The 72,089-nt window shown below is 26.9% G+C and overlaps 4 protein-coding genes across 10 annotated transcripts; 1 reads left to right on the forward strand and 3 right to left on the reverse strand.

The window, feature by feature from the left end:
- Nucleotides 1–4,467: 4,467 nt before the first annotated feature.
- LOC107167174 (cathepsin B-like cysteine proteinase 4) lies at nucleotides 4,468–11,333 on the reverse strand. Of its 3 annotated transcripts, XM_089215909.1 has the most exons (7): nucleotides 11,208–11,333; nucleotides 10,969–11,095; nucleotides 5,778–6,008; nucleotides 5,508–5,708; nucleotides 5,109–5,256; nucleotides 4,914–5,030; nucleotides 4,468–4,766 (listed from the first exon to the last, which is right to left on the reverse strand). In XM_089215909.1, exons 2-7 carry the CDS (start codon nucleotides 11,086–11,088, stop codon nucleotides 4,555–4,557), a joined length of 1,029 nt encoding a protein of 342 aa, XP_089072035.1. In that variant the 5' UTR covers nucleotides 11,089–11,095; nucleotides 11,208–11,333; the 3' UTR covers nucleotides 4,468–4,554. The 3 variants fall into 3 exon arrangements, with proteins under 3 accessions (XP_089072035.1, XP_015371588.1, XP_015371589.1); XM_015516102.2 differs by lacking the exon at nucleotides 11,208–11,333 and having other exon boundaries at nucleotides 10,969–11,195; XM_015516103.2 differs by lacking the exon at nucleotides 11,208–11,333 and having other exon boundaries at nucleotides 4,920–5,030; nucleotides 10,969–11,193.
- Nucleotides 11,334–30,914: 19,581 nt separating this feature from the next.
- Nucleotides 30,915–39,580, reverse strand: LOC107167167 (beta-lactamase-like protein 2 homolog). 4 transcript variants are annotated; one of them, XM_015516090.2, is made up of 7 exons: nucleotides 39,123–39,580; nucleotides 38,730–39,035; nucleotides 36,451–36,620; nucleotides 35,259–35,370; nucleotides 34,986–35,184; nucleotides 32,209–32,337; nucleotides 30,915–32,131 (listed from the first exon to the last, which is right to left on the reverse strand). In XM_015516090.2, exons 2-7 carry the CDS (start codon nucleotides 38,996–38,998, stop codon nucleotides 32,012–32,014), a joined length of 999 nt encoding a protein of 332 aa, XP_015371576.2. In that variant the 5' UTR covers nucleotides 38,999–39,035; nucleotides 39,123–39,580; the 3' UTR covers nucleotides 30,915–32,011. The 4 variants fall into 4 exon arrangements, with proteins under 4 accessions (XP_015371576.2, XP_089072460.1, XP_015371577.2 ...); XM_089216334.1 differs by having other exon boundaries at nucleotides 38,730–39,058; XM_015516091.2 differs by having other exon boundaries at nucleotides 38,730–39,058; nucleotides 39,119–39,580.
- A 6,449-nt stretch (nucleotides 39,581–46,029) lies between these two features.
- On the reverse strand, nucleotides 46,030–50,490 carry LOC107167169 (chromatin remodeling regulator CECR2-like). Of its 2 annotated transcripts, XM_089215934.1 has the most exons (6): nucleotides 50,044–50,490; nucleotides 48,539–48,630; nucleotides 47,832–47,972; nucleotides 47,078–47,359; nucleotides 46,815–46,935; nucleotides 46,030–46,748 (listed from the first exon to the last, which is right to left on the reverse strand). In XM_089215934.1, the coding sequence occupies exons 1-6, from the start codon at nucleotides 50,051–50,053 to the stop codon at nucleotides 46,318–46,320; spliced, it is 1,077 nt and encodes a 358-aa protein (XP_089072060.1). In that variant the 5' UTR covers nucleotides 50,054–50,490; the 3' UTR covers nucleotides 46,030–46,317. The 2 variants fall into 2 exon arrangements, with proteins under 2 accessions (XP_089072060.1, XP_015371582.2); XM_015516096.2 differs by having other exon boundaries at nucleotides 46,032–46,935; nucleotides 50,044–50,488.
- Nucleotides 50,491–52,731: 2,241 nt separating this feature from the next.
- On the forward strand, nucleotides 52,732–53,280 carry LOC149059404 (general transcription factor II-I repeat domain-containing protein 2A-like). Its single transcript, XM_089224037.1, has 2 exons — nucleotides 52,732–53,019; nucleotides 53,137–53,280. Exons 1-2 carry the CDS (start codon nucleotides 52,732–52,734, stop codon nucleotides 53,278–53,280), a joined length of 432 nt encoding a protein of 143 aa, XP_089080163.1.
- The last annotated feature ends 18,809 nt before the right edge of the window (nucleotides 53,281–72,089 follow it).

The following is a 72,089-nucleotide window of genomic DNA, read 5'->3' on the forward strand; positions in this document are numbered from 1 at the left end:
ATATCCCCCCCCATAAGTAGTATGAAAAATTTAGAATCTTTATTAGAAAATTTTTCTGTAATATAGGCAGTGACTCAACAGTTCCAACTTTTTCATTTTCACTTCAATCTTATATTCAACTATTTACAACCTACGCATAGTACCTATCTGACATCGTGTAAAATTAATTGTATTGAATTCCATTACATTTCGCCATCAATGTAATAAAGATAAGATAGGTCTATAATGACTTATATAATAAGTTATATTATATATGAAAAAATGAATAATACCTAACGATTCAACAATATCGTAATAATGCACTCATGTAGTCATGCCACGTATTGGCATGTTATGTGAAAACTATTTAGACCACAAGTTAAAAACAGCTGCTGTCAGTCTTGTAAAAGATACCTACTTTTGAAATTGTATTTAAATACAGATACCTACAAATGCATCCATTCAGAAAGTATTTAAAATACATCTAAAATAATTTTAAGAAAAAGTGTTTAAAATACAAATACTTTGAATGTATACTTTACAAATACTTTTCTACTTGTCAGTTAGCCAAATTAATATTATTTATTTAATTAATTTATATTTAAATTTTGTATTTACTAATTTAAAATTGTAATGTTACATTCAATTAGGTCTTATTTGAAATATATGTACCATTTACTTAAATGAACACTGAAAAATTAAAATAAATAAAATATTATATTGTAGAAATGCTTTAATATTAGGTTGCCAGGTAGCCCAGGTATGTACGTAGTTTAACAATAAACACTTATTAATCAAATATTAAAATTTTGTAATTATAGGTATTAATATTAATACAAACGAATCAGGCACAGGTGATTAGGAACAAGGGTTCTCAACATTTATGAACGAAAAAATACAAAAAAATAAATAATATGTGACAATTGACGTATTTGTCAATAATTCGTGTTTGAATTTTCAAAAGTATTTGATTTTTAAAATACAAAACGTCCAAGACAGTATTTAAACTCTATAAAAGTATTTAAATACATTTTTACTCAAATACATTACAACACTGGCTACTATATATTATTATGGTTTACAGGAGCACATATTATTATGTGTTTATAATATAATTCCGTGTAACTCGCATCATCGGCGTTGAGAGAGGCAAGCAAAATAATACAATTTTATATCCACATATAAACAGTATATTATGTGCGCGTACTTAATGTTAAAATTATTTGGATCATTAAAATACGTTTTAAATCTATTGAAACCGTATAATTCTATAATAAACTGTATATTATAATATGAATGTATTAAATCGCAAACGGACAGCCATAATACCTATATGGCATAATCTCAAAGCTAGCCTATTCGAAAAAAAAAGCGTAAATAACCGTTATCTGAACGACAAAATAGTGAAATACGTGTGTATTATTCAGTAGAATATCGACAAATGTGTTTATATTATAGTATATTAATAATATTTAATATGTAATATTATTATAATTAAAGCTGAGATGTCGATGCACTTTGCATTGTTTTCCAATTTAGCTACTCGAAGATCGTTTTAAACCTTTCATTTTTTTTTTGACAAATCTTAAATTCTACAGTCATTTTTCGTTGTCTTATTATCTTAGTATTTTTGGGAATTTTTAGAGTTTTCAAACTCAAAATTAAAATGTTAAGATTTTTACATGTTTTTACAGGATTTTTACAAAAATATTACAAACTATTACTTTGTATTCATAAATAATATAATAATATAATCTAAAGCTGTAACAAAATTGTAATGTATGGAATTAATTGTTTTTCCAGAATAAAGAAATACAAAACGATCAACTCTAACAATTACACTTTTTTACAGTCCTTTAAATATATAATATTATACTAAGTTTGTTTTGGAGTGGTATTTTGGAGTTGAGGAAATGTCGGAGGAGGTGAAGTCGATTGTTAGCTGATTTTCTTTTTTATTTTAGGTGGAGGCCCCAGGTTAATCTTTTATCAAGTGTTATACTTAAGTACTTTATTTGGGTTCGGACTGGAATGGGGACGTTCTTCGTAATTAATCGAGGGTACTCACAGGGAGACTGTTTTAAAGTGAAAATAACTAGCACAGATTTGTCTGTATTTATTTTAATTTTCCATTTTTTGGCCCATTCGTCAATTTTATTAGCATGGTCCTGAATCTAAGTTAGGATTTGAACTGGAGGATAGAATAGCCGTGTCATCAGCGTATGTTGCTAGAAGGGTGTTACTAGATTGACGAATATCAGCTATGAATACATTGTATAGATCAGGGGATAAATCACTACCCAACGGGACTCCAGCATATATTGAGTGAGTAGATGAGATATCATTACCCTAACGTACGACAATTTAACGATTTTGCAGATAAGATTTGATGATAAGATAGTAGGGAGCTGGCATGAAGAGTTTTAATTTGTATAGTAACCCTACGTGCCGAACTATCAAATGTGTTAAGAACCCATGACTATTACACAGTTGATTTTGATACATCTATATATTCATACATTAATTATAGAGACATTTCTTTATATTCAGTGTGTGTCGTACCGTGGGAACCGCTGAATAAGGGTTTTGATGTGACATGGTGCACCGTCTCGACAACACACAGGGAGTCAGTCAGTCGTAGTTAGTCCGAGCATTATTCTTAACGTATATTAAACCCGAGCATTTTTAAATCTATTGTAAAATTAGTCGTAAAATAACCAGTGTTCGATTCAATATTTGTAGCTATACTTAAATTGTTTACTTACAGTTTAATAAAAATACATACATTATTTTAATATTAAACTGGTGCGTACGTTTATTTTTGTGTTGTGCGTAAAAACCATAACAAATGCTTTGGCAATATCTAAAAAAAGTCCGAAGCAGTATTCTTTGTTTTCTAGAGCAGTTGAAATTTCGTCAGTAAGACGATGAACTTGATGAATTTTTGAGTGCCTATTTCGAAATTCAAACTGATTATTTGGTATGATTTGGTTATTTTGAAGGATGGTACGTAATCTTTTCATTAGGGCCTTTTCGAAAAGTTTACCAAGAACTGAATGTAAACTTATGGGGTGGTATGATGAAGATAAGTGTTTATAGGTTTATTTGGTTTAGATACAAGTATAATTACAGCAAACTTTGACTGTTGAATGCACTGAGTTATTGGGATTAGGTTTAATGCGCCAATCGGTGTACGATTTAGACATAAGGTTGAGATTGAAGATTCGCTGAGGCAGAAAGAGGATTTTGTCAAGTGATATAATAACTTTGTCGTCAGTGTAATCGGTTACAATATCTTTTTGGGAGATAGGTTGATCAGAGGTATAGATATTGAAAAGAAAGGGAGAGAGAAAACCCTGGGGAATTTCAGCTAAGATTTTCTCAATTTTGTATTCTAAAGTTCCTAACTGGATTTGGAAATGAAGATCACATAAATAAGATTTAATTAATAAAAATAAACAGGGAAGAGGAATTTTTGTAGTTAAATATCCTTGATCGCATATAAAAACGTTTGTTGAACATTTCAAGTCCAAACGACTATTTGATTTTAAATTACAATACAAAATCGATTTTTGTTGAAAACTTATTTTGCGAATTTTTTTTTTGTGTGCAGTAGATTCTATTGAAATTTTAATTTTAAACCACAAATATTGTTCAAAAGTATTTTAAAATCTCGGGCGTGTGAAAGTTAACTACCTCTTCGAATTATGTAATACATAAAGAATATTTAGATAACTCTATTTTCTTACCTCTTAACAATATAAAAATATCAGATGATATCATACCAGAACATTTGAAAATGTAATACAGACCATTTATGAAACTCTTAGAGTACTCTTAAATAAGTGTATCGCAGATCCTCATTAATGCAAATGTAATCAAAACTTTAAATAATTTAGCTAAAAATTATATTAATGTTATAGACCTTCAATGAAAAACTCTGAACCATCGACAATCTTTAATGTAGAATTTCATTTTATTATCATATATGTATTTATATTTTTGTGTATTATCATAATTCTATGTTATTAAGATTTTGTTAAATTGGTAATTTTATTTTCAGTGTAACGGTGTTCAAGCTTAAAAATACACGAGTGCGAACGAAAGTGTATTATTTCCAACTTTAAAGTTTTAAATTTATACCAAATTTGTTGTTTTTATTTTCTACTACAACTTACGGCAAATGAGATGCAATCCAGTGGTTTTTGATATACCTGTATGACCTGACTTCGTCCAGGAAAAAAAGATTAATTAATAAATAATATGACGTTATATTGTTTTTGGTTCAATCAGTTTCGGTGTAAACAAATTCAGATTGTAATCCACCAGCATATAATATGTTAAAAACCTATGAAGGAATGATTTAGGAAGTTATCGAGGAACAGCATGTTCCATTGCGGTTGGACATACATTCGCTTTTATATATTAGAAGATTAAAAACCCTATCATATTTCACATGTCCGCTGAGAAATCATTCAAAACAAACTATTATAGAATAATATAAAAATAATTTTATTTAAACCTAAAATAAAGTATTACGTCAGTGCTCATATTGGTTAGTACTAAAATTATATGTTAGTTAGTCATTGGTACACCACCGGTTGTGGAATTATCGATACCACATTCGTTTGTGCCTCGTCTAATTTTAAAAAGACCTTGGTCGCCCCACTGATCGTTCCACGAGTTGACCATCAACCAATACGGAGTTCCTCTTTCTTCGCCCCAGCCGATCAACTTTACAGCGTGACCTCCCAAATATGAGGCATTATCGGTTTTCACGTAAACACCTAAAAGCCATCATAGAAATTAATATCAAGATTATAATTTCGGTTACAATACAATAATTGTAATAATATTTCGATTGAATACAATGCTAAATGCGAGATTTTAACATAATATAACGATATAATATTATTATCATGACCTATTCATACATTTACCGGACTTGTAATTGGGGAAATCGTCGTACACATCAAACGTTGCTTCGATTGGTCCGTAAGTCATAACGTCATTTTGGATTGTGTTGTAAGTAAGGTAGTAGTAGTCCCGTGCTGCAATCATGATTAAATTGTAAAGTTTAAACACGTATTTTGTCTGAAAATCATAAACATGTCCAAAATAATTTATACTATATCTGTGATCTTGGTCATAATCGATGTTTTGTTCTCCATAACACATTCTAGTACATCTGTGATTTTTTTCCATTGGCTTACCAGCACATGTATTATTTCCATCATCGTCTACAAGGCAAGGTGGAACTCGGTATGGCTCACATCCCTGGAATACATATATACATTACGCAACAATCGTTTATACATTTATATCTAGATACTAGAGATTAAAATTTCCGAAAAAGGCTTTTCTAAAAAAAACCTGAAGAACCATCGAAAATTTGGATAATTTTACAGGATAAATGATTAAATAATGGAAATTAAACTCTACGACAATGTGCAAAGAATATAGGTAATATACCTATGTTTTTCCAAACTTAAAACTACAGCCAATATACACAATATACATATAATTACCTCATTAGATTCATAATTTCCTCCTGTGACCAAACCGTGTTTTCTGAAATATTTCCAGGCTTTGATCGGATCTCCTCCATGACAACCAAAACCACAACTGTGACAGCAAAACGTTAACTCTTCGGCGGACAACAGTTCATTGAAATCTCCATTAGTAGCCACACACAAACGATCGGCAAACGCTGAGCTGGTTCCGAACGCCTACAGATATAATATTAATGTGTAAGTTACGATCTAGATCCAACGACGCGAGTTAGCCGTTTAACGCACCCAACAAGAACCGCAATTTCCTTGGTCGCGAACTTCTCCAATCGTTGTGCAATGCCTCCACTTCTTCCTGGCGTCGAATGACCTCGGGATATTACCGGAATCGTTGTCGTAAGCGTCGTCGTTCGTTTTGAACATATCAATACTCGCTTTCTTGGCAGATTCCACCCCTATAGATCCTAACATCTTAACGAAGTGCTCTTCTGGTGTATTCGGGTTAAAATTAACACCAGCCTAGTTAAAGTGCATCGAACGAAAGTCGATTAACATTGATCATAATTTATATTATTATATTTATATGTATTGTATATATTTATTTCTATTATTTGTTTTTATAAAATAATTCACGATAGTACTGTATATAATTATTAATTATACACAAATTAATATTATAATAAAATATAATTCAATTGCTATTGTATCTTTTTCCTGAGTCTATGCATTTAGCCGGATGAGAAGTAATGCAAACAGTTTCTCTTCTGGTTCTCAATGCTAGAAAAAAGTCTATATACTAAATTTTTTGCCCCCAACCACCCATCTAGATTAAAACTTTCTATCAAACTTTACCAATTTCTCAAATATACGGTGAATGATTAAATACATTTCAACACTTAAGTCATTAAATCTTCTAATATTATAAAAAAATTTCTACATTTTACAGTTTTAAATGTCTGCATTACAAACATATGCGTATTAAATGTAAATTATACTAATGACAAGTAAATTTTGAAAAATATAATATAAATAGGAAAGTATGTAAGCACTCTGCTATATACATTAGGTGTCAAGTGTACCTCATCAATGTACCAATATACATATTTTATTTTCACAGTATTATATTTTTATCATGTTAAATTTAAATTCGATGATAAATTATTGCATACGAAACAGGATTCTGGGGTCGACGGTTTATCAACCTATATTAAGTATATATTATTAAATGATACATTTATAATTCCATTAAAATAATATATACATATGATCATTCAACAGGTTATACACTAATAAAACAAGACATTTTGTAATTTTTACTGACTTAATAAGGTATATTATATATTAATATATACCTATATATGTTTATGAAGTTTTATATTTGACCATGTTGGTCAAATAGATATTCAAATGGATACTCTAATTACAGTCTATATTTAGCCTTTGTTAAAAACATGTTATGTACCAATACACATGAACGCCCATTGAGGGAGGGGGCAAGACGGGGTGCTTTCCCATATAAAATATTATATGAACTTATAATTTAATAAGTATTAGCATGATATTGTCAACATAAAATAAAATTTTCAACTTTTAGGATATGAAATAATTTCTTGTGTATGACGAACGTTCATCGTGAAAAAGTGAAATTGAACAAAGTAGTTTCATTCAAGATGTCATGAATATTTTTGAAATAAACCAAAGAAATTTGCAGTATTTATTTATCGATACCGAATTACACATTTGATTATATTTTTTCTATTTTTTGAATAGTACCTGCACTTTTTAAAATGTATTTTAATTAATTATTATATACCTACCATACAAATATTAATTTTATAAATAATAGCATACTTATATTTATATGTTGCAAAAACATTAAATCTCTATTTAGCTTAAATTTGAGGATTTTGTTATTTTGCCCTATCCTGAAAAGTTACTTATGAGCGCCCATGCCTATACACCTAACTTTTTAAAAAACATGGTAAATGATAACACATCTGACTAGAAATTTCTAAATAAGACTTGAATTTAAAAAAAAAAAATAATAATCTAGAGTAAAATTAATCAATTCATTATCAATTATTTTTGTTATAAAAACAGGCAATGAATATTTCCCATGAACATAATATATAAGTAGTTGGGAAACAACTTTATTGGATTACTTTTTATTAAAGTAATTGGGCTAATTGCACTATACTTCATTGTTGAATCATTATAGATACCTAATAATAAACTATATTGTTATAACTTTTGAGTCAATACCACCTTACTATTGAATTGTGTGAACAGGTTCTAAGTATATACATAATTAGGCAATAACATACAATATTAATCCAAATATTTTGAAAATGGAATTTCATATTTATGAAAAAAAATATACCTGCCTACCTATGTAAAGTATATCAAAAATTCAAAAGTACCAACTACATTAGCCTTTCTTCCAGAAAAAATATTGAAGTTTAAATATTGAAATAAATGAAAAAAAATATATAAAATAAGAATAAAATTTTAGAAATCGTGTAAAACAAGAAAAAAATACAACGTTGTAAAATACAATACATTCATCTCTCCTATCAGAATCTAAAAATGTATTAATTCAGAACTGAAATATATCATTTAGTTTGGTTATTAGTGTTTATTAGTTTTATATTAGATATATATATATATATATATATATATATATGGAATTTAAGCTGAATTGCTAACTCGTGATATATTAGTTTTGTGAGAATTATGAGTCTCATCACAGCAAACTTCGTTATACAAAGAAGTATTTTGAATTATTTTAAAATAAAATTCTTAATTTAATTACCTTCATATTTATTGATTGAACAATGTATTATCACATTAAATACATCGTTTGACCACCCAAAACTGTTAGCGTACCTAGTTATTTAAATTAATAATACAAATGATAAATTGAATATAAGGTATACGGGATATAACAAGAAAACTTGACAAATAAAATAACTTTTGGTATAATCAATATTTTTAAATAGATCATTTATAAATACATAGTACAACACTCCTTATTTTTACTTTTTAATACTGAAAATAAAAAAAATTAAGATAATCAATCTGTAAATCTAGTATTCAGAGAAATGTTGATTGTAGAATCACATTATTCAATGAAATGTTAGGTTTCGGTCTTAAAAAACATTTTAAATTCAAAATTCATAATTTTTTTTAAATGTTTTATGAGTATTTTGAATTGTACTTGTTAAAATCTAAATGTTTATATACCTAATAATGTATTACTTTTCAGAATTAATGAGTCTTATTTCGAAAAATCGGATATTTAAAAAAAATCATAAAAAATCAACCACTTGACCTAGGTAAATGTTTTTACAGTAAAAAGTTTTCTTGAAACCAGGTTTACAAATTTAGAATTTTTCAAAAAAAAGTTATATTTTATTTAAAATTTTTATTTTTGACATTAAAAAAATAAAATCGAAAATTCTATACTATTTATGAAACGCAACCGTCTTAAATGAGATAACTTAAGATTAACTATTTCACCATTTTTTTCTCCATATCGGGAAAAAATTTTAAGTGACTGACCATTGAAGATTTCATAATAGATGATTGTAATAGTACCATAATATAATAGCAATCTAACTAATCGTATATACCTATAGTCTCGACCAGGGGACCAGGGGAGAACTAGGCCGGTGGGCAGGTGCAAATGCCCCCTGGGCCGCTCTGTGTATTTATAGTGTAGGTATTTTTTGTTATTGGATATTATTATGGAAGTGGTGAAAGATGAAAAAACAGAACGCTTATTACGGTATTTAGTACAGATAACAGAAAAATTACTAAACAAGAACATAAACTCGTAGTAATACGCAGCTGTTTTAAAAACAACAATCACGGTTTTTCCCTAAAAGATAGTCAACAACTCCAATAATGTATTTTGATAATATTATGGCACTCATTCATGATTCGATAAGCAATAAATAATCGGACTATAGATTTAGTAAGTTATCTTGTGTAGCTGAGAAAGTAGTTCTGTGGAGTGTGTAGTTATTTTTATGAGTTTATGGCAGTAATTTGGCCAAACTCCAGCAAGAATACCAACGGCTAGGGGTTCTCTTTCCAATTTTAAATAGGAAAATGGAAATCAACTATTAGTAAAAAATGTTCACTTATTATTTATAAATTATAAGCAAGTACTGAGACCTTTAATCTTATACACAAGTCCTATGTGGGGCAGTTGTGCTAAAAGCCACTTAAACAAAATTCAAATTTATCTAAACAAAATACTCCGCATAATAACAGATGCTCCCTGGTTTGTACGCAACAAAGTCTTGCATAATGACTTGAAAATCCCTACTATCGATGAGCACATAAACCATATAACAAACAGATTCTTTCACTCACTTACGAACTCAAATGATGCTGTTCACTATAACTTACACAAAAGCTCTCCAAAAATTCGTCGTCTCAAGAGAGGAAGACCCCACGACCACAGAAAATGACAGCTACCACTAACTACCGCAATATGAAATAATGAACTATTATATGATGAAGATGAAGAAAATCTTAATATTAAATCAAAACATACAATTATTGAAGGTTAGGTTATGTAATATACCTATAATACCTATGTAATCAATGTTTAATCTGTTGTTATAAAATGTTGTATAAATATAATATGCATCCTATTGCGTATGCCGTATACCAACATATTTTTAGCATATGAGTATACGTTGACACTATCTTTTACTCAATTAAATTGCAAAAGAGCTTTCAGTTAGTTAAAACTTATTAAAACAAGGCTGCGAGCTACATTAGAACAAGAAAAACTGGAAGCATTCATGATGATGAGTGTAGAAAAAGAACAAGATGTTGACATAAATATTAGTTTTTGATTATTCTGTACTACCTATTAATTAAGTATATATTTTAAATACAAATACAATTAAATTAGTTTAAAAATATTCTTTTTTTTACTTTCTATTATGTATTTCCCAATCATACGATTTAACAATCATCAATGCGTTAACATTTTAATTCCAAAGCTCACTAAAATAGACTATCATTATTATGTCTAACTAATGTAATCATCATAATTGAATTTTTTCTAGCTAATAGAATATAATATTTTTTATGACATATGTTTTTATTAATATAATGATACATTTTATTATGTGTTTATAGGACATTTTTCGAATGTAGTGAGAGCTATTTTTTTATGTTTTGGGCCGCTTTCCAAAATTTTCCAACTGGGCCGGTGCCTACCCAGTCCGCCTCTGGACTCTTGACAACTGTCATAAAGTCAAGATAAAAATTATAAATTCTGGAGCAAAAACGTAAAGTTGGGCGTAAATCTAAATATCACTTCAATGATCCAGCATACATCATGTTATGTATATATTACACATTTCATTACTTTACTAAAATATACTAAGTAGGTATAGATATATTATCAATTATTATTATTATTATTATCACATAGTTTTAGTTATTAGTTAGATACCGTCCAGGTTTTTGCTACTTCGTTGATCCTGTCGATGTAACTTTTCTCCAAGAAATACGCTTGTTCGGTCTGATACACGCCGATCAATACGACGGACAACAAAATAACGATTCGAGCCATCGTTTAGCTGGAAAATAATCATTAAAAACTATGGTAAACTAAAAAAAGTATCCGTTGCGGCAGTTACAACGGCAACCAGTGAGTTTGACGTGATTAATCACCGACTATTTATACCGTACCTACGTCTATCGAGTCAAGTAGGTACCGTTAAGTATATCGTCGATGTTCATACTACAATATTTCATTTTTCAAACTTTTATAGGTTATCGAGTGTCCGTAATACTATTATCAATTAATTTGAGAAAATTTAATTTAAAGTACCTACCTAATAACGTATACATATTGTATAACTAAATTACTATAGGTACACAGGTACCTTTTATAATTTCATATCGTTTTAACACTTGAAATTAAGTCTTAATTGTTTTTGTATTAATATATCAATAGTTGATATCAGACTGTTGCATTCGGAAATATCGTAATAATTATATGCTATTATATTTCGATAATATTTTAATTACGAAAGTTAAATAAGCTATATGATATTAAAGTACGATCGATAACAATCTGTGATTAGTTCATCTAAAAGAAATACTTACCTACCAGTGTTGAGCCCAGATAAATTCTTTTTTGTCTAGATAAAGATAAAGATAAAAAACTACAGATCTATCCAGATAAAGATAAAAATGAACAAATCCAAAATTATATATTTAATAGATAAAAGATAACCATAAAAGCAGATAAATTTTTAAATAACAATGATTTCAAATTAAAATTGTACTAGAAGTTGATTAAAATTTAACAGACTTATCACATATAAAACATTTATAGCATTTTTTTAAGGCAAACGTCTAATTGTAGTGTAGCTTCTATAATTTAAAAATTATTTTTTTGTTTAGAATAAAACATAGGTACATTTTGCTATCCAATATCTTTATTTTTGAATCTCATAAATTTTTTAATTTTATAACTAGATTTGTATATATTCAATTTTAACTATGTTTGATCTCTATTAACAAGACAATAAAAGATGCACAAAAAATATATATATATTAGGTATATTGTTATATAACCTTTATTGCTCAAATTAATAATCATAACCTGACATGCTAGTGGCCGGACGTCTGCGTTTATAAAAATAATATTTTATAATAAGTTTTATTTTATTTATATTATGTGATTAGACTATATTATTATGAACATATTTTATATTGGATAATATATTAATATAATATACTCTAATATTATGTCCATCGTTAGTAATAGAAATATTATTGTTTCCGTATTTGTTGTTCTTGTAATCTTAGTGGCTTAGACACAGACACACAGTGTCCGGCAACTAGAGGGGAAAAATTGTATCTTCTGAAAACACTCTTGGTAAAACTCATGGTAAACAAAATTATTAATAGAATCACAATATTATAATTTATAAAATATAAATCGTTACCGACCCATGCGATCGAAAATAGTACAATATGGTAATAAGTAATTATCAGACACAAAAATAAAATATTTTAAAAATAATTTTATCAACATAAAATATCTAGATAAATTTTACTCATTTTAGCAGATGACTAAAATTTTTATCGAAGATAAATAAATAGATAACATTTATATTTTAACCTAGATAAGATAATAGATAATTCATATATTTGTATCTAGATAAGTCTCAACACTGTATAGATAACACGAATCGATTAAAATTTGTTACTGCGTGTTTAAAAAAATCAATACATACATCGAAAAATATTTTTGATATAATAATATGTTATTATTATACTACTCACTTTTTTATGAAAATTTCTAACCATATTTCTTACGCGTCAAGTAGGTATTACTATTTTTATTAACCTTGTACGTTAACTCAACCTATTATAAAAATATTATGTAAATTTAACCCATAACGTATTGATGGGGAAGTCTCGTAGAGAAATTTCTATTAATTCCAAATTCTGAGTCCCATAAATGGATACTGCTTAAGTTTCAAAATGAGCAATATGAAAGTTAGAAAGTTTTATAGATTAATATCAAATATAGATAAGATTTTAAGACGTTAGGATTTTACAAACTACAAACTTGTGAGGCGTTATTCATGGCATTATGGATTAGCACCTTGTAATAAATTATGTCTACATTATGTAGTTCAAATATATAAATGGAAAATAGGCGCTACCTCAACGTATACCTGAGGTGAAATATTTCTATGTATGTCATTGAATGTAAGTAGTGGAACTATTGATGAAATCGATAAAAATGTTCAATAAAAATATATACGATGTAGTTATATATTATACAAATAATTATTATTATACAAGGTTCATACACGCATATCATAACGCACACGCATCTTCCAATGTTAATCTTAAACTATTTATAGATAGGTATTTAAAATATTCTACTTATTTTTAACCATATATATATTAATAATTAATAACATATTTTTTTTATTTTAAGTCAAAAAGCTTAGAAATATAATACATCGTTCCTCGTAAGTTACATAAATTGAAAAATATAAAAAATGTTTACTGTAATAATTGATAAATTATATCACTTAGAGAATATTACGTTCAATCTGTGCCTTTTTCCATTAATGGGAAAGATGACGTTAACAACACAATATGTAACAATCAAGTTAAAGCGGTTTTTATGATTTTAATTAAGACTGTACTTTTTTAGTATATAATGCATCCACTTGTATGACTTATAAACATGTTCTATACCTATATACCTATGTGCAATGAACAACGTTTTAATTATTTATAGATATGTTATCTATACTAATATTATAAAGCTGAAGAGTTAAAAAAGTTTGAACCCTCTAATCTCAAGAACTACTATAGTTAGAATTTAAAAATTATTTTTTTGTTCAATTGTTTATCTATTTGACAGTTGTAAAAAACAACTAAATTTTCACTACTGCGTACAGTAATGACTATTATAATACTATGATGTGATATGTTATTTGAATTAATGCTTCAGTAAATTAGGTATGCGTAATCCGTTATCTATATATAGTTTTTTTAACATTTATATTTGTGTTATTTCTACCTATATCTTTGGTGCTATCTACTGTGGCCTCTTAAAATTAATACTACTTTAGCCACTGACTGCAATAGATATCTACTAAACAGTGAATATAAATAAATTCAATATAAGGAGTCATATTAAATATATTATTTTAATCGCGTATTACAGAAAACCTATAGGATAAAAAAATCTAAGTTCCTACTTTAGTACTTTACAAATATCGTTGACTCCTAAAACCGCACACTTTTAATAAAGTACAGAACAAAACCGCACATTTTTAGTAGGTTAAAACCGCACACATTTAATAGGTTAAAATCGCACAATTTTTAAAATTGTTGTATCCAAAAACCGCATATTTTTTATTTCGACCCCAAAAAGGTTATACTTACCTAGATTAGATACATTTAATAATTTATTCAAAAAAAAAAAAATGTATTTACAAATATTCAAATTTAAAAATGTAAAAATGTATTCAAATAAAAATATGCATATACACGAGTATTCTAAAATGTAAAAATTATAAAAATGTAATCAATCAAAAATTTTACAGTTTTAAATACATAAATACTGTACAGTTTTTAATAAAACACCGCCAAACCACATTTCCACTATTACACACTCTAAATTGTCTGTATTTAAAATTGTCGAGTATTAAGCACTTACCCCCTTTATTACTCTCAATTATTTTAAAATCCATTATTATGCCTGATTAAAAATATTTTAATAATTTAATAAAACTGCAAAAAAACATACTATATACTGTATACACAAGAGACAAGACCGACTATATAATAAAATAATAACGAGTGGTGACTAAAATCTTAAATCGTGTTAGTATGATTATTGCAGTATATCTTATAATCTTATCTTATCTAATCCGTTAGTTAGCACTAAAAATAGTGTGCGGTTTTAACCACTATAAGTTTGGGGTATTTTGTTATACAATGACCGAAAAAGTGTGCGGTTTTTGTCTATTGACCTTTTTCGGGTCAAAATCAAAAGTGTGCGGTTTTCGGATGCAACCACAAATATACAATAGCTATAATACCTATTAATACCTGGTTCATACCCACTTTGCCGAATCCCAATTTGCCGACAAATATGCCAGTTTTAAAATATTGTAAAAACATTCCCATTTCGCCGACCGCGACAGTCTAGTTTGCCGACATCGTGGTTTACCGACAAATTATAAATATAGTTTCAATTTTCTCGATTCGCCGACAGGTGACAATAATTTTTATTAAAAACAAATATGGAATCACTTCAACACTGATAAGACACGGACAACTAACCACATAGAAGGTTGGCATGCAGCTTTAAACCGATCTGTTAGTCGGCCAAAGTCAAATATATTTTTGTTAATAAACGAGATAAAAAATCAACAACAAAATGTTGAACTCAACATTGTAGCCCAGAAAAACGGTAATCCAAAACCATTAAGTAAAATGAAGTTTCGGAATCTTGAAGAAAGATAAGCCGATTATTACTAATTATAATAACCTACGTCGCACCGTGGTTGTTATATCCGTCTTACACACGTTACGTTTCAAAAAGCCCATAACTTACTTAAAAAATAATTTTATCAATAAATGCCTATGTAGGGCCTTGGATAAAATTCTTGCCTTTAAATTTTATAATAGGCGAATTCGGTCTAATATCAAAACTAACAGCACACTATTGTATACTGGTGAAGGGTGAACGAAAATTCGTATACAAGTAAAACGGATACAACAACAAATATTTGTAGGACGTTATCTAGTCAATATTTTTCGTCAAAACAATTCTCAGAAACTTTACCGACAAGTAGGTCAATTATGCCTATTATTTGAGTTCTATCATTATATTAGTATTTTAGATAAAAACACTTAACTGATAAAAAATACGTTAAGATTATAGTACAGGATAAAACAATAAAAACTATAATATTATTATAATGGCCTCGTCTTACTAGGATATACAATTTAACCACTTGTATCTAATTACCTACAAAACTAATATACCTATCTATTATAATAATAAAATTGAGTATATTAAATATTTGTGTACATAACAGTAATTTAAATCTATATTGCGTCTCGATATTCATAAAATTTTTAAAAAGTCATTTAGGTATATTGTTTAATACGAGTGTTGTTATATAATATTATTATAAACGTTAAAATATATAACTCCAGCGTGGGTTTATATATGATACCCTAAGGTCGTTGGTTTTTGGCTAAATTGATAATGTAGCATATCTATTCTATACGGCCATACGGAAAATAATAATAAGTCGATTCCTTAAATATTTCATCATAATACTGAACACGCGACGAACGTAAATTTTAAATAAAACGAATCGATAACAGAAAGAGTAAACGAAAGTTATGATTCGACAGACTATTACAGACACTAAAATCAGCCCCGAAATTAATGTCAAATGGGTATAACCCGTTTGCAAAGCGCAGTAAGAAAAAATATACCTGAAAATTTGAAATCTTCAAAAAAATTTAAAATAAATTACCTATAGGTACCTAAAATGAAATTCGATTTTTTTACATTATTCAACATTTAGATGTACAGTGATCCCTCATTATCCGCGGGGATTACGTTCCAACAAAGTTACGCGGATATCGAAACCACGGATAACGAGAAACGATGTAAAAAGGGAGCTTAGATTTTACCTATATTGTAATTAATTTTAAAAATAAAAATCTTAATATTTTGTTAATTTATGTATTTGATTAATTACTATTTTTATTGTACATGATTTATTATGTATTTTATTAATAATCTATCATACATACCTACATTATGAATGATGAATAAACCATTGAACAAATTAACGATATAATAAGAAAAGAAAATAAGTCATAATGTAATGCTTATCTGTAAATACAATACATATAAACGTAGTAGTATAGTTATACTTAACTACAATTATTTACAATTTTCTAAAATAAATTATCTACAGAGTTCATAGAATTTTCAAAATTTCACAACGCATAGATAAGAACTTTATCTGTTTCATAGCGTCGTTATTTTTTTGATAGCACAAACCAATAATTTAAAGTAATTTAATGAAAAAATAAAAAATAAATGTATTTTCTTAAGCTTATAACTTTAATTATATTTATGTTATCAAAAAAATAACGACGCTATGACACAGATAAAGTTCTTACCTATGCGTTGTGAAATTTTGAAAATTCTATTATAAATATTGAGGGAGAACAGTTGTCCCGCGCTAAATAGATTTTGCTATGTTATACGTTTGTAAAACGGAGACAACACATGCGGGGTGGCGTCCTCTTAAATGTTATTCTAACCAAGATAATCGAAACCGTGGATAACGAGGGATTGCTATATTGAAATTAAAAAACCTCAAAAATCATATTTTTAAAAAGCGGGTAAGTGGATGTCGCTCTGCTGTACATTATAAGGGGGTGCCGGGGGTGGGGTGGACCTCTGATTAGAGTAGGTTAAATTTGAATGCAATGATAGGTATCATTGTATACGAAAAACGATTCTGAACGGAGTTGGTTTGTCAGTCTAGGATATATATTATATTTAAATATTGTCATATATTCTATTTTGTAACAAGAATTTTATTTTTCAATAGGACGCACTTTGCATTAGGCATGGTTAATTAATTTATCCAAAAACATTGCATGTAGTTATCATAATTCATAATACTTTAAATTATCATAGATATACAATATACATATACCTAGGTTGAAGATAAATCGTTATTGTTACGCGATTTCATAAAAATTTAAAACTCAAACGCTCAAAACATTTTTCCTATAATGACGCTTCAAATTTTCTCTATAGCTATTTGAAGCAAAACTTATGGAAAACTTGATGTTAAATTTTATAACCTTAGAATATAAATACAAACAATAAAATGAATTTTGAACTACAAAATAATTCGCAAATATTCATGGTTTTGACGAATTTTTGTCAATATTTGAAATTCAAATGCTTATAAAAATTTAATTTGCATTTCCGGTGGACATTTTTTTTGTGATAAAGATTGAAAAACTTGTTATGAATCTTAGATTAAATTTTTAAATCTTAGTTTAACAAAGAAATTTTTTTATTAATTTCTAGCTTAAAATAATTTGTGAATTTTTGTGATTTTTACGTATTTTGTCAAAATTCAAACTTTGAATGCTTATAAAAAAAAAATTTAACTATGAATTTCTTTTATTTTCCAACTGCTATTGTAATAATATGTTAAGAGCCTTGTATTAAATTTTCAAGATTTTCTACCAAAAAAATAAATTTTTATCGATTTTAATTAAAAAAAAAAAAACTAATAATGATTGAAAATTGCATATACCTATGAATAGTTCAACTTAAATCATATTTTTTTTTTAAATTTCACGGTGGATAGAACATAGATACTAATATAAACATTCGGTGAAAATTTCATGTATCAATAGTCATTCGTTTTAAAGTTAAATAAAAAATCAAAATCGATTTTGTCGAAAACTAATTGTACGTAAGCTTTCCTGTTTTTCCCTTAATTTTTAGTTTGTTTATCACGATATTATTTAGAAAAATATTAAGAATTTTTTACTTTTGATCCCCCAAAGTATCAACTAGATTCACTTTCTGATTTAACAAGGTACTGAAGTTTAAAGTCGAAGCATTTTTACTGCCCCAAAACGTAAAGACAAACACAAAAAAAAAATATTCATGGTTTTGACGAATTTTTGTCAATATTCGAACTTCAAATGCTAATAAAAAAAAATTGTGTCTATGTATTCTTATAATTTTTTAATCACTATAAGAATAACTTATGAGAAACTTTGTATTAAATTTTCAGGTATTTTGATAGGGCCAAAAAAATTTTATCGACACTTCAAAAAAATATTTTCAGACAAATTGAAAATTTCAGTCGTCTATAAATATCTCAAAAAAGTCAAAATATTTTGAAAATTAAATCATGTAAAGAAAATGCCAATCTAAATAACTGATAAAATTTTCAAGTATCTACGACTTATACTTTTTGAATAATAACAAATATTTAAAATCGTTTCAGGATAAATCGTTATCGTTACGCTATTTCGTATAAATTTAAAATTCAAACGCACTTAAAATTGTTCCTTTAATATTCCTTCGAGTTTTCTCTACAGCTTCTTGAAGGAAAACATATGGAAAACTTGGTGTTGTATTTTTAATCCTTAGTTACAAACACAAACAATTTTATGATTTTTCAACTTCAAAATTATTTGCAAATTTTATAAAACTATAAACGCTTATAAAATAATTGTGATTATCGATTTTTAATTTTTCTTAGCTACAATAAGAATAGCTCATAAAGAACCTTGTAAATTTTCAAATTGTTTTGGTCATCCAAAATTTTTTTACCGACACTTGATTTGGTCGAAAACTGGTTTTGTGTAAAAATTCCCGTTTTTCTGCCTTTTTTTTTGTTGTTCTCGATTTTTTTGAAAAGTGTTGGAAAATGTTTACTTTTGACCTCTTTAATGCACCAAGGATATTCACTTTTACATCAGAAACCACCCCCAAAATTTGAAATTGAAACATTATTTCGACTATTTATGCTGTATACAGACACAAAAAAAAAAACAACATCATTGTAAAATCAATACATCACTCCGTTCAGAATCTAAATCTAAAAATATATAATCCATTATTTATATCAAAATAATTATAATAATAATTAATTACTTAAGTTTTTTTGTTATGACTGTACCAGTCATGTTATATAAGTTCTTCTTTTATTATTATTAACTTTTAGTCGGTAACTATAAAGTTATATATACCTAATTTATACTTATATACACAATATGTAGAAAAAATTAGTACAGTACACTATACACGGCAATATTGACTATGACAATATGATAAGTAAATTTTTTTGAGTATCAAAAATCCTCATTTTTATCATAGGTGCAGTATTTCAATTCAGTATGAACAAGTGTAGACTGAGGAGGGACCAGTTCCCTATTCTAAATTCATTTGCGGCCTAAATAAAGGTGTATTTAGGCCAAATAATTTAGTCCTAATTATGCTAATAGATATCTCCTATAGGGAGGGACAGAAAAACCTGGCAAATTAAATAACTTTTGTTCTAATCAATTTTAGATTCTGAGCGGAGCGATGAATGTATTGATTTTACCATAATGTGTTTTTTTTTTTTTTTTTGTGTCTGTCATCACGTTTTGGGGTAGTAAAAATGCTTCGATTTTTGACTTCAGTTCGATCAGAAAGTGAATCTAGTTGGTACTTTGGGGGGGTCAAAAGTAAAAAATTTTTAATACTTTTCTAAATAATTGAGAAAAACAAACTAAAAATTAAGGGAAAAACGGGAAATTTTACGCACACTCATTTTTCGACAAAATCGATTTTGGTTTTTGATGTAACTTTAAAACAAATTACCATAGATACATGAAATTTTCACCTAATGTTTATATAAGTATATTCTATCCACCATGCAATTTTCGACTTAAGTTGAACTATTCATAGGCATTTCAAATTTTCTATCATTATTAGTTTTTTTTAAATTAATATCGATAAAAATTTATTTGTTAGGCAGAAAAGCTTGAAAATTTAATACAAGGCTCTTAACATATTGTTACAATAGCAGTTGAAAAATAAAAGAAATTCATAGTCACAATTTTTTTTTATAAGCATTCAAAGTTTGAATTTTTACAACATATTATGTAAAAATCACGAAAATTCGTAAATTATTTTATGCTAGAAATTCATAAAAAATTTTCCTTTTATATCTAAGATTTGAAAATTTAATACAAGGCTCATTATATATTTTTACAATAAAAATTGAAAAATAAAAGAAATGCGTAGTCACAATTTTTTTTTACAAGCATTCAAAGTTTGAATTTTGACAACATATGTAAAACTCACGAAAATTCGCAAATTATTTTAAGCTAGAAATTCATAAAAAAATTTTTTTGTATCTAAGATTTGAAAATTTTATACAAGGCTCATAATATATTTTTACAATAAAAATTGAAAAATAAAAGAAATGCGTAGTCACAATTTTTTTTTTACAAGCATTCAAAGTTTGATTTTGACAACATAATATGTAAAAATCACGAAAATTCGCAAATTATTTCAAACTAGAAATTCATAAAAAATTTTCTTTTTAAATCTAAGATTTGAAAATTTTTAATAATCTATAATATATCCTAGACAGATAAACCGTTTTCGCTCAGAATCATTTTTTGTATACAATGATATAATATCATTGGATTCAAATTTAATTCCATCCATTATAGTAACCCACTTGTAACCTACTGTACAGCAGAGTGACATACACGACTTACCCGCTTTTTTAAATATTAATATACATAATGTATAAATTTATATTTACATTTTAATCATTTTATATTTTTATATATATTTATATTTAGTATGTTAAGAATTTATTTATCAACTGCGTTCCAAGTACAGTAAATATAAAAATTTTTTAACACAAACAGTTTTAAATTTTAAATTTTTTTAAATTTTTTTTTTTTGGAAAAATTCAAAGTAATTGAATTGAAAAAAGTATATCTCTAAAACTATTTATTAACCATATAATTGGCATACTTATTTTTGTCATGCGTTTAACAATTTTTCATTTTAATTTTTTTTAACGGGTCTTTTTGTTACACTCATAATTCATATGTGTATAGGTTTTTTGGCTAAAATATTATTGTTAATTTAAATTCTTGAAATACAAAATAATAATAAAATTAAAAACGAGCAATATTCTATATGTATTATTTTGTTACTTATTGTTTCTGCAATGCCAACGCTGTATGCAAATCTAGAATAATTCGCATACATACGTAGATAACAATCAAACGAATATTCTATTGTAGTACTGTAGTACAAATTCATAAACCACTAGAACGGTCACTTGTAGGCCCATTATAAATATAAAAAAATGCAATAACCAATTGAAAATTCTCTCTTCTACAGTTATTATTTTAAATTCTGAGCGGAGCGATGAATGTATTGATTTTACAATGACGTGCGTTTTTTAATTTTTAATTTTTTTTTTGTGTCTCTTCACTCCATAAGTTGTCAAAATATTGCTTCGATTTTCAACTTTAGTGGCTTTTTCTGTGGAAAAGTGAATCTAGTCGGTTTTTTTTAGTGGTCGAAAATTCTCAGTAGTTTTCAAAAGTGCTGGGAAAAACAAAAACAATTGAGGAAAAACGGAAATTTTTATGCAAAATCGGTCTTTGACAAAATTGATTTTGGATATTGGTATGACTAAAACAAATTACCGTACATGAACTTTTCACTGAATGTTTATATTGACATTTCTTATACTTGTTAAAATTTTCAAAATATTTCAACTCTTTTTAAGTTATTTTTAGATATTTTCAATTTTCAAATTTTTAGTTTTTTATTCCATAAATATCAATGAAATTTTATTCGATGAGTCAAAAAGCTTGAAAATGTAATACAAGGTTCCTATATACAATTTCGTTAATGACTTATACTAATACTTGATAGTATATGTATATTGTACATTTGTATAAATTACCATTTACCGGTAATGTTAACATTTGGATAAAGTTGACATTAGCCAACTGTTAACATTAACCGTCATGGATATTATTAAATTTTGATCAATGTTAACATTAACCGGATAATAAGATATCATCCAAGAACTTTTGGATAATGTTCTAATCATAAAAATGTATAAAATCATTTTAAATAATTAACAATATTGAATATATATTTTAAACACAATTAGAAATTAGCATAAAATGCATACATTATTAATATTATAATGAAAAATAAAATTTACTAAATAAACTAAACTATATTAAGACACCTTAATATTTCTGGATATTTGAATATTGTGGTTAGGTTAGGTCTTGAATCATGTTTAGAATATAATGACAAAAACTTTAAATAATTCATATGATAGATTTAGTAAATAAATTTTATTTTAATATTATACTTAAAAATAATGTTTGATTATATTTCACTCTTATTTTATTATTTCCAGTGGTATTATAAATGAAAATTTCATTAAACACGAATTAGGCATAAATCCACATTTTGGCTTACTTTAACCATTGAGTGGTACAGATACTCGTAGTATCTATACTCAATGCTTTAACTTAATCAGTTTTGTAAATAGAAAAAAACTTTTGATACGAAAAATGTTTAAAAATAATAATAATAATTTATCTGGATATACATAAAAAATAAATAGTGTTTCCGTTTAAATAAATGTAAGTTGTATTGCGTATGCGTACACCAAAAATGTTAAAAATTTAAAATTTATCTGAAAGTATATATTTAGGTACTCCCTACACCTCTCGAAAACCCCATTTCAATACAATGCCATCCACTTGAGATATTTAGTGTTGCCTTAAATTGTGATCACACTATATATTATTCACATTATCGACAAGATAATTGACTAACTCGGTTATAGGTCAATTAAGATATTATACCCTGCTAGTCTAACGCTTTATTATCGTATTGAATAGTAACAACTCTATGTAATATAATATCACTTTTAAAATTATCCAATATTGACTGGTTAAGGTTAACATTATCCGGATAGTCTTGATATTTCATATTTATAAATGAAAAATTAAACATTAGCCAAAACGAATGGCTAATGCCAACTTTATCCAAATTTTAACATTACCCGTAACGTATATAAATAATACTATGTATGACTGAGTTAATCGGTACATAATAAATCTGGTTTGATTAATTTGGAATATTTTATAAGTAAGTATCTACTTCTACATTTTTTTTTTTTTTTACAAATGCAATAAATTATTAATATAGTATAGAATATCCTAGACAGACAAACCGTCTCCTCTGCTCCGAACCGTTTTTTGTAGACAATGATATTATATCATTTAATTCAAATGTATTACCATCTATTACGGTAATCCTCTTGTAACCTACTATGCAGCAGAATATTTACCCGCCTTTTTTTTTTTTTTTAGTACGACCGTAAAAATAAATTACAATATACTATTGCGTTTAGTAAAATAATCATACTTACTACTTTAAAAAAAAATGGCAGTTGTAGGCTTCATGGCACAAAAAGCAAAACCTCTAACTCTTACATGATAATACCTATGTAATATAATTTATTACTGGACGCTCATTATATTTATAGGTATATATTCAAAATATGAAAACTTTATTTTCGCGATTACAGCTTGTACAAAAATAAAAAAGTTATTCTTAAAAAATTATATAGCCAATAAAAAATATTCAGAACTAAAATGTTTCTACTTTTAAAAAATGTTCGAAAGTCCAGACTTGAGAGTTACGGTCTCGACAAGAATTTTAAATAATTACTTTTAAGGACATTTATCATGGTTTTAACTGCCCTAAAGAGATTCCACGCACTACATTTTTTGGAATAAAATAAATCTAAAATCATTCCAATGTAGATGCTGACAGAAAAAAATCAAATTAAAAAAGAAGTTTAAAACTGTGTTTTTCCATTGAAATTTCTAAAAATACGAGATTTTTTCATTTTTAAGAATACTAAATTCTAATCATGTTTTTAAAGATCAAAAGTTGACTTCACAAAAATATAGAATTTTTTTTCAAAATATTATAAATTGATTATCGTTGTACAAATCAAGTCAATAATTAGAACTCGATTAAGTCTAATTTCTTACCAAATTCATCGTAAACAATTTTGATTTTAGGTGATTTATGAAACGTGTATACTCGCCATCGAAATAAGAAGAAAATAGACATCTTATTTCTTAATACATTCAAATATGTTTTCAAAATCATTATTGAACTAAAACTCAAGTCTGTAACAATGCCCCGAGGTATTATGTGTATTTATCCCAAAAACAATCTGTACCTATAGTGTGAAATGTCATAAATAAAAATATAAAATAGACAAGTGATTTACTATATTCAATAGAAATATCAAATATCTAATTTAAATTTTCAAACTTCTCTTATGATCTCTTACTGCCTTTTTATTTTGAATGGCTAAAAATAATTGTTCCCGGGTTGTATATTCGGCAACAGAGCGCCAAAATATTGATTTTCCGTGAACAAAACCACGACTGTTGCCATCTAACACACTCCCCAGTGAGTTATGGCGCCGACTCGAGATTACACACCGTTGGATCCGTCGGTACTCACTACCTACCCACGCCATTTCGTTGGCGTCTGCGCGGACTGTTATATTGATTTTTATTGAAGGGACATCACACCCTAATATTCGTTCCATCCGCCTAACAAGTGCGTAGCATAGCAACGACCGATGTGTGACCCAGCAGCAATTCACACACATTTAGCTTTGTTATACATCACAACTATATATTATAGTAAATTTATATAGCCTGCTGCTAAACTTAAAAAGGTACCCAGGATACCAATCAACATTTTCTTCGTTATACTATAGCGGCGTTAACATAGCAGTTTCTATTACATACCTACCTATAAGCTCATGTGTGGTTCCAGTTGAGTCGCTAAATACCAACCTTCCCTATCCTGTATTTCTAAAATACACCAACCAGAAAAAAATTATAATTACTATAATGAAAGTTTTCTAAAAATTATAACTTAACCACCAAACCTTAACCTCCGACCTTTCGAATTATCCATAGGTTTTAAAATGAGTCAAACAGACGATTTAAAGTATGTAAAATATTACAATTTAAAAATGCTCAGAAACTTTCTTAAAGAATAAAATATCAACAAAAAAAAGACACCCTTAACAAAACATTGAACATTTTATTACTTTATTAGATAACTATTTAATAGCTTGATAATAGCCAATATAAGAAATTTTACTCTAATATTAAAAGGGAGAAAGTAGAAAACCATTCTGCTCTACAATATAATACGTCGTGTGTACCTCGTCATTGAGAAATAATTCACAGCAGGTAATATTGTATGTTTTAAATTTTAATTCAATTGTATAACATATAAATCATTCAATCATTAGGTACATACTAAAAACAATTCTCAGCAAAGATGGTCTATCAGCCCTCAATATAACCTATTTTAGTTTTCCATTATTGTAATCAAAAAGATATATCTCTAAAAAAGTGAATTTCATGGAAGGAGGGAAAGGGGGTGAGAATAACCCCATCGTTAGTTTTCCATTATGTTAGTCTATATAACTACTTATTTATGTATACGGGGAGGGGTGATTTATTTAAATAGGAATCTTATGTTCTTTTTCCAAAATAAAATGTCTATAAAATGTAAGATAGGTACTTATTATTTCAAAAGATCCCAAAGGTTTTAAAAATATTTTTTATACATTTTTTAAGTCGTTACAAAACAACATGTCAAAAATACTCTCTTTACATTTAAGCTGTTGATCTAAACTCTAAATGTATTTTAATGTAATGCATTATTAATTATAATTATATATAGAATTTAAAAATAATTTGGTAACCTTAATATTTTTTAATAGTGGCTTCATCGTAGCTAAAAATTTGAGTTTATGTATGTTTCATCTCCTGTAAAGATATATTTTGGTCGCCGGGAGTTACTACAGCCATAGGACGTTTCGTTCGCGCACAGGTATATATTGATTAATAAAATAATAAATAAATTTCATTTCATTTTGCAAATAAATATAATATTAATATAAATATAACAATTTCTTAAATTATAAATTATATTAATAAGACGTTTGATCTCCTGTTTTTTGTTTTGTTAAGTAAACCAAAAAAAAAAAAAAAACTCAAGTTATCAATTTTTTTTATTGGTCCTAAGCTCGACAGCCATTGCCATTAGCTGTTTGTAGGGGGGCGGTTGGTTTGGAACATGTATTATATGTGTGGGCGTGTGGCGAGGATTTTTTTGCCGAAAAAAAAAAAAAAACAAGCAGCGTCGGACTGCACAGTACCTACATTCAAAGCGCGAACGCAATTGAATGTATAAACATCGGGCCACACCCTGCAGTCACAGACATCAACTTATGAACGAAAAAATCCCAAATAGGAATTCCGCAAATGTATGTGATCACCAAATTACCTTTTACAATGTGATTTACTTTTACGAAGCTCTTATATATACTATTCTGACAATGGACTAACTAGGTAGACAGTGGTGTATTTACAGTGGGGGAGGGGACAAAGGGAAAATTACTCCCACCCCTCAACTTCTTGAGGGATTTATATTTAATTATTTAAAGAAATTAATGTCACGATTCCAAGACGCGGCCTGCAGGTGGTGCGGTGCATTTATAGTTATATGTACCATTCAAGCCGTGCTTGTACGCATACGTGGGAATGGGTTAATGAGATGGGTAGGTAAAGTGATTTATTTAATCCTGGAAAAAATCCTTTACATTTTGTTGAATTATCGAATACTAGATGGAATGCAAAAGTTAAAAGTTTGAAACGTTAAGGTAAAAGGTAAAAACCATTTTATCAAAGTGCTATGAACACAATAAAACATATTGTTCACATTATTACCTCACATGGATCAGTTAGAAATAGGTACCCACTGAAAATGGTTTGTTTCAATCATTAAAACAACCACAATTTTTCATTTTACTTTTTATATCAACACCGTTATTAGAATTATTGATTATAATGAAATTAGTGTGATATTACAAAATTTCAAGTCGGGCTTATTAACCTCAACAAATATGGTAGATACCTAGGTAGTCATTATTATAAATAGTCAAAAATTTGTGTAGTTATACCACTGATAAATCTTTGAATAATGAATTACAAAATGCGATACCTACTATTTAGAGAAGTTAGCTTCTTATAATAGAAGAATAAATTTAGCCTATATTTAAATACTTATAGGTAGGTAGGTACTATTTTTTTTTACATTTTAACGTTAAGTACTGTTTTATAATTAGGATTCTGTTTGAATATAAAAAATATATAAATGATAAAACACATAAGATATAACTAGGTGCCTACCTCATAACTTGTGACTTGTCCATGAAATAATTAATATACTGATATTCAGTTGATTTATGTAATGATTTAAAACTTTTTAGGTCCAAACGTCAAGTAGTTAGTAGTTACCTATAATCAATAACCACTGGGGATTAAATGTTATCTAATACGGTTTCACAACAAATTATCAATAAAGAGTTTATTTATACAATATCAAATTGTATCAACTACTAAAATACTGCTACTCCTACACATCACAAAAAATTAACATTAAAATTCATTGCATATAGTAAATACATACAAAGAGAGTCAACGACTATGCATAGTAAGTAACACAAAAAGTAAAAAAGTATACAAAAATATGAAACAACTCAACTAATATGATACAATTACTTAATTCTTACAATTTACTTAACTATTGGGTATGCAATAATAGGTATCATCATGTCAAAATTTGTCAATCCATCAAAATTATCAATACACGATGGATAATAATATGAACAAAATGCAATAAAGCTAGACACAACTAATCTAACTAGATTAAAGAGTACATAATATGTAATAAACTAATATTTGTCTATGTTTATGGTATAAGCATGACTTTAAATTATCAAGAGACAAGAACACAAGATCAATATATTAAATACAATCCTATAAAATATACCTATTTATTCTCTTAATAATACCTGTATAATACATAATATACTAATACAGTTATAACTTTATAAGAAATATAGATTATCACCTCAACATAATATACTCTGAAAATGATGTAAGTAACACTTCACAAATTGTTTTCAAATATATAAATAAAAATGTTGTTAACTGTATTATTGCCTATTGGAGCTTAATTAGTTTAATAAACATTTTTCAAGCAAAAATTTCTCATGTATTGTTTGTTAAAACAATTTCCAGCAAATGACCTATTCATTATAGATCAAAAACAGTAGACATAAATAAGGCATACAATTAAGAAAATCCTACACTATCCGTTATAAAAGCACATAATATGATAAAAAAAAAGTATGTTTTTTTAATTATTCTAAAATAATAATATACAATTTATTCAACAAATAAAATTAGTTATATTACTGTTCAATAATAACGGACAAGACTAGAAACAAAATAACACATGATGGAAGAAGCAAAATGGACATAAGTAGCAGAATAGCACAAGCAAAACAGGCATTTTACAAAAAGAAGCACCTATTAACGACAAACACTGTTAGCTTAATTACCAGGGAAACTCTTATAAAGAGTACTTATATAATAAACTGTACGGAGCAGAAACATGGACAATACTCAAAACAGAAAGAAAAAAGATTGAAGCATTTGAAACATGGTGTTGGAGAAGAACTAAAAATTCCCTAGACTGGGAAAGTTAAAAATTAAGAAGTATACCTAAGAATGAACAAACAAAAAACAATATTAAAGATAATCAGAGAAAGGAGGAAAAATGGATCGGACATATTATGAGAAACAATGAATGGATAACAACGAAAACAGAAAGAAAGATAGAAGAAAAAGCTGGAAGAGATAGACCAAGAACACCATTTATGAAACAGATCATAGAAGACATAGGGAAAACCAATTATAAGGAACTAAAAGAGACAAGTGGAAAGCCATAGAAATCATTTAACCAATCTAAGGATTGTAAAAACAAAATAAAAAGACTAGAATAATATAATTATTATTATTATTGGCAACCCTGACTCCGTTCTAGGAAAATACCTCCTCAAGATACATATTAAGTAATTAAATTAGTCTAGTCGGTGACCACAGAAGTAGACTTTGTACACTTTAATATCTTAGTTGGAGCCAAGGTGGATTTAAAATAAATAAATAAATAAATAAAATAATAAATAAATAATAAATAAATCCACCTTGGTTGGAGCATATGTGCCATTGTACTTTTACTATTATTTCACTTTCATATTCTTTTAATATGTAAAGCCTTACAACAATATTATTAAAAACATTTAATTCAACAAACACCATAAATGATTTTAATACTCTTTTAATACATCAACATACTGTAAAATATCTATACATAACATTTTATATTTTAACTAGAGATCTTAATTAAATGTGAATTGCATGTACATTATATTTTTGATTTTTCTTACACACATAATAAATAAGCATAATATTTAAATCTTCAATATTATTAATTTGTAATCGTTTATAATAATAATGAGATCCTATAAACTAAGTTATAACTTGATAGTTAATTACTAATTTATAGGTGTATGTATATAGATAAAATGTAAAAGTTAAAATAAGAAACAGTTTTATTTAATTTTTTATAACAGATTATTATGCAAAATACTAAAAGGTCTAGTTTTTTATCATTTCATATTTTGTCATACACACTTACCTAGTAAAAAAAACATAAAATATAATTTTGTATAAAATTAGTGTATACTAATATATTATTTTATTGAAAAACTACAGATTTCAAATTAATAATTACAAGTGCTATTTATTTTTAAGTTTAAAAAACTTCATTATTTTTATAATAATATTTTCTATTAAAATCAGAAGAAAAAAATGTAGATTACTAATTTTTGATTTTAGTTGTACAGTTAATTTTACTAAATGTGATGACAGTTATTGTGATTCATTATTTTTATAATTCTTTATTTATACGTAAACTTCAAAAAAAATAAAATAAACTATCGATTGTGTTATTGAAACCCTTGTTTCTTTTTATTTTCATTAAAATAAATTGCTTAAGATATTTGAAAATTTGTTCTATTTAATTTGAAGAGTTTACAAAATTAGTTTGACTTATATTTCAGACATTTTTCCAACTAATCAAAATAGTAAATGTTTTTCCTTTTAAGAATAAATCTTTACATTTATCCAACGTAATAAAAAAAATATTAAACAGAACATCAATCATAAATAGGATCCATATCGAAATACACAAGTTTAAAATACAATAATATACTTAAAACTTATAGCAGATGTAGCTCCTAACATAATTAGTTTGAATAGCCATAAAATCGATAAAATATATTAATATGTGATTCAAATAAACGGTACATTCTATTAAAAATTCAATTTAACATTCATAACATAAAATGTTGTTTGGGTTTATCTTATCTAATTCCAATTAACGATTGATTCAATAAACACGTGATCACATAAGCAGAACTCATTGTAGTTGTATTATTGATTATTTCATTATTATGCTTATGCATAACTGAACACTTTTTCCATTAATTTATGTATGTATCATATTTTATGGGCGATTGTAAACTCCACCGATTTACAGGTAATCGATTTTAGGGTTGGATTTATAGCATGTAAATTCCACCGATACGTATTTTTGAACTGAAAGCACGTAAATTCCATATAAAAATCCAAATATACATCTCTTTACAAAAGCTCTATTAGATATCTAATTATTATTAAATTATTTTTTTAATATTGTGTAAAATAAGATATAAGTATCTGAATATAATATATATAAATAATAAATCCTTACATAAATTATGTAGGTACGCGTATTACTTACGTAATGTTAATAATTATATATTTTTCTATTATTTCTATTTGATTTTTATAATTATTGTATTTAAATACAATAGATATAATATTATAATTAGGGCCCGGATTTAAATATACTCAAAACCAAACAAATATGCTCTAAAAATTAGCCAAAAATGTTCTCAAAAAATGACCTTAAAAATGCCATTTATATTAATTTTTTTATACGATTTGTTATTTTAATTTGGAATTTATTATTAAAATATATTTATTACTTTATTGAAAAAAAAAAAATTGAAAAATTGACTTGGTACTGCTATGAAAAAACATACCGGTGGAGTTTACATTTTTTTTTCAGGTAAAATAAACGTACCGGTGGAATTTACATGAAAAAAGGTCTAAAAAGGTCGCAATCGGTGAAGTTTACATGCGCCCTATTTTATACACCTTTATTCCATATAATTCGATCTCTAGTCTTAACTGTTATCTTATACAAATTTAAAATTTAAACAAGTTTATCACTATTACAACAAGTTTTTTTTTTAAATTTTGTTAACACCTTAATTTATAATAATATAAATTAAAAAAATATTTAATTGCACATTTCATTGTTCTTTGATTTTCCATTTATTGTCAATTAGAATCACTTTTCCATCTTTCAATAATTTAGCAAGATGATTTTTTACAATATACAATGCTACTTTCTTGTAATCATTGGGAATAACCTGAAAATAAATAAATATATAATATACACAAATAAAATGTATGATTCAAATAATTATAAAATAAAATGTAGACTTGCCTTATACATTTCATTTACAATTTCTTCTACAGACAATGATCTGGATGGACTTTTATTGATCAACTTATACAATTCTACTTCTCTTTCTAATCTATGTTTAATGTAATTATTTACTCGAACAATTGGATCCTAATGAAATAAAACATTATTATAAGTCATTCAATTTAAAATTGTTATAAAATAACTATTGAAATTAAAAAAAAAAAATGCATAAAACAAAGTATATTTTTCAAGTCTGGGCAACAATTTATGCAATCTTTTATAGTATCAGATAAAATAACTATTTTTTTTTTTTTTAATTAAGTTAAAAAAATTCATCAACTTAATTGACTACTATAAATTATGTTTCCCTATATAATTAGTAATTATTAACAGAGCTCAGAAATTATTGGATTAAAATATTTTTTAGAAAGCTGCATATTCAAAATCGAATTCGATGCAAATTCATTTCATGATTCAAACAATTAAAGTACAAAAATATATACTACAAATGTTTGCATATTTTACTTAATTTATAAGACTTGGCATACTTAAAGATTTTAATGCCATCAACTGCATAGAAAATATATAATGTAATGGGTTCAAAAAAATTAAATAGATCAACCATAATCCACTAAACTATGTTTAAGGAACCACCATTAGCTTATTATTAATTTGTCAAATCTTTAATGATTGTTCATGCAATACAGTATCATTATAGTAATGCATATGCTGTTTATAAATCAACAACAAACATAATTTCAATAATATTCAAAAAAAGAGCCACCTTATCTATATTTTAATTTTATTATATAACGATATATAAATACATATAAACATAAATATTTGTTATGATAGTACTTGTTTCATTTAAAATTTTTCCAGTAACTCATAGAAAATATTTTATTTTCAAATAAATATATTGTATTTAATACATTTGACCTTTTTAAATATAGGACTCCAGGAATAATAGAAATTTTTAGATTCTGAACAAATTACAATGATATTTCTAAAGTTTTTTTTTTCTTTTGAAATGCATATAAAAAACATGTGGCTATCCAAAAATCTTTAAAATTTGCCACAATTTTTGTTTATAAGCATTTTAAGTACAAATATTTATGAAATATGTCAAAATCGCGACAATTTGTATAAAATTATGAAGTTGAAAATTCATAAAATTGTTGTGATTTATGCCTAAGGTTAAAAAACCTTACACAATGTTCTCTATAACTTTTTCTTAGAATAACTGTAAAAATAAAAACTCCAGAGTCAATATAGAAAACATTTTGTGAGTGATTAAAATTTATATTTAAATATTGTGCGAGTATTAAATATATTATAAATTAAATATAGGTAATATAATATATCCTAGAGTGATAAATCATCTCTGTTCAGAATCGTTTTTCATGTACAATGATACCTGTCATTGTATTCAAATTTAATACATCCATTATAGTGACCTAGTTTCCATCTCTACTATACAGCAGAGTGATACCCAATTTCACACTTTTTTTAAATTTATTTAATGTTTATAATATTTTCTATATTCGACAGACTTATAAACTATTAACAGTAATAAACAAAATATTTTGATGCTTAGTTTGAAAATTAAGATCAAAATAATATTTAATAGATTATAAGTTAAATTTAAGATTAACATGGAGAAAAATTAATTCAAGTTAAGTTTTTTAGAACATCAAGCTAGTAAGTTGAGTTAACATATTAAAATTTACTTTAAATTTAACCTATTAACTCATTAATTTCCAGTTTTAAATCATTTTAAAAAAAATAAAATATAGCACACAATATGAACATAAGTTCAATCTGATAATCAGAGCTTGAAATATATTTCACAAAGAAAATCTTATATATGCTTTTATTTTTTTATTTTTTATAAAAATGAATTTTTATGGGAAGATACGTTTAAAAAAATCACAATTATTCAAAAATATCTATGTATTACCTATGCATGGTCAAAAATTAAATAAAATATTTTTAATTTAATTTGTAATATACATAGTAAAAAAACAATTATTAAATCTATATGATTTAAAGTGTAGGTGACCACAGTGGCGTATTTAGGGAGGGGCCCATAGGGGCCCAGGCCCCCCCCTTGGCCCGTGTAGTACATATTATAATAGTATAACACAATACTACTCAGTAATCGGCACTTGTATTATACTTTAATACTTTATAATGTATGATTAAATAATGATTTGATATGAAAACATTAATAAGGAAGAAAATGTAACTGTGGAGGAAATAGCACAAGATTTCATAAAAATCTCCGCCAGGAGAATGCAACTTCAAGACTGGTCAAAATAATAGACATTACTTAAATTGTACATGCTTTAATATAAGTACTTTAATTGTCTTAATCTTAATTAAATATAAAATACCTATAATATACTAAAACGTATGATTTTGGTGTTATATCTGGTGGGCTCCTCCCTTGAGAGATTTCTGGCTACGCCACTGGGTGACCACATAATGCATGGAAACTCGTGTTTAAAAAAATAATTTCTTTAAAGTATGACATCTTTTTATGTTGGTTTATTAAAAAAATATACATTAGTATGTATAACATTTTTAAATATTAAAAATCACTTCAATTTGATAAAATTTACAAAACCAAAATCCACCACATACTTTTGCATTTGAGTCTTATGTATTAAAAATTGAACTTAAATGCATCAAATTTTGAATATGCAACTTCCTAAGAAATGTACAATCCATGAAGTTTTAACCTCTGATAATAAGAACCTTAACATTATATGTGATCTAAATAGTTTGATTACTTTTATAACAGAGCCGTGACCAGGAAATATAACAGTTGGATCTAAGTCTAAAATCAATTGTAATGATTTTAAATATTCTGTTAGATCTTCAAATACAGTAGTTCCCTCTCCAAGCACACAATCAGCAGAAAACAATGCATTATCTTCTTCCAAAAATATAACTATATGATCAGTTGTATGTCCAGGTGTATGATGAATTCTAAAAATAACAAAAAGAAAAATTATAATTTTTTATGCAATTTTACTAGTATGGGAAGAAAATTCAATAATTACATTAATGTAGCACCTTCAACATGAAACTTTTGTTTATCTTCAACAAAATTTAATGGAAAGTTGTATTCATGTTTTTTGCCTATTTTTGGATTGAACTTCCAAACTTTACATTCTGAAATATAATTTATTAGTATTAATTTATACTCTTATAAAAATATATCATTTTGTTTCTATAAAAATATATCACATAATAATCTAAGAAATGTTACTTTTATAGAATAGTCATATTTTAGAACCGTAATTTATTAGTGTGGTGTAAAAAAAAAAGTACAGACTTAAATATTCAAATTGTAGCTATTTAAGAGGACGCCTTAAATTACATTCAGCACTGTTAATTTAAAAATTAAAGTGAATTGACCTCTTATAAAATTTAAAGGTAAAAGAACTATCTGTGTGTGTATATTGAATTTTTATGGTTTAGTTTTTAAGTGAGTTATGTGTATTTTAAATTTATATTACATACGCAAAACTTGCTAAAAAATTGAAACATTGTAAAAACCCTACATATGAACACATATAACTAATGGAGATAAACGTGATCTGCTGAAAATAAATTTGTTATTTGTGCGTAACGCACTTGTAAGACAGAGACAACGACAAATGGGTGCAAAACCAATGAAATAATAATAATGAATAAAATACATGTTTACTATTTGATACATAAGATTTTTCAAAAATATTAAAATTTGATAAGATTTATTTTAAATAATAATACACATTACACAACATAATTTTAAAAGCACAAATTGTTATCAATAGCTCTAGGAAATTCTTTTGGTCATTATCAAGATTGTTTTTTTATTTGCTGACATATTTATTTTACTTTATTATAATAATTCTTTATCTTTATCTAGACAGCAATTAAATTCGCTCAAATAGTATAATGGCTTCTTTTTAAATGCCTGCTGAGTATACATATTATGATTAGGATGAGTACCTAGTTAAAAGTCAGAATATTTTTTGTGCTCTTCTTTTGATAAGATATATGTATGATATATGCAGAGTTCTGAGAGTTGTAAGTACTTTATTTATAATTTATATCATGCTATTTTTTATTGGTGTTATGTTAATAATAATAATACATGGAAAAAATTGCTAAATACAAGGAGCAACCTACTCACATGGTTCATGGTAATTTAGCTTAAAATATTCTATAACATTTTATTTCTATGGTACATTTTTAATATATTACCATTTTTATTATCAATCATGTCCAACACATTTTTTACCCCACCAATATGATCTGAGTGCCAATGTGATATTATAACATGATCAAGCTGAAAATTATACTTTATCATCGTTTCTCGAAGATTTTTTATATATTCTGGAAAATTTGGCTCCCCGGCATCAATTAAAATACGTCTGTAACAAAACATTAGAATGAAAAATTAGGTTAATATGTAATTATAAATTAAATTAATTTTAATTTACATACAAGGATTAGTATAACACTCAAAAATGTAAAAGTCTAAAGCCGTGTACACACTAGAGCACACACAGACCGAGCATGTGTGCTTATGTTGTGAGTTATACAGTATGGTCTGTGAATGGTATATCAAGCACACAAAAGTGTTCATTGTGCGTCGTGATAATCACTATGTTTACCCCAGATTTATTTCACATATAAGCTTTTTGTATGTGATGACGTCCATACTAAGCACATATGAGTGTATGAAGCATACAGTCTGTGCATGCTCTGGTGTGTACACTGCTAAATATAATGACAAAAACAATTTATTTTTAAAAGGTACCTAGATAGTGTTATTAGATTATTACAATAATACAACCAGGATTGAACTGATTGCACATCTGGACTATTATATTTTTAATTAGAAGCTTAATATATTCCAAAAATGAGTAAAATTTTTTAAACAGATTGCCTAGAATATATATAAAACCTAAATACATTTTTAATTATAAGACTCAAATATTGCTTATTTAATTGGATAAAAATATTAAATAATACCAGAGGAACCTAAATTTGAGGCATTTGGTACTTGTAAATTACTACTTTATCGTGTAAATAATCATAAATATAATAAAGATTAGGTGCATATTATAGTCATGCTTACGGCCCTCGAAAGAAATTCAGACGGCTGATATTAAAAAAAAATTCATAATTTTGTTTAAAAAGGTAACTTATTACTTATATGGTGGTCCCAAATAAGTCTTTGATTGAATGTTAGGTTAAGATATTTAACAGTAGGAGAGTAATCAAGTAATAACATTGAGCCTGTTTGAAGGTGAAAGTAGTGTGAATTTGCTTTGGTTAACTTTAAAACACCACTTAATGAACCAATTTTACATATGAAGAAGATGATTTTGGAGATTTTTAGTGGCAGTGAAAGGATCATTGTTGATGGAAATTATTAATTTGTCATCACCATAAACAGCTACTGATGTATTAAGAGTGGTTGATTGGTCAGATGTATAAATGTTAAATAGAATAGGGAATAAAATTCAATCTCATGGAACACTGTTTATAACTGCTGTATAGAAAGCAGAACCATAATGAATTTCAAAATGAAGTTCCGAGAGATACAATTTTATAATTTATTAGTAATTAGTACGATTTTATAATTAGTCACAGATAATTTTAGTAAAGAATTTAATAATGGTTGAATTTTTCATTAATGCCGGTATTTTCCTAACGGAAATAAGATTGATAATATTTTACTGTACTGACTGATTTAAATGTAACAGAGAGTAGTTATTTCAAATTTAAAAGGTTAATACAGTTTTTAGGTACCTATCTTTTTTTTATGCTAAGCATCAACTGGACTATAGGGTGAAATATCTAATTATCAGTTAAAACTACTAAAAAAAGGTATTAAGAGTATGTAACAGTTGGTATTTGTTGTCTCTGTCTTACCAGTGCATAATATAGCAAATGTACGCTCAGCAGAACACTTGTAGCTCCTTTAGTTGAAAAATTACAGTGAATCGACCTATTATGTAACTTGATGGTAAGAACATTATCTGTGTTTGTACGTTGGTTTTCAACAATAATTCAATTTTTAAGCGAGTTATGAGCATATAATATACAGTACATTAAAAATGCTCATAACTCACTTAAAAATTGAATTATCGTAAAAAAACCAACGTACAAACACAGATAATGTTCTTACCATCAAGTTTTATAATAGGTCGATGGTCGATTCACTGTAATTTTTAAACTAAAGGAGCTACAAGTGTTCTGCTGAACGTAAATTTGCTATATTATGCACTGGTCAGACGGAGACAACAAATTCCACTGTTACATACTCTTAAGATCTTTATGATCATAAAATACATCTGGATAGTAAGCGTTAGAAATAAATTTGAGAAATATCTAGACTTTAAAGACATTATAATACGTCATGAAGAACCCAGAAATTAATATAGGTGTGTGGATGGACCAAAGAAATTTTAACCGTTCAAACAAACCATCTAAACCCGTCTATAGTCGATTTGCTGCTGCGTAAAACATACCGCTGACCCGTGCCAACCACATAAGTATTCGTACCCTGTAGCGTCATGAAACTGGGATTGCATCCCAACACCCGCAGCACTCTGGGCGAGACGAAACTGACGGCGGGCAGACGGGGCAACGACATCCTGGAACGTGTGTGAGGTTTAGTGCCGCAGAGTCTACTGATAATCGACTGGGGCGACGGACGGCTGTGATCGGAGATGCGGTGGCGAATGATCGACAACACGGGCGACCGCCATCGGCCGAACGATCGTGTAACAATGAACATTGACCGACTGCCGGTCACGAGGGCTCGAGGGCCGAGGCTGCAACAACATCGATAACAGCGCTGTCGTCATCACAACAATCAAAAACAATAACAGGTAACCAAAAATCCAAATCGTTGTACCTGCCTTTCAGCCGTCGTCGGCGCAAAACGAGTTGTAGCACTACCGACTCAAGAGGCTGACCCCGACGACTCAGTACGACTGGCAACGGTCGGCCGACACGGTTGGACGCATAGACGATAATTATGTATTTATTATCTATGGTTGGACGGCACCTCGGCGATCGTAGTGCAGCACATACGACAATCGATTCGCTGTGTCACGACCAGGCGACCATCACATGAGCGGTTTGAATGCCGTTTGATTTTATGACACGTTCGCGATTTATTAGTACACCTGTGACCTTGGAGCATAGTTGGATGGTATAATATGGCGTACTAATCAGTAATCTTTATTTTTTTATTATTTATTTTTTAATCTTTATTAGTTGTTAACCACTATAGATTTTTTGCAGTATTAATGTATTATTAATTATTATTATTATTATTATTATTAATACCGAATTACCGACTACCGAGATCTAAGAAATTATTATAAGATATAGATGGCAAAAAAAAACAAAATATGTGAAATCGTCGAACCGAGATAACACTATTTGGACTCATGGAGATAACAATATTAATATTGACTATAAAATATTATTATAATAATGCCTATGGCAACGCGCTAAATATTATTATTTGTCAGCAATAATTCTTTTAAAATCGGGCTAGAGTTGTTTTGTTTCTTGTATTATTATTATTATTGTACAAGAAATATTATTATCGCAACAGCTCTAGACAAGGCGATAGTAATTTTATTACTATGACAGTGTGCGCCCGGTTTACTGTTCATTTGATTGCCTAAACGTCACGTTTGACGGGGACTTTTAATTTATTAAAATATTATTATTTATTATTTGCGCATGAAAAATATTTTGATCGTGGTCTTGGAATATTTAAGAATTATAATTATTAACAATTAGATATGACGTTAACTATAATAATTCGTAATTTGATGATAATTGGCTTAAATTTTTTTAATTAAACTATAAAAACAAACCAGAGTAATTTTATGTCTAATATATTATATTATTTAGAGATGTAAATTTGTCTATACCTACAGTAGTATGATATAATTTTGTACAGCTGGTTGTTTAAAACGAAATATATATTATTTACAATTTCAATTATTTCTAAACAAGATAGGTAGGTAGGTATTTATTCAAAAGTAGTTCTTGTTTTATTGTGGTTCTTAAAATGGACCATTTTAAAATTGAACATTAATTTTAGGTGTAACCTATGTTCAATATCCGATATTTTTGGTACTACACGGTTCAATTAAGTATAATACCATTAATACCGGTACAATATGAAATCGTATTTTAACATCTTTAAATAATATTTAATGTCTTAGAAAAATACTACTGCCTACCAACACATTATTATCCACCTATTATATTATATAATTATAATACATGCTACTATAACTTGATTTTAATAATAATAATAGTAATAATATTTGTTTTTATTGTTATAAATCGTTAGCAATTACATAAATTTATAAAAAGCAATTAAGTCGTGGATGTCGCTCTGCTGTACAGTAGGTTACTGTAATAGATGGGATTAAATTTGAATGCAATGATAGGTATCATTGTATACGAAAAACGATTCTGAACGGAGATGATTTGTCAGTCTAAGATATGTTATACTTAAATATTGTCATATATTCTATTTTGAAACAAATATTTTATTTTTCAATTAAGACGCATTTTGCATAAGGTATGGGTAATAAATTTTTCCAAAAACATTGCATGTAGTTATCATAATTCATAATACCTTATATTATCATAAATATACATATACCTGGTTTGAGGATAAATCGTTATCATTACACGATTTCATAAAAATTTAAAACTCAAACGCTCAAAACATTTTTCCTATAATGACGTTTCAAATTTTCTCTATAGCTATTTGAAGCAAAATTTATGGAAAACTTAGTGCTAAATTTTATAACCTTAGATATAAATACAAACAATATTATTAATTTTGAACTACAAAATAATTTGCAAATATTCATGGTTTTGACGAATTTTTGTCAATATTTGAAATTCAAGCCTAATAAAAATTTAATTTGAATTTCCGGTGGACATTTTTTTTGTGATAAAGATTGACAAATTTGTAAGAAATCTTGTATTAAATTTTTTAATTCTTTGATTTAAAAAGAAAATTTTTTATGAATATCTAACTTAAAACAATTTGCGAATTTTTGTGATTATTACATATTTTGTCAAAATTCAAAATTTGAATGTACTTATAAAAACATTGGGTGAAAATTTCATGTATCAATGGTCATTTGTTTTAAAGTTACATCAATAATCAAAATCGATTGTGTCGAAAACTGATTGTGCGTAAAATTACCCGTTTTTCCGTTAATTTTTAGTTTGTTTATCCCGATTATTTAGAAAAATATACATTTGACCACCAAAGTACCAACTAGATTCACTTTCTGATCGAATAAGGCACTGAAGTCAAAAATCGAAGCACTTTTACTGCCCCAAAACGAGATGACAGACACAAAAAAAATATATTCATGGTTTTGTCGAATTTTTGTCAATATTTGCACTTCAAATGCTAATAAAAAAAAATTGTGCATATGTATTCTTATAATTTTTTAATCACCATAAGAATAACTTATGAAAAACTTTGTATTAAAATTTCAAGTATTTTGATAGGGCCAAAAAAAATTTATCGACACTTCAAAAAAAATTTTTCAGTAAAATTGAAAATTTTAGTTGTCAATAAATATCACAAAAAAAGTCAAAATATTTTGAAAATTAAATCATGTAAAGAAAATGCCAATCTAAATAACTGGTGAAATTTTTAAGTATCTACGACTTATACTTTTTGAATAATAACAAATATTTAAAATCGTTTGAGAATAAATCGTTATCGTTTACGCTATTTCGTAAAAATTTAAAATTCAAACGCACTTAAAATTTTTCCTATAATGATGCTTCGAGTTTTCTCTGTAGCTACTTGAAGGAAAACTTATGGAAAACTTAGTGTTGTATTTTTAATCCTTAGTTATAAACGCAAAAAATTTTACGATTTTTCAACTTAAAATAATTTGCAAATTTTCGACAGATTTCGTAAAAATTTGAACTATAAACGCTTATAAAAAAAAATTATGCCTATGTATTCTTATAGTTTTTTAATCATCTTAAGGATAACTTATGAGAAACTTTGTATTAAAATTTCAAGTATTTTGATAGGGCCAAAAAAAATGTATTGACACTTTAAAAAAAAATTTTCAGAAAAATTGAAAATTTCAGTTGTCTATAAATAACTCAAAAAAAGTCAAAAATTTTGAAAATTAAACTGTATATATATATCACTAACATAAACATTTGGTGAAAATTTCAAGTATTTACAGTGGTTAGTTTTTGAATTACAACCATATAAAAATATCGATTTGGTCGAAAACTGGTTTTGCGTAAAAATTCCCGTTTTTCTGTCATTTTTTTTTTGTTTTTCTCGATTTTTTTGAAAACTGTTGGAAAATATTTACTTTTGACCTCTATAATGTACCAAGGATATTCACTTTTACATCGGAAACCACGCCCAAAGTTTGAAATCGAAGCATTATTTCAACTAGTTATGCATTATGCTGTACACAGACAAAAACAAACAAACAAAAAAAAAACACACACATCATTGTAAAATCAATACATTCATCACTTCGTTCAGAATCTAAAAATAAGAACAAAAACAACTTCTCCTAAAAATCCAAAGGCTGAGATTGAAGAGATATAATCGAATTATCTAATTAGATTAAAGAAAATAATTATTTATATTAAACCTATAATATACTTCAATATGAAAATCAAGCTTTTTTTTAAGTATATGTTCGTCTAATTATATGTTACTCTAATATAATAAATTCTTATAAAAAAAATATTTTTGTATAAACATGAGCTATAATGTTATATACTTTTAAACATATAAAAACTAGTGATAAAAGTACCTAACTAAATGATAAACTTAAAAATGTTAATTAATACAAAATTGTATGAACTTTTATTTAGATCTTTGTTGCCCGAATACTTGTCATCTTAATTTTTAAATAGCCAGGCATAACGAAGATTAACATGAGTCACGACATGGCATATATTAATACATATTTTCACATTATTTAATACGTTTAGTGAATGATTTTAGAGTTCTATTTAACGCTAAATTTCTTAATTCTTTAAGCCAACCTATAGCCTATAGGAACTAAAATCAAATTTTAACTTGAATACCTAGGTACCTAGTAAGCTTAAAGATTCTGAATATCCGAATGTTTTGCCCAAAAAGAATTTCCACAGTATGAAAGTATAGGTTCATTTAGTGCAAGGTAAGTTAATTTTTTGAATTCATAAATAAATCCTTGTCTTTCATCTCATCTCACTTGTCGACTTTCGATTCTATCACAATATTTAGATTTCAGTGCGCTGCTGAAGAAATTTACGATTATGTTCCATAAATACGTAAGACCAATATTTTGATTAGGTATAGTCGATGAATGCAAAGAAGCAATATTTGTTTGTTTAAGTAAGAATTAGAATTTATTATTACCAAAATATCTAGTGCTAATATATCTGAAATATTTTATTATTATTGGATCACACCTAAATTTATGGTTTCAATAATTAGGTTAAGTTTAGACATAGTATTACTCAATATTAACTATGAGGTATTTGTTTTGTCAACCAAGAAAATAAGAAAACAAAATTCATTTTAAGATACGAGGTCCTTCAGGTCCTTATATCTAATGTTTGTTGATTTACAATATTTAGGTTGCAAACACATTTCCATTAATATTAATGTATTCAAATTTGTATAAAAATATATTTTAGTAGACTAGTCAGACTAGATAGATATAAGTAATATAATATGTCTTTAAGTTGTGTTTGATTCAAAAGAAAAACAGTATTTTTTAAATATTCAATAATCATGAAAAATAAAATAGAAGTAATACTGTACCTATATTATGATATAAGTTTAATATAATTATTCATTATAATTTAGGGCGTTAAAAAGAACACAGTCACACTATTGTGATCCAAATACTAATTTTAAACAGAGTTATATTTAAGATTTATTAACTGTGAACTTCTAACCTACATATCAATCTTGTGTACTTTTAATTTAACTTAATTTATTGTTTTCATTCTTTCCCAACTTTGATGATTATAAATTTTCAAATTTTTCAATAGTGTTTCATAGTTATTGACTTATATAAATATAAGGTAATATTTTGTCAACTTTTACAATACTACAATATACATATATAGCCATATTTATGGATGTTAAATATATTATTAAGGTCCCAGCCAAAAACTATATAAACTTGAATTAGACAGTGTTTAACAACATTGTCGTGTTAACATCATATGCTGTAAAAATTTACTAAAGATAGTCGATAACTTGTGTTTCAAAAAAAAATGAATAAGAAAAAAATGTATAAATTATAAAATTACATGTACCTATAAATGTTTAATACACTTTTTAAGTTTGTCATAAATATTGGTAAGTCTTGAACCACCAACCACCACTGGAGTATACGAGGACTAGTTTTCCCGAGTGAGTATGACAATAATATATCTAAATTCAGCGACAAAATTAAATGGATGTTGAAAGTCATTATCGATAAAACTAATGAGATTAACTGTAGAATGGATAATTACAGTAACTGAAATACGCAACAACGACTTGAAAAAGATAATTAGCAAAAGTTTCCATATTATGTAAGCATAAAAAAATATTAGCTGACATCAAGAAAAATTGCATATTACTGTTTTAGTTTTTACGATAAAATATGCTGCATGGCGGCTAGGCAATGTGCAAACAGTTCAGCCTTCATGTAGAGGTGCAAATGGTGCAATAATATAAAAAAGGCATCTTCTGGCAGTTGTTGAACTGAAAAGATAAACTAATGTAGGTTAGTGCTGCAGCTGCAACTAGAATTTTTTCATGCTAGGACAAAGGATAATTTAGGGGTGATCTGCTATCATTATCTACCTACCTAATGTAGGTAATTACCAACAACTGCAAGTTTAATTTACAATTCATTTCATTTCATATAAATTACCAACATAACTTGACACATTTAATAATATTAACAATAAATTATTAGGCATTTTTGACTAATTATTAAAAATAAAGGCATTTAACAAATATAATCAAATCAACATACTATATTATACTTTTTAAACAAATTTAATTTTAGATTTCACACAAGAAAAGCTTGAATAATTTTTAAACATCTAATTTGTATTTATATTTTACATTTATCTATTGATTTATGTTAAGTCATAAGAATACCTATTTTAAAATAGATTCAGGTCAGTGGCCACAAAATATTTCACATTTTAAAAATTTCGAACAACGAATAGAACCATTGCTTGCAACAAAAATTAAAAATACAAAATAATCTGATAAAATGTTAGATTAACTTGTTAAAATAGTTATTGAATTTAAAAAAAAAATGATCCCACACAGATGGCTTTGTCACTTCATAATAATAAACTGTATTCAAAAATGTTGCATTTACCTATTATTTTCTCATATTACTATGAGGTAAATTCTTATGGCTATTTTCCAGGTACAATAAGTACAAATTAAAATATGTATAATGGTAGGATTTATATATTTATAATATTGGTAGGTATTTAAATATTATTTTTCACTTTGTCCAGTACAAGTGGAAGTGGGTCAGTTACAAGGCTTAAGGTACGTATTCCAATTTCACAATTATTAATATACTCTGTTTAACATAAGAACAGTAGTTGACAATGTCAAGTTTTTGTCCACAATAGTCATAATGCTTCCCCTACAATTGATGCGCAAGACCAGTGCTTGCTTTGCAACAAAGCCACACCTGCACCCAACTACCGTTTAATGTTGAAGGATAATGAGTACAGTCAATTTTTATTGGTAAGGCTTTTAATTATTAGTCAAACAATGAATATATAAATATAAAACTTAATCTAAAATAAAACAAAACTTATTTCTCGTAGAGTTTAAATTTTAAAATAACTATTTGGTTTCAGAGAAATCAATATAAATACCAACTATATTAATAAATAAAACATTTCAAATCAAGTATAGGTATCTTGATATAATAATTTGATAAATACCAAACTATATGTTGATTAATTACATTTAAGTGGAATAATGAATCATTAAATTACAGTGTTTTGGTTTCATTTATTGAGGACTGTAATTTACGTTAGAAGTTAATGAGTATCTTCTTGATCACAACGTTTGATTTTTATACAAAGTACACGCTCAAACTCTATATTATTTTTTACATATTTACTAAGCATTTTTTCATTGCCATTTTTCGGTAATTTTAATGCTGTTTTATTGTTTAATTTTCCAATTTGAGTATTATCATTGTCAAACATATTTGTGGAGTATGAAACATTTTGGTTTTGGTCAAATACCTTTAGATTAGAAATTTCATTCCTTTGAGAAGCTGTTGAATCATTTCTCTGTTTAGTCAGGTTTTCCATAATATTTTGTGAGTATTGTTTGTGCTGAATAACACTAGAGTTTGAAATATTTTTTTTAGGTTTAGCATGCTTAACATCCATAGATCGAAGCCTTCTTGTACAAATACTTCTTAAAGGCTTTATGTATGTATAACAGGATTTGTTTTCCTTTACTTTAGGAAGATTTAATATAATATTAGATATTGCTTTATGTAAATATATAATGTTTATATTTTTACTGTATTCAGTAATATCAGCTAATGAATGCCAATTGTCAATATTATCACATATTTTATTCCATTTTCCTGGGCCAAAAACTCCTGATGGATAAGGTTCATATTGAAGTCTTCTGTGGACATTCTGTAAAACAAAAATCATATTATATTAATTAATCTAAAAATATATTATTGCATACAGTTTATTCAAACACTGATTTTTAAATGATTTAAAAGTGAGATATAAATAAACAAAATATATCACATAAAAAGTCCATTTTACTTACATTATCTACTGGTAAGTTAGTAGATAGATCAAATGATTTCTCAAAATCTTCTCTATATAATTTATTGTTACCAAAATACCAATACACTGATTTATTCAGATCATAACCTAGTGGTTTTACGTTTAACATGTGCCATATATTAGGACTATTGGAGAGTTTATTTTGAATATGCTTAACATCAAGAATAAAATTACAAAAAATGTAAAGAGCTTCAACTTTTTGTTTACGTGTCAAATCATCAAAATATGTTGCTGAATCTAGTGAATACTTAAAGTTGTAAACCTGAAAAATATACATAGTACCTAATTATTATATTTATTTTTGATCATTAAAACTTTTTTAGTAATTAAAACAATATGCATCAACAAAATAATAGTATAACTTATTAATTCAATATAAAAAGTTAATGGAACTTTTAATTTACAAGAGATTATTTATAATGACAAATATATAACTACTGCCTGCCTTCATCATATGTCTATAACATAATTATTTGTTTTCTTAATTTAAAAAAAAAAATAAGAAAATAAGAATATAATATGATAAAAATAAAATTAAAATAAGTTTATAACAAAGACATGCTATATTTGATTAAAAATCACATACAAATTATGTTTGGGAATGTAACTTGATTGTATCCAAAATAAATATGCAAGTGTGTTAAGTTCCAGGACTTAATATTTATATGTTTTAAAAAAATTAATTTATAAATGGTTTTAAAATTAACAACATAATTATATTAATATTAACTTACAATGCATTCACTCTGAAATTTTTTTTTCATGACATTCCACCATTCATTTGTATTTGGATCATAAAAACCACAAACTTTGGTAAATCGGATAGCCATATCAGTCAACAAATATGAATTCTCTTTAATTGCATTTTCAAATTCCTGTAAATTTGTTTTTATTAAAAACAGTAAAATAATTTTTTAATAATAGCTACACTCTTATGAAATATTTACTTATTATGTTAAGTTAGATAATGTAACATTTTATATGAGTATATTCAAATATATTTAACAATGTATCTATCATGTTTTTTGGTCATTATTATATAATATGTTTTGGTTAGGCATGTCTATGGATTTAAAATATTTTTTTTTTACTAACTAACTACTAAACCAAGCCAATAGTAGTAAAATGTATCATATATATAAAACAAAATATGGATTCATATTAAATCTCTAAAACACACAATTTTAACTAAATTATAAGAACAATTGATTTTTTTAAATACAAATATTTATAAAAGCTTCAACTACTCATTATATTAATACATTTTGTTTTAAAATGTAGCATAGTAATACATTAAAAACATTAAAAATATATATGTATCATATTATTATAACAATATAATATAGGTATTAAATTTTTGTAAAATACTTTTAAGCTCTACTGTTAACATTTTTTTCGCATGATTAGAATATTATTTTTAGCGTAACATTTTTAAACTTACATTTGTGTCTATTTTGCTGATATCTTTAGTGATGTGGGTGAAAACCTTACAAAAATGTACAATACTTGGTATCTCCCACCAAGTTTGAATTTCTGAAAAATAACTTATTATTATTACCTATATTATGTAATTCACTCATGAATCATAAAAAGTAAACATCAAATCACATTAGAATTGAAGAAACAACTATGAGTAACTGAGTCTAAAATTTAAATTAAGCTTAAGGATTGCCACAAAGAAATCTTATTTTTTAAACATCAGAACAAAAATGGAACACAACTCATTAACTATAGTTTAGTGATTGAAAAAAATGTTAAAAATTGAATACAATTAATATGAATATGAATAGGTATGTCATTTTTTTTTGTAAATATATCTATTTATTTGTTACGCAATTTTAAATATATGATTAGTGTAATATAATGTAGGTAATATACATACATTCATTATACACTTTCAGCCCCATTTTACTAACATGTTAACTGCCAGCAGTCATCTGTAAGTTTTAAATTGTATACTATTGTGACCGCTGCACCCGCAGCTGATCAATTTACCATGTCAAGTGACAGCCAGTGGCCATATATGATTATGGTTTTAAATAATTAACTTTTTTATAACACTATAATAATGTACTAAAGAGTGTGAGGTAGAGCAGGAATAATTAAAATTTATTTTATGAAATAAACATATTATTTTTATGTTTTTTTTTTGTATTTTTAAATGTTTTTTTTCCAAACAAATTGATATAGGTACTTAGACAAAATAGGAATACCATGGAAAAATATGTTAAATGTAGCAATAATAGACATAGTGTAACCACCGGTGATCAGATGGTAACACTATTGAGTTAAATAATGAATTTATTCAAATTTAAGATTTTTAAGTTTTTAATTGCCTACCTAAAATACAGGAGAATATTTTCTAATGCTTAGATTTTCTAAGCCATTTATAGAATATCTGGTGTAGATGTCAACTTTTTTTTAAATGAAAATCATACTTTACTTATCACATCAAATTAAATGAATTAAATGAAAATTTTGGTTGCACTCATCTAAACATGGACACAGCTAGGGTATTTAAATCACAAAGATTATGTATAGGTACCTAGTTTATTAAGTGACAGTCACGCTTTTTAAAGTTAATTAAATAGAAGTGCACATAACATTCACAGTACCCAATTGTCCCAATTTTATAACTATATTGATTTATATCTGAATTCTGAATAGATTCATTTAGATTTGAAAACTACCAACAACAAAATAAACAATTACGAATTGTAATTTGAAAATGTTTAAAATAAGCCGCAAAATCTAATAAAAATGGAGGGAAATTATGAATTGTTGTTTACAAGACGTGATACACAGATCGTTAGATCGTAGACTTATTAAGAACTTTATAGGCTTGCGGTATTGATACGCAACACGATGTTACGATTATAAATGTTATATTTTTCGACGTCGAGTAAATAATTCTCGTAACTAATTAACGTATTAATAGGTACTCACCGTCATCCATTGTAATAATCTGACGAAAAAGCGTTGAAAAAAGTGATTTAACCGACCGACTCTGTATAGTGTATATATATTACATGGACGTCAACGAAAAATAATTATAATTATATTTTTGTCAGTTGTCACCGTTAATTATTATGATTGTAGTTGAAATCACATCCTGCTAAATCACGGAGACTAGTCACGCCTAACATTACCGGTCCAATCAGTGGGCCCTCAAAACACGTATTAATGACAATATTGTTAAAACCGCGGTCGCTGAAGTAGGTACGAAGTACTATAATTCCGCGCACACGCGAAGAGGGTGTTATCGAGGAAAAAACCTGTTTTAGACGGCGAACCGATCAATGACCACGTTCACAACTACGTGCGCGTTGTGTACTACTACAGTGGTAGTAAACACAACCACACAAGTCACAACTTTACTCTGTCACAGTTCACAGACGTCACACGTCACAGTAGATACTCAAAACCTATAATATGGTTCTTTTACTTATACACAGCAATACACCGGCCCTCTTCACGTTTCCGCCAGAAGTATGTCAAGATACTAGATAGGTGTCATAGATATAAGTATATAAATAATTAAGACCTGCACCGGCCGGGTTCTATGAAATGCAAGACGGGTCGGGCCGGACCATTTTTTTGAACAAGCTACGGCGGTTACGGGCCGTGCCGGGCTTCTACACCAGAAATTCTAGCAAGACCAAAATTATAAATATATATAGAAGAACCTATAAATAAAATATAATAGTGTAAAATAACAACAGGACTAGACGTGTGACGATGGCATTACCTAACTATTTATAACCGCGTGTTTTGATAAACCAGAAAACGCGTCACACACTACAGCGGTGGCCATAGCCGTAATCTGGGGGGGGCAAGATGGGGCAACTGCCCCTCCAGATATTTAATTGAGGGGGCAATAGTATCGTTTCCCCCCCCTTTAAAAGTTATAACTTATAATTCAATTTCTGTTTTATCTTAGCAAAATTAAACAGCATAATGGATTGTATAATAATTAATAATAATATATTTATCGTTTTGACTTTTTGAGTGCCTAAGATTATTATTTATTAATAGTATCATTATAAACCGACTACCTACCGACTACTGAGCGCCTTCATATCGTAATACAAGGAATTGCAGATAGATGACAGTCGTAGGCATGGCGGGTTATTAGTTATTTATCACAATAGCACAATGCGAACTAAGATTAGTTATATATATGCATTTTTAGTTTTACTACTGCTTGCCCCCCCCCCCCCCCCAGGATTGACTCCAAGTTACGCCACTGGCGGCTTTATTTTGCCGTAACCGTCACAGCCACTGCCACCTCAACGTGTTGGTGCAATCATTATTTTACTATAGAAACATATATACCTATATATATATATATATATATATAAATTGCAAAAATCAAACTGCTTGACTTAAACAAATGGTTTTATTAACTTTTTTGAAAATTTAAATTAATTTAATAAAACTACTAAAATAGGCTGCTAAAAATGCATTAGGTCTAATATTAAGAACCTATATAATATATAATGTTTCATTTTCAAATTAGAAAAAAAATATCATTTGTATATACCAATACTCGATAGTTGATAGTGTATTTTATGTTAACGGCATTATTAAGCTGTAGCTTGAAGAAATACCTAATAACTAAAAATTTAATAAATTATGAACGTCATTTACATTGATATGCATAATATACTGCATGTATCTGCCAGCAATTAAAATTTCTTGAGTTTTAAACCACCAATAAAGTTAATAAGTATTTTCAGTGCATAATTTGTGAACGGAAACACATAAATGCATAGGCACCAACTATATAATTATAAAAGTATCGGTTGCATAACATATAGATTCGTCTCGTATAATATGAATTACAGTGCAGTATAAGAATAATACATCATAATAAACGATAGGTATTTAAATGATTGGCAATGATGCATATATTATGCATGATTGCATGAATATTATTTATAATTCGGGGCCTGATCATAGGCGCAACTAGGGAGGGTTCTTAGCACCACCAGATCAAAAACACCAAAAATGGAAAAATCGTATGAAAAAATATGAAATAATATATTATGTAAACATATTATTATGATGAATTATATAGATTTAATTATAAAACAGTGATGCCCAACCTTTTTTGTTTGGCGTGCCACTTTGGTTAATAATCATCTTCGAGCGGGCCACTAAATATAAAAAGTACGAATAATCCCAATCTTAATATAATAATATAATTTTGTTATATATATGTGTACAATAAATATGGCGTATATCTTATCTTTTATTGATTATTGAAAAGATTATGGATTAAGGTATACATTGTAGATGCATACAACGATCAGTCTGCTCTTCTAAGTGCATAGGTAATAGCGATCGTAAAATTTTTATTTAAAAATGTCCGACAGAAAAAAGCGTAAATATAATGATGATTGCCGAATTTTCATTGAGAAATGGTCAATAAATTACATTTTTATTGAAATTAATGGATAGTGATGTGGTGTACCATAACCATATTCGATGGTTAAGTCGGGGAAAGGTTTTAAAACGATTTTATGATTTACGAGACGAAATTGATGTATTCATGATCGATAAGGGAAAAGAAATTGCTGAACTTTGTTGTGGGATTTAGCATTTCTTGCAGATGTAACAACACATTTAAATATGTTAAATTTAAAATTACAAGGACCTGGAAAACTCATATTTGACATGTATAATTCTATTAAAGCATTTGATGCAAAATTAAAATTATTTATTAATCAAATTGAGCGAAGTGACTTTAGTCATCTTGAAAACTGCCAAATATTTAATGATAAAACGAAATCATTATGTTCAACAAATCGATTTGTAGAAATGTTGCAAACCGATTTTTCATCTCGATTTTCAGACGTTAATTTACATCAAAAATCGTTGCGTTTATTTGAAAATCCATTTATTATTGATGAAAATTATGTCGATATATCTCTTCGGCTTGAACTTATTGAGTTGAAAACAAACTCATTTTATTGTGATGAATTTCAAAAAATGAAAAAAAATGATATTTTAAAATTTTATTCTCAACTTCCACAGGAAGATTGCTCTGCTTTAAGAAACGTTATAATGAAAATGGCAACTGTATTTGGCTCGACGTATATTTGTGAACAATTATTTTCTCGAATGAAACAAATAAAATCAGTTCATCGATTTATTGGATCTGGAAATACTCACGGATGAACACCTAATACATTCAATTATGAGGATTGGAACGACTAAATTCGAACCAAATTTTTCATTAGTTAAGCAAACTCAAGTTCAAATTTCACATTAAACATTTTTTTGTTTTATTTTTATTTTTACTATAACAAAATAAACATATAAATATAATTTTAGGCCGGTGACACACATGAGAAATTTGTTTCGTGAAACAAGAAATTTATTTCGTTACTTGAAAACGCGTGTATTTAAGTGGAGCAACAGTGCAACACACACTGTTGTTTTCGAAACTTTATCGCAAAAATATTTTGTAAACAAATTTCATGAAACCAAACGTTTGGTTGCATGTGTAATTGTTTCGTCATTTCACTATATCAACTCCCGCGCAGTTAACGACATAAATAGGTATGTACAAATGTGATAATTTATAATTGTTTATATTGTTACTGATTATGAATTTATAATTATATTATAGTATTAAACTATTAACTACCTTTATAAACTATCTTCTATATTATAAAGGATCAGAAAAAGTACAAAATATCAATAGGTGATAGTAAAAATGTAAAAAAAAATAATGCAAAAGTTTAATACCTATTGGTTTCGATTTAACCACCACTGCAGAACAATAATTTCATCATCGGACGACATCTTTAGACCAACTAAAACGAGCTGGATGTACTAAATGGTGGGTAGGTTGTATTGTATCTATTGTATTAAAATTTTTATTTTTAAGATGAAGCAACCATAATTAGTTATATGTTAAGTATGTGTATGTACTATGTATTAGCGTTTTTATTAATCATTAATAAACGATGGCAGCAGAGGAGTAGTAGTGTTTATACAGATCCTCCTCTGCTGTCGGTTTAAACACTTTAAACGGAAAAAAAAATGGTGGGTAGGTGAAAAAATATTTATGAAACAAATTTGTTCTGTGTGTATTGAGTATTGACCATAAAATATGTTTCGTGTGATTCATTTTAAAAAACCAATTTTATGAAACAAATTTCTCATGTGTGTCACCGGCCTTACTTTTCTTTGAATATTTTGTTTAAAACGTTTAAACGTTTATTTTGATTTTATTATTCCTATCATTACTTTTATAAAATAAATAAATATAATTTTACTTTTTTTAGAATATTTTGTTTTAATTAAAAATTTGTGACTGACCACACAGAATACTTTCGCGGGCCACATGTGGCCTCTGTTATAAAATATGCCTCACGCAAGTGACTGTTAAAAATGTAAATTGTATAGTTATTTTTATTTTTTACATCAGTTACTAAAATGTTTTTATCTGTATTCTGTTTGTACTTGGTCATTATTTGAATTACTTAAATAATAATATAGATAATTATATACCTAATGTATATTACTGTGTAGACTGTAGATACTTAAATATTATAGTGTGCTTGTGTGTTTACAGTGCATTTAAGATTGGTTCAGCTAAGGAAGTAAGGAGTCACCAATAAAAATTAGTAAAACCACTTTAATTCATTTCACACGATGAACATGAAACAGCGGACAACTCAAATAACAACGATAGATCGTATAAAAATACGTATTAAACGTTAAATTTATATATTTTTTATTTTATTTTATAATATTTTAGATTCTGATCGAATAAGTGATAAATGCATTGATTTTACAATGATGTGTATTTTTAAATTTATTTTTTATTATTTATAATGTATTTATGTGTATATATGATAGGTAGGTAAGTAGCTAGTTAAAATAATGCTTAGATTTTCAACTTCAATAGCTTTTCCTCCGGAAAACTGAATCTAATTGATACATTTGACATTTGGTAAGTCGACATTTAAAAATCCTAGTATTTTTCAAAAACACTGGGAAAAAAAATTAAGGAAAAACTTGAATTTTTACGCAAAATTGATATTTGACAAAATAAATTTTAAATTTTGGTTCTCTATTAACTCTACTACAAATTACCGTAGATACTTACATCAAATTTTCACTGAATGTTTATATTCGAATTTATATAATCGCCATACAATTTTAAAAATATTTCAACTCTTTTTAAGCTATTAAAGACGTTTGATTTTTTTTTACCCTTGCAAGTTTTCTAAATCACTTTTATGTAAATTATTTAAACTAGAGTTTAATAACAATTATAATACTTTTTTTAGGAAACACGGATAACACAATTTTCTCAAAAGTTTTTTTGGGTATTGTATGTATTTACGATATTTCAATTAGGTATAAGAAACGAGTAATTTTTGTCAACAGACAACCGAAATATATGTTTATGATCATGGAGATTTGGAACGAGAAGAATAATGTTTTCAACTTTAAATTAGCTAAACTTATAGGTCTATATCAATTGGTGAATCCTGAAACTGTAAAATGTCGAGGTCGATGGTCGAAACATCTATTAAATTGGCTTTACATGCGTTTTGGTGTATCAAGGTCTCAATCGGTGATGTTGGCACTAAGTGATCTGTACAATTGCACAGTCGATATACCTATAAGCATTGATTTTTTTCGGAAATCAAACAGTTTTTTTTTATTATCTATAAAGTTTGAATCGTTATCCACCACTCGGATGACTTTTGGAATTGCTTGTCGATCACACGGTACGGTTTTAAATCGTTTATAGCAACCGGTACAGACATACACTGAATAATTGGCAAGAACGTTTGTTGTGGTTAACGAATATATTATACGGAATCAATCTAGTAATGACGGTGTTCATTTTCATTGGTATTACCGCCTTGGAATGTAGTGAAAACTTATCAATACAGTCAAAAATTACGACAGTTCAATCGGGAATTACCGACAGAACGCCGTCAATTTATATTTCATAATATCTACCGAAACGTACAACTCACACTATCATATGTTTGACGTTCGATGGTCTTCTGGTTACACTGTGCTTTGATATCTACTGTCACTGCTATCAGATGCAAATTATTTGCTCTGCATTCGAATCGGCCGGAAACAAACCACTTCGTGACACTCATCCAATGAATGGCGAGTTTTACTTTTAAGGTAGTAAGGTACTATTCAATATAGTGTGTACTGTACCTACACATTGTATACAAAAATTATTGAAAAATGTTTATATATATCAGAGGTGAGTCAAACTGTCTGAAGTTTAAAAAATCGAACCTAGTTTAAAAAAAACCAACAGAAATAATTACTATAAAAAAATAAGTATGAAATTATGTATCCATGTATAGGTACATTGTTTTGATTTATGTCATTTAAATTGTTAATGGAACCCTTCGAAAGTCAATCCGCAATACTATTCGTGCACTCATAGATTATTGTGTACCGAGAATTGCATATTTTTTATTAGAAATTGATTTAAACGGATATATTTGTTAGAACAAACATCTTAATTCTAATTATAAGTTGATACTATAGTGATACTGTTGATTGACAATCAAAATAAGGTGAAGGTAGAACCTTTAATATTTTGCTACTCTAAACTCAACGTAGCATATAACTATAATTGTGTATTATTATTTATTAGTAGAATAATAATTAATAAATCAATTTGTATTTATCTTATGAAGTTATGTGATATGTTCTAATTTTAACAACAGGGCTTTATTTTTAAATTGTTTTTCTTATTTAATTAACAACTAAAATTAAATTTTTACGATTTACCTTAGTCTAATGATACTTTTAGATTGTTTTCGTTGACTGAAAGAGTAGGTACTTACCCATTATTATTTAAAAAGCAAGTAAGTCGTGGATGTCGCTCTGCAGTACACTCAGTACAGTGTAGGTTACTGTAATGGATGTGAATAAAATTTGAATGCAATGATAGGTATCATTGTATACGAAAAACGATTCTGAACGGAGATGATTTGTCAGTCTAGGATATATTATATTTAAATATTGTCATATTATATTCTATTTTGAAACAAATCAATTATTTTTCAATTAAGAGGCATTTTGCATAAGGCATCGTTAATCAATTAGTGCAGTTATCATAATTCATACTACCTTATATTATCATAGATATACGAATACCTGGTTTGAGGATAAATCGTTATCATTACGCGATTTCATAAAAATTTAAAACTCAAACGCTCAAAACATTTTTCTTATAATGACGCTTCAAATTTTCTCTATAGCTATTTGAAGCAAAACTTATGGAAAACTTAGTGTTGAATTTTATAACCTTAGATAAAAATACAAACAATATTATGAATTTTGAACTACAAAATAATTCGCAAATATTCATGGTTTTGACGAACTTTTGTCAATATTTGAAATTCAAATGCTAATAAAAATTTAATTTGGATTGCCGGTAGACATTTTTTTTGTGATAAAGATTGAAAAACTTGTAAGGAATCTTATATTGAAGTTTTAGATCTTAGTTTAAAAAAGAATATTTTTTATTAATTTCTAGCTAAAATAATTTGTGAATTTTTGTGATTTTTACGTATTTTGTCAAAATTCAAACTTTGAATGCTTATAAAACAAAATTGTAACTATGAATTTCTTTTATTTTTCAACTGCTATTGTAATAATATGTTAATAGCAATTTTATTAACATTCGGAGAAAATTTCATGTATCAATGGTCATTCGTTTTAAAGTTACATCAAAAATCAAAATCGAGTTGAAAACTAAACTGAATTGTCGAAAACTAATTGTACGTAAAATTTCCTGTTTTTCCGTTAATTTTTAGTTTGTTTATCCCGATTATTTAGAAAAATATACTTTTGACCACCAAAGTACCAACTAGATTCACTTTTTGATCAAATAAGGTACTGAAGTCAAAAATCGAAGCACTTTTACTGCCCCAAAACGAGATGACAGACACAAAAAAAATATTCATGGTTTTGTCGAATTTTTGTCAATATTTGCACTTCAAATGCTAATAAAAAAAAATTGTATTATAATAAATATTCTTATAATTTTTTAATCACCATAAGAATAACTTATGAAAAACTTTGTATTAAAATTTCAATTTATCGACACTTCAAAAAAATATTTCCAGACAAATTGAAAATTTCAGTTGTCAATAAATATCACAAAAAAAGTCAAAATATTTTGAAAATTAAATCATGTAAAGAAAATGTCAACCTAAAAATAACTGGTGAAATTTTCAAGTATCTATGACTTATACTTTTTGAATAATAACAAATATTTAAAATTGTTTGAGGATAAATCGTTATCGTTACTATATTTCGTAAAAATTTAAAATTCAAACGCACTTAAAATTTTTCCTATATAATGATGCTTCGAGTTTTCTCTATAGCTACTTGAAGGAAAACTTATCGAAAACTTAGTGTTGTATTTTTAGTAGTAAGTATTTACAGTGATTAGTTTTTGAATGACAACCATATAAAAAAATCGATTTGGTCGAAAACTGATTTTGCGTAAAAATTCCCGTTTTTCTGTCATTTTTTTTTTGTTTTTCTCGATTTTTTTTAAAACTGTTGGAAAATGTTTACTGTTGACCTCTATAATGCACCAAGGATATTCACTTTTCCATCTGAAACCACCCCCCAAAGTTTGAAATTGAAGCATTATTTCGACTAGTTATGTTGTACACAGACACAAAAAAAAACACATATCATTGTAAAATCAATATATTCATCACTCCGCTCAGAATCTAAAATAATAAACATAGTTTAGTTAAAATTATTTTCCTCTGCAAGCGCATCTAGGAAAAACGTGTGCCCGCGGACAGTCAAAAACCGACAGTAAATAATATTTATTCAAACATTTCGACAGTATTATTTGAAATAAAAATGTCAGTGTGGAAAAAATTGATTAAGTTAAATATATGTCTCTAAAAGTATAAAATTGCGTATTATAATTTAAAATATGCCCTAAATACAAAAATGACTCAAAATATGCAATTATGTAAAATAAAATTTCAAAACTAGCTAGCTGTGTGAAGGCTTGAAACGTATATACTTGTTTCGTACTCTGCTATTCTTGTGTTGTTGCTGTGCAAAACAAATATGTGAATGCTACCAAGTCAGCTTCTTTATGACTTATGACTGTAGTTGAGTCTTGAGTATTCACTGATAATAGTTGTTAGCCAAAATTTGTACAGAGTCCGATTACGTTCCTTTATTATGATACACACCTCATATTAATGTTATCATAATATGGTTTTTGTAAACAAAATAAAACTGTTAGGTAGGTATATAATTGAATTAGGATTTAAAACTTCACAAGAACAATTGATATTCAAAAATGAACAAATTAAAATTTTTGGAAAGCCAGTAGGGGAGGGGGACATTGTACCAGTGCCACCCCACGGAGCCTATAATGCACCAAGGATATTCACTTTTCCATCTGAAACCACCCCCAAAGTTTGAAATTGAAGCATTATTTCGACTAGTTATGTTGTACACAGACACAAAAAAAAACACATATCATTATAAAATCAATATATTCATCACTCCGCTCAGAATCTAAAATAATAAACATAGTTTAGTTAAAATTATTTTCCTCTGCAAGCGCATATAGGAAAAACGTGTGCCCGTGGATAGTCAAAAACCGGCAGTAAATAATATTTATTCAAACATTTTGACAGTATTATTTGAAATAAAAATGTCAGTGTGGAAAAAATTGATTAAGTTATATGTCTCTAAAAGTATAAAATTGCGTATTATAATTTAAAATATACCCTAAATACAAAAATGACTCAAAATATGCAAATATGTAAAGTAAAATTTCAAAACTTGCTAGCTGTGTGAAGGCTTGAAACGTATATTTGTTTCGTACTCTGTTTTTTTTTTTGTATACAACATGCAGACACACACAAAAAAAAACACATCATTGTAAAATCAATACATCACTCCGTTCAGAATCTAAAAAAAAATTTTGTGTGACATCATTTTCATTTTCAAAATTACATCATTTTCTCTAATATGAAAAGTATACTTTTAGTATTTACTAAACTATTGAAAATTGAACACGATTGTTTTGTTTACATATGTAGATATGCAAGATGCAAATAAAAAGATACTAATGGACACGATTTAATGTACAATGAAATAAAGAATATTATAATGAAATATCAATCAGTAATGGAGTAAGAATAATTATTAATTGAATTGTCATTAAATATTATTATTTTAATTTTTTTTTCTTATTTATCAAATAAACTCGGCAGCTATTATCGTCATTACTTTATACAGTTATGGTAGGTGTACAAGGTGTACGATTTTAACAGAATTTTTTTAAAGAGATTACAGTATTAAATATAACAGTATGGTTTATTAGTATTTATTTAAAAACAAAAAAGGAGCAAAACAATTGTGAACCATTAAATTAAATTATAGAGGCTTTTGTTGATTTCAAAAAAAAAAATCATCTTATTGTTCTCCGCTGCAGTATTGGGTCCCAATGCGAATTTTAATTTTTTTATAATTTATCTTAGTTATATAATATGCATGAAAATTGAAAATAACCATTACTAATTATTTAAGTTAAGTTAACATTTTTCCAAAGGATTATATAATATTTAAGGACTAAGTATACATAATGTATAGTATAGGTATACTATATACACACCATATAAACACATATAGCTAAAGATAATTGGTAGTAATTAATACTAGTTCTAATAACTATAGGTAATGTAAAATAAGTGACTTAATTTACAATATTATCATAAAATAAATCCATTTCTTAGCAATAATACATATATAAACTCAAATTAAACTGACAAGCTGTCTTGTCGTTCGGTCAGAATTGTTTTTCGTAAATCAAATTCAACACATCCATTATATAGTATTACACTATTACAGTGACTCCCCAGACACTTAAAGCATAACGTTATCCATTTACCCCCTTTTTTTTGAGTTTTTTAGTTAACGGCATTTATAAATAATAGGCAAGTATTATTCACAAAACAATTTGAAAATTTAATGTATATGTAGACTTTACTAGTCTTCCAATTTGCTAATTGATATCATTTGCTTTATTAGCACATGTCGAAAACTGATTTTGCGTAAAAATTCGCGTTTTTCCTTATTTTTTTGGTTTTACAGACGCTTTTGAAAACTACTGGTAATTATAAATTTTGGCAACCTGAATGCACCAAATAAAGATTAATTTTCCTACCAGAAAAGATATTTAAGTTGAATAAATCAAAACACTATTTTGACTACTTAACGTGGATATAGACACAAAAAAATAAATATAATCTTTCTGTTAAAAACGTATAATTGTATCCATGCATTCAAAAAATATATTTTCAAATACATTAATATTTTTTGAATAATGAGTGTCCCATGATAAATGAAACACCTGGTATAATTATGTAGTATTTTATGTAGTACTGTACAACTGACGTAATATTGAAATAAAAGAAAATGATAAGACTTAGGTGTATTTTATATTGTTGTGAATTATATCATAAATTATTATAGATTAAGCTATATACTACCTATATTATTACAATAGATAAACGGCATTCAGTATACTTACCTACCTACCTACTATGGGTAAAGTAAAATAAGACTATTATTTCGTAAAATAAATTGTCTACAAAATGTAAATTTACATGAAATCCAATAGTTTTACACAAAAAAAAAAAAACGATTTGTATGTTCATTAAATTCTATATAGTTCTGAAAAGGTTATTATAAATGCAATAATATGCACTAAAAATAGGTACTAAAATGTATAAAAAAAAATTAAGTATAAAAAAATTTTTGAACTTTTTAGAAAGTAAAAAAAAATTGAATAATTTTATCTACCTACATTAGAATTGTGTATTGTGCCATGATACTCAAATGTTTTGAAGTCTATATATAGTACTGAAATAGACACAAAAATCATGATAAAATTTAAACTTCAGAATATGCAAAAGTTTGCAACATACAATTTCTTATAGGTTATTGAATTTTTGAAAATAATGTATAGCTCATTTAGGCACCTCTAGGAATTTACAAAAAAAAGATGATGATTTTACAGTTCAAAATTCAACATGTTTTGTAAGTTCCCGTACAATATTGATTTCTGATATTATAAATGATGAAAAAAATTAAACTATGTAAGTTACTAAGGAATAGATTTTGAAAATATAGTCAAAATACAAAAATATATTTTGATGGAATAAATGGATAGGTAAATGGAGGTTTTCGATGTCGAAAGGTTGATTATGACATTTAGTATTTTTACCATACAAAATTTGAAAATGTTGTGTAGGTACGTCAGGCGTAAATGTATACTTCATGGCTTTAGTTTTTAGATTTAGGTACCTTTCATAAAGAGATTATAATACTGCTTTTACAGGGAACAGCCAATTTCCGTCAAAAGCATAACTTTTATTTTCCAGTCAAATCATATCATAATTATTGGGAGATTAATTTTTCCGCCAAAACTATACAATTCACTTTTTCGCTTTTAACTTACGAATTTTAAATCGTAACAATCGAAGGTCATCGTCGTGTACTCGTGTATTACTCATGTAACGTGTGTACCTACTATTTATCTATGTATTGCACATAATATTATATATTTATATATCTGTTATTTCATATACATTATGCCATCAATCATCATTTGTCTATTATTTTATTTTAATGATTTACGATTTAATAATTATCATCTATTTGTTTTTTATGTAATTGATAATATTTTTTCGCCAACCTATAATAGCTACAATCATTCAATATTATAATCGAATGATATTTTATATAGGTAAGTTATTTCATATGATAGAAAAATGAATTGGCGGCGAAAAAAGAAATTAATGATTTTTCTAGAAAAGTGAATCCTAGTGAAAAAGAGAAACTCAAACTTTTTGCGTTAACAAGGAAACTCTCACTATATATCTTATACGATAACAGATTCTAATCATTTGATATACTTACCTACCTACTTATTATATTATTTATTATAATACCTAATAATATTATAAACTATTTCTTTTTCATATTTAATATTAATTTAACCCACTAAATATAGCTGGGTGTATCGTTGGTTAGACATTTATTACCTACGGGTGATGGTTTTAATTATAGGCCAATGATCCAAAATAAATAAATAAATATTATATATATGAGAAATGCTTATATTCAAGGGCGCCCGCAGGGAAGGGGGCTAGAGGGGCCATTGCCCCTACTGAGAATATTTTAAAACTATTGTTAATTTAATGCCAGGCGTATTAAAGACATTGTTAAAAATCAAAAACAAAAAATTATAGAAGACGTTATACAATCATTTTGTATGCAACTAAGACGCATCCGACTTTTATTTGATAGTTAATATAGGTACCTAAATATAATTAATTTATCATCTACATTAAAATGTATTCAAAAGATATTAATATTGTATTGTAAACCCACACATATAAGGGACTTATGTGATGACATAATGTTGTTTTTTTTCTATTTAGGGTATGCTATTTTAGAATGAAGACACAAGAATATTATTAAAATTTAAAAAAATCTTTTTGATTTTAGTTGTAGAATTTTGATCATGCCCCTGGTGGGATTTTATTCTGCGGGCGTGCTTGCTTATACATATTACAATAAAATTAACTGCTACTAAATGACACGGAATAAGAAAAAAAAGTTGACATAACGTATAATACAATATTAGGTAATGCCTAAAATATGATATAAAAATAATTATATTACTTATATATAATATATATAAATATTGTATGCCTATTACCTATATATTTATGAAAATAGTTATAATATTACCATTAATGTTATACTACCAACATTTATTTATTAGGTATAATATATTACAACATATTATTACACAATTTTTATTGATATTATGGACTGCGTTCAGTGTCACCGTGTCAAAGGGCAAATAAACAAATATTATGAATAATTAATACAAATTAATATTAGACAATTTTTAGGAATATGCACCCATTTCGATGGTGATTTTTATGTTAATAACAAAAAATACTAAAAACTATATGCGACACGTCGGGCCATGCATCAACATCCCTCAGACTCCTGTGGTGGGGGGGGGGGGAGATGGATTCCCCATTTTGTTATAACTTACAATATTATTCCAAATAACTGGTAAGTACTTTTGTTTTCTTTTGAGAGTATTTCTTATGCATTTTATTTTATTCATAGTAATAATATATATTTTATGGATTACCTATATAGTTGTTAATTTTTGATTGGTTTTCTTTTTATATATTTTAAATTCTTAGCAGCCCGATTTTATTCTACAAATATGTTTTTGACAAAATCGATTTTGTGTTTACGTCTTATGGTAAGAATTTTTTTTTATTACTCTAGAACTTAACTTTGATAAATTCAAGTTAAGTATCTCGCATAAAAATCTAATTGATATTATTTGGAAGCGGGTTAACATCCTCTTTCAATTTCAAGCTACCACGACTCGACTCTTGAAAAATTATCGTAAATATATCATGAAATTTTAATGCTTTTATTAGCATTTTCTATATACCATAAAATTGTATCTTTTTAATTTTGTTTTTAATTGATGTCGATAAAAAAATATTCGCTCGGTCAAAAAACTTATAAATGATGCAAAACAAGAAGTTGCTGATGTAAGTGGAAATTAAAAAAAAGCTGAGCGTAAACTCACAATATCTTTTTATGAGGGTCTGAAGTTTTGATTTTGACAAAATTTGTAAAATCACAAAAATTAGCAAATTGTATTTTTGGAATTTAAAAAAAAGTTTTACATTTTTTTAGTTTTTCAAGTTCATATTTTGATATTGTGTTGGTAATAGCGATTTATTATCAAACAATATTGTTGTTATTTTATATTAGATGTATTTCTGTTAAGGAAATATTAATCGTAAAAACTTGAAACAATCCACTTAGCCCCACTACTACTGAATTTATCAGTGAATTTATTTCATTGTAAATAGCATTAAAAAGTAATAGTAAAACTCTGTAATCTTTTTATGCTATTTGTTTGGTTATTGTCTTCAATTTAGAGTGTTAATTTACGATCATTTTTGAATGTATAATGTTATAATTATTTTAGTCAAATTCGTCATCATCACGAAAACATGGAAAATTATTCTGTGTTAGAAATTTATAATTTATAACGGGTTTTCATATTTTATATTCGAATATTGAATTCAAGATTTCTTATAATTTTTTATATCTTTACCAAAAAAATGTATACTGGAAAGTCAAATAAAGTTTATTCGGTATTGGCTATTCACCCATAATAAATCAACAATAATTCATCACTAACGATTTTCTTATTTTGTTGTAGGTAATTTAAAAACGATAACCGAAGACATTTTAAAACTTAACCCAATGTTAATATCAACATTTTCTATACGCCATAAAATTTTCAAAATATTTTGATTTTTTTTTAGTATATTTATAGACATGAGAAATTTTTCTTTATCAATAATAACAATATCGTTGTTATCAATAAAAAGCTTAAACATTGTATACAATGTTCCTGTTAAGTTGTTATGATGGTATAATATTACAGTAAAATTTGCAACATATAGACAATAAACTAGTTTAAAACAAACTTTCTAGTTTATAGCCTATAATAGCCTTATACTAGGCGTATGACAATAATATATAATATGACACTATCCTAGATCATGATTATAGTATGCTGCAGCTTTCACGATGCCTAGGTAGTAATAATTTTAGTAACCATTGCATTTCTTACTATATCGTCGTGTAGAAACGACTTTATATATTAACAATGTACATCGTCATCCTTTAATAAATTGACTACTTTTCTTTCAATATGTTGAGATTAGCAAAGTTTGAGAAATAGTTTGTGGCGCCGTACTTGTTCGTGGTCGATTTTTTAACTTGTTAAAGAAATCTATTTTCATTTTTCATTATTATACTATCCAATAAATATTTTGGATGGCTCAGCAGTAGGATTTTTCTTCTCCAAATGCCACCTAGGTGTGAGTATGTGATCATGTTTATTGATGAATTTGCTAATCTGCAGCTGTAAGTTGTAAGTATATCAGCAGTGGTTAGTTTTGGTGCACTGCGACCTGCGAAAATAAATTTGGTGCTTCTATATAGTTATTATTTACAAAATATATATTATCATATAATATAAGCATTATGTATATAAAAATGTCAACAATCAACTTCAATTATATATCTGTATGACTGTATGAGCCAATAAGGTCAGATGAAAATATGTGCTATTTTTCAGCATGATAATTATAGGTTCATGGTTGTATGGTTAGTTGATTCATGGCTGTTCACATTATTTATAAATTATATACCTATACCTAAATAATATATTTTTTTTATATTTTAAATATTAGAAAAAGTGGGCAACTGAGTATCGCTCTGCTGTATTAGAGATGGAGAGTAGGTCACTATAATGCATGCTGTATTAAATTTGAATGAAATGATAGGAATCATTGTATATGAAAAACGATTCTGAACGGAGATGATTTGTCAGTCTATGAGATATATTATATTACTTATATTTAAATTACAATATATTTTTATACGCTCACGAAATATTTTCTATATCAACTCCGGAGTTTTTTTTTACAGTTATTTGAAAAAAAAGTTATGGAGAACCTATTGTGTTAGGATTTTTAACTTTAGGTATAAATCAAAACAATTTTATGAATTTTCAACTTCTCAATTCCATGCAAATATTCGCAATTTCGACATATTTTATCATTTTACTTTAAATATTGTATTAAACAAAAATTATATTAAACGATTTTTTTTAAATATTAAAGACTTTTTGGGCAGCCAAATTTTTTTATAGCTCATAGGTATTTAAATTTAAAAAACTTAGAAAAATCGAAAATTTCAATTGTCTATAAAAATAGCTTTAAAAAAGTTAAAATATTTTGAAAATGTAATCGCACGTAAATAGAAAACGCTAATATAAACATTTGTTATAATGATTCGTTTTTGAGTTACAGGAAAATAAAAAAATCAATTTTCTCGAAAACTAATTATGCGTAAGAAGTTACTTTTTTTATAATTTTTCCTGACGCTTTTGAAAACTATCGGAAATTTCGATGAATTTTTCTTTTCAAAGAGGAGCTGAAGTAAAAAATTGAAGCATTATTTCTACTCCAAAACGTGATTACAGACACAAAAAAAAAAACATACATCATTGTAAAATCAATACGTACATTCCTCACTTAGTTCAGAATTTAATAAGTCAATCTTGTAACATACTTGAGTAAATATAATTTAAATACATTATCAATATCTCAATGTACCTCTGTGTATTTAAAATAAAATATTTATACTTATAGTTAACCTATATATTATTTTCCATTTAAATTTTGTTCGCGTAAAAATAAAAATTGAGAATATATATAGGAAATAGATATAGGTACTAATAAATAGTTACTGGAATGCTGTAGTTAGCTATTTTAATTGATAATAATCAAAAGGATTTTGGACGTCGACTTTCCTCATTCTATCTTTTATTATTAATTAAAGCATATATTTATTACGATTGTTTGGGATCGTGAGTACGGATTTATAAAAGTAATTTAATACCTATGTTAAGTTAATGATTAACCTGAGTCTGCGTGTCTTTATATTAATTTGATGATGATGATGATGATGATAATTTTATTGTTGAATTCGTATGAATATACAATTATTATGTTAATATTATCTTTTACCTGGTTGACGTTGTTTCATTTGAATAATGATGTTATTTAGAATGGAAATAATATGAACACAAATTTACTAAAAAAGAAAATTGTTTTAACACTTCACAACAAGACATAAGATCTATTTTGAATGAATAAGCTAAGTTAATAATTGCTATATAATTTTTAGTACCTAGCGAAATAAGAGGGTGTGTGTGATTTTTTGGCTAGTATGATTTGACTGATCTGATCATCGAAACGGTGGTTCTACTTTACTACTTTAGTATTGAATTTTGATGTTTTGTTGTTCCATATTAAATTGTTGTTGTTCATTTCAAGCACGCCCGCAGGACAAAATCCCACCAGGGGCATGATCGAAATTCTCAAACCAAATCAAAAATATTATTTTAAATTTTAATATATTATTTCTAGTGTCTTCATTCTAAAATAGCATAACCTAAATGAAAAAAAAACAGCATTATGTCATCACATAAGTCCCTTATATGTGTAGGTTTTCAATACAATATTAATATTTTTTAAATACGTGTTAATGTAAATGTTACAAACAAAAAATTAATTATATTCATATTAATTACCAAATAAAAGTTGTATGCGTCTTGGTTGTTTCGTACAAAATGATTGTATACCGTATTCAATCATTTTTTGTTTTTGCTTTGCTTTTTAACAGTGTCTTTAATATTCGCGGGATTAAATTAACAATAGTTTTATGGTGCACTTTTGTTGGCATGTACGTTTAAAAAACCCTTGTCCATTACCAATTGATTGGGATTCGGATGCTTTTCGAAGGCAAATATCTACATCTGGAACGTCACTAAGCGTAATAAACTTTTCTATGCAAAAATTAAATTGTGACCTCGTGTCACAATTTAACAGGGAACAGGTATTCGGCCTTCATTGCCATTGTCTATGCCAAATGGTGTGGTTCAATACTATCTTATCTTATTATTTTTATTAATAAAACAACAACGGTAACAAATTTTGTATGTTATCTAATCCAGTACCCGGTCATCTACCTAATGATATAAATTGCATACAATTAACGAAAACCCAATCGGTATTTTATATATTAACTAGTAAAACCGTGTAATTTATATATTAACGAACATATTTAGGAATTTTATAGAATATAACTAGTTATTTAATAAAATAACGTGTATTGCATACATTACCGCTAACATATATATATATATATAGCTATTAATTATTTAATAATATTATTTATATATTTTGTGCATTTTTGAATAAAATCAGGGTACATAGTATAAATACAGATATGTATTATGTTTTAATAGTGTTTTTTGAATACTGTATTGTCATTTGATTTCATAGTAAATATGAATGTTGTTGCTGTGTATAACTTTAGAGTAGTATAATGCCATAATGGGTACATGGGTACAGATATTGATTATGTTTTAATAGTATAATGATGATATCGAATCATGAAGCTGTGTGCCCATGGGCGCAATGATGTAGATATCATTACAGTTTTTTACTCTGAATAGTGAATAATACTCAAATTCCACTAAATGATACAGACGACACAGAATCCCTAAAATACTCTATACAATTAACGTAAAACAGGAATAAGTATTTGTATCCGTATTTGAATAATTTTTAAAAGTATATGTTATAAAACTAAAAGAAGTATAGGTTACCGTTCTGTTGTAAAATCTATACATTATAGATGTATATAGATGTGTCAAGTTTACCTCGTCATTGAGTGTATAGGTCACTGTAAATATGGATTTAATAACTTGTTAATGAGGAGTACCTAATCATTTTGATTTGCAGGTGTAGTTATGATTAAAAATAAATACGAATATGAGTGGATGAGAAGTATATATTATAATATATAAAAATAACACAACTCTTTAAATTGTTTGTAACTGGTGAACAAACATTTCATCAGACAAATAAGACAAATAGAAATCATAAATGTCGTAAATGATTGATTAATTAATTTTTAATGAAATTAATATCCTGAAAATTTTTATATTGCAGAAAATACTTGCCAATACCAAAAAAAAAAACACTATATATACATCATTGTAAAATCAATACATTAATAATGATTCATTGCTACTATACAGTTAAAAATCTGTGATTAATTCTTCACGCGTTGGTGTCAATGTTATGTTGCTTATGTACATTAGTGTGTGTTGATTTCGAACTGGCTGTTGATTTCACATTAACAATAATAGTTCAACAAATATTACGCTATTCATTTCCACAATAAAACTCATAATGGTTATTGGTTATAGTGCCTAGTGGTTATTACAACAACACATCAATTGATTTTAAAATAAGCTCAATTTTGACTTTTGTTTATGCCGACTATCGCAATTACTATTATAAACTATTTAGTTACTACTTATTTTGTAACACAATAAATGGCCATCAAACTTCTATCTTATATTGATCTTAATCACATCGATTATTGTTGGCCATAAGTTGTTTAATCGTCACAATAAACCGTAAGGTTACTTTTTCAAAGAACACTCAAAATTTTAAATACTTTTAACGTTTAGGTACATGAAAAATAATTTATAAATAATTTTTAAAGTTGAAAAAAAAAACAATTTAAAAAAATTGTATTTTATTTATTATAGTCATTGGTTATTAAGTGTTTATCGTTTTTGATTGTGATAGTAAAGTAAATTCCTCAAATCAGATTAAAATATTTTTAGAAACTGATAAAAAAAAAAAAAAAATACAACACTAAAAATAATCAATTAATTCAGGTAAAGTGTTGATAATAAAATCATGGAGCTCGATATTCGCATACCTCCATAACTATACTTGTTGAACTTGATCTAGTAAAAACATTTTCTTATTACACGTGTTTATCTAGAAGTTTTTTTTTTTTGTCTACATTTGATGATAGGTTAATATAATAACATCAAACCTACACGTATTATAAATAATATTATTCAATATATTAATTATTCAAAAGTAAATAACTAAAGAATATAACTCTTTTACCAAATGCTGTTTTGATTAAATGTCTAGAGTGTTAGACTTAGTGAACACAATTTCATTCTATATGCACCACTACAGCCTGCTGCAGCTATATTAGCACACCGAACTCCAAAGCGCGTATAATTTACAACTCAGCCTTTTGATTTTAATTCTGCAATAGAGTCTAAAAACCATTTTCGTAGATTCTTAAGCGCGAAAAAATCTAAAATATCATCACTTTAATATATATATATAAATTATTTGGACACAAGTCGTTACGAAACAATTATTAACAGTTAATATTTCTATTACCTATGATCATAGGCGCACATAGGGTGTGAATTTACGGGGTGCTGAAATAATTTATAGTACACAGACCCGTGGGGAGCGAAGCCCCCCACTACACCACCCTAATACTATAATAATAGCATTGCAATAATTATAAATTTTATTAAAAATAAAAATGAATATTTTGTAATCATATTACAAGTTATAATAACATGTAATCATTAATTATTAAAGTTAGACAAGATTTAATTTTCTGTTTGATATTGCAAATGTTTGCAATATAATTTCCCCCTCTATTTTATTGGTAAGATCACTTTCAATGCTAAGCATAGATAGCTTGGTAAATCTTTCTATCTTTCTTGGCCCATATTGGTGCGTAACCAGTTTTTCAATCTACGCATAGCTGAGAAGGAGCGTTCACACGTTGGCGAAGAAATTGGAATTGTTATTCCCAATAGCCTACAGACATTTGAAAACGAACTTTTATAACATTGATTTTTCATGCCTTCATATATAAAGCTGGCCGGTAGACTATTCATTAAAACCATCATTTCTGCTGATAAACTAATTGTTGATATTTTCAAAATATCCTGATATATATAAACAGATTTATATAATAATATTTCAAAAGATATGACTATGTAATAAATATTTTAAATAGTTTATGCGGTGCTAACTTTAAACCTGGGAATGCTAAGCACCCCCCCCCCCCTATGTGCGCCTATGCCTATGATACACCCAATACTATTTTAGCATTAGGTCAATTTGAACGATTAAGGTTAAAGTGTTTGGACTTTTAAATGGGGTAGGGTAACGAATAAAAAACACTAAATATATTATCATGATAATAATATTGTATCTCTCTATAGATGTGTGAGCTTAGGAAAATATTCATAAAATATATCAGCCGCAGCGAGACTGTTATAATTTAATATAATAAATATGAACATAATATTAATTATTAATGTTTAGCTCGTGCTCGTACACGTGTCGAGTGAACCGCAAGCAAATAAAATGATGTGCGATAAACGA

The sequence above is a fragment of the Diuraphis noxia genome, unplaced genomic scaffold (genome assembly GCF_037042655.1).
Source record: "Diuraphis noxia isolate RWA-SAM2 unplaced genomic scaffold, SU_Dnox_SAM2 contig0001, whole genome shotgun sequence".
NCBI classification, from domain to species: Eukaryota; Metazoa; Arthropoda; class Insecta; order Hemiptera; family Aphididae; genus Diuraphis; species Diuraphis noxia.

Excerpts from the sequence above, each read along its gene's own strand:
- LOC107167167 (XM_015516090.2), bottom strand. The coding sequence starts at position 38,998 with ATGTTCATTGTTACACGATCGTTCGGCCGATGGCGGTCGCCCGTGTTG. Across the intron at positions 35,185-35,258 it reads GTTGAAGGTGCTACATTAAT|AATTCATCATACACCTGGAC; the intron begins GTAATTATTGAA and ends TGTTATTTTTAG. Across the intron at positions 32,338-34,985 it reads GTCACGGCTCTGTTATAAAA|GATCCAATTGTTCGAGTAAA; the intron begins GTAATCAAACTA and ends TTATTTCATTAG.
- LOC107167169 (XM_015516096.2), bottom strand. Across the intron at positions 47,973-48,538 it reads TCAGCAAAATAGACACAAAT|GAATTTGAAAATGCAATTAA; the intron begins GTAAGTTTAAAA and ends ACAAATTTACAG. Across the intron at positions 47,360-47,831 it reads AATTTCAGAGTGAATGCATT|GTTTACAACTTTAAGTATTC; the intron begins GTAAGTTAATAT and ends TATATTTTTCAG.
- LOC107167174 (XM_089215909.1), bottom strand. The coding sequence starts at position 11,088 with ATGGCTCGAATCGTTATTTTGTTGTCCGTCGTATTGATCGGCGTGTAT. Across the intron at positions 5,709-5,777 it reads GAAATTGCGGTTCTTGTTGG|GCGTTCGGAACCAGCTCAGC; the intron begins GTGCGTTAAACG and ends TTATATCTGTAG. Across the intron at positions 5,257-5,507 it reads GAAATTATGAATCTAATGAG|GGATGTGAGCCATACCGAGT; the intron begins GTAATTATATGT and ends TATGTATTCCAG.
- LOC149059404 (XM_089224037.1), top strand. The coding sequence starts at position 52,732 with ATGTTAAATTTAAAATTACAAGGACCTGGAAAACTCATATTTGACATG. Across the intron at positions 53,020-53,136 it reads TTATTATTGATGAAAATTAT|GAAGATTGCTCTGCTTTAAG; the intron begins GTCGATATATCT and ends CAACTTCCACAG.